Source organism: Quercus robur, chromosome 5 (genome assembly GCF_932294415.1).
Source record: "Quercus robur chromosome 5, dhQueRobu3.1, whole genome shotgun sequence".
NCBI classification, from domain to species: Eukaryota; Viridiplantae; Streptophyta; class Magnoliopsida; order Fagales; family Fagaceae; genus Quercus; species Quercus robur.
The window spans coordinates 45,827,348-45,899,436 of record NC_065538.1 but is presented as its reverse complement, the minus strand read 5'-3'; the positions used below and the strand labels follow the sequence as shown (position 1 = coordinate 45,899,436).

The following is a 72,089-nucleotide window of genomic DNA, read 5'->3' as shown; positions in this document are numbered from 1 at the left end:
TCGGTTTCCTCTTCGATAACACATCGCGTGTTGTCTTTGTGTTTGCATCTTCCTTCCTCTCTATCTTTGCCTTTTATTATCTGCTGTGGATTGTGTTTTGTTTTGGCTTAGATAGTTTTTAACCAATTCCATATTATAGCTTATGTTAAGTTTCCGCACACTTGTTGTTTGACATATTGCTTGTATTGGTTAAGTTGTAATTTGGGGGTCTAAACGTTCAAAGGTGTTTATACACGTTTTTGAACTTTCAATATATACTATATATTTTTAGTTCTTTATCAGGGTCTAATAATTTTTTTTATTCCTTTATCAAGGCTTATCGGAACTTAAACCGTGGAGAAAAACACTATCTTAGGTTCAGAATTTATCCTTCTCTAAGAATAAAAAAAGGATTAGGCCAGGGTTTATCCTCAATTTATATTAAACATAAAACATGATATATTATAGTTCAAAAATAATTAAAAAAAAAAAAAAACACAAGATTGGATGACTTTTATCTAATCCAACTCCAGTTTAGTTAATCCAACGAATTCAATCCTACATTAATGAACAATCTGTTATATGAATGTTTTATCAAAAAAAAATGTTTTATATGAATGTTATACTAAAGAAGCAAAGAATCGTAACCTTGGCCTAGGTTAATTACGTAAGGAACTCTTGCTTTTAACAAGGTTTTACACCCTCCATTTCTAAGATTTTGAAGTTTTATACTTTTATAATTATATCTATCTAAACGTTAAAAAAATCTTAAGAATATATATAGTTTTTTTAATTGAAAGAAAGATATTGTAGAGTTATAGAATAAGAAAGAAAAATATATTATTAGTTATGTAAGTTTAGATGAAAAGCAATAAATGATGACATAACCGAGGTTGTTTTTTCAACCTTAAATTTTAAAGAGATTAATAGTCCAAAAAATGTATTTCTTGTAAAGTTACACAATTTTACACCTGATATAACTCTAAACAATATTATATTATTTAATAACTTGTAATTGAATTCATATTTTGAAAATCTTGCCGTTGGATTAAATGTTCTATATATTTTCAATATGCATGCCAATTTTTATGTCAATGCATTATTTTAAACTATAAAAACCTGAATTTAAGCAGTTAATTGACATAGTTATTGATCTTTAATGACCTTAAAATTTTTTAAACATGGAGAATATATGAAGTTAATATAATTTAACAGTGAATTTGTCAAAATTTGTATACAAACATAAAAAAATTAGTCATGTAACATTATGTAAAGTTACATCAGGTGTAACTTGAACCCAATACTATATATATATATATATATATATAACAATTATTGCATTTACCCTATAATAAATACTAATATTTAATTACATAGCACAGATTAGGTAAACTGTAATTTATATATCATTAAAAGGATATAGGAAATATAATTATTTAAGAATAATATAATTACATATTTGAAAGTTCAAAAACGTGTACAAACACCTTTGAACGTTTAGACCCCCAAATAACAACTTAACCAATTTAAGCAATATGTCAAACAACTAGTATGCGGAAACTTAACATATGCTATAATATGAAATTGGTTAAAAACTATCTAAGCTAAAACAAAATAAAATCCACTGCAGATAATAAAAAGGCAAAGATAGAGAGGAAGGAAGATGCAAACACAAAGACAACACGCGATGTGTTATCGAAGAGGAAACCGAAGCCCTCGGCGTAAAACCTCTCCGCCGCCCTCCAAGCGGTAAACAATCCACTAGAAAATACAGTTGGGATATATGGACAGCAATAGACCCTCCAAGCCTAATCTACCCAGTGCACCTAAGCCCTCCAAGCTTCTTGCTCCAACGAGGTTGCGCCGAACCTTTTTCTTTTCTAGCTTCCCGGATTCCGCTACTAGACCGTAGCATCAACCAATGAATATTGGTTCCTTCCTAACTGCTTCCCAGAAATCCAAACAGCTGTCTCACAGTGATGATGATGGTGAGAACCAGGTTTGGTATAATGCCTCTCAAGGATTTGACAATGGAGAGGAAGAGAGTTGAGGAATTTGAAGAGACTCTAATGTATAGATTGTGGGTGAATCAATCTGGTTTTTCTTTAGGGTTTCTCTCTCAAAATTCTCTCTGGAAGCTCTCTCACAATCGTGGGTAAAAGGGGTATTTATACTGGAGTGGGAGAGGAATGTGAAACGTCAGGTTTAACAAAACAGGGGTGGCTCGCGGCTTGACCTCGCGGCTTGACTAAGTCGCGAGATCCAGTCGCGAGATAACCGTATGGCCAGTTGTCCTGTTTTGTCCTGTAGTGCTCTAGCTTGCATGACTGTTCACCTTTCAGCATGCTTGGCACGTGTGCTGCGTCTGGCGGCTTGCAGCCGCGAGTCACCCGCGAGTCCCAGCCGCGAGTCTCTGTTTTCTTGCACACTCTTGAGCAATCTTCACTCTATCTCACTCACTACCTTTACATCAAACCCACCTAAATACAGGGTTACTAAATGCTGAATTACAAGCAAATTTGGCACGGAATAAAGCCAATTAGATGGTTGAATAAATTCAACCTTACAATCTCCCCCTTTGGCTATTCCGTGACAAAACCCTAAAACAGACTCTAGACTTAACATGTGAGTTGGGAACAGTTGAACAAAACTCACTCACACCTAACTCTAGAAGCTGTGAAGCACTTGAATCATATGAACATAATACTCCTGAAACACAACAATACACCATGATCATTGTAAAGCAGAAAATCGTAAAATGCATATGAAACAGGCAATATGTGATCAAGTAAAGATGGAGTTAAGAAACAAACCATGGCTTGATCAACCAAGTGAACACCACAAGGTAGTGATCACAGTGCTCATTCACACTTGGAATGAACACAAGGACATACAAGTTAACAAGCACAAGGCAAGACACTTGTATGTTCAACACTCAACCAATGCATAGTACACAAGGTATATGCATCTAGGAACAATCCTACAAGGGCACAAGAGTGACAGTACATAAACCAAAATGCAAGACATTTAGATTAAAGTACTGATTTCAACATAGCATAAAGGCTGCAATAAGTAAGGTACAAACCATAAAGCCTACAAACTATGCATAAAACATTAACCCTAAAAGCTTACAAAAGCACATGGGTACAAATCACAAAAACATCCTGAATAACATCATCAAAATATATTAAAGTTTAAACCAAGAGTATATGATAAGAGTTAGAAACAACTATACACCAAAAACACAATGTATCAACCCCATAAAAACATTAAATAGTCCAACAAACATAAACCTAAAACTATAAGTTTAGAGGATAAGACTAAAAACAAAAGTATGACAAAAGTATGTGTGTACTCCCCCTATCACTATGCACACTTCCCTTTGAAACTTTCTCCCCCTTACTGAATGCTCTCCCCCTTTTTGTCACGAATAGCTAAAGGCTCTCGTCCAACTTTCGTTGAATATCATCTAGCTGATTCTCCATAGTCTCGAGATGCATTTGGACATGGTTGTTTGTGGAGTAGAGAAGTGCCACAATCTCATCAATGCATTTCTGAATATGCTCAAGTACACTCCCGACCCTATCAGTATGAGGAGCAGTCTGTGCTTGCGGAATACTAGCCGGTGAAGCTTCAGGAACAACACGCGAAGTAGATGTAGTGTGTGCAGGTGTCTCTGATTCAGGAACAGATGGAGTAACCGGATAGATGTGAACACTCCTTGGTGATTTAGAGGAGTGACTTCTGCTAGCTTGAAGAGTGAACATGGAAATGGGACGCTGACGGGTCAACATTTTTCCATCTGCAGGAGGAATAATGCCTTCACGAAGAATGAGCTTCATGATGAGACTGCAAAATGGAATAACTCCTCGAGCTGCAGTTCAACACACGGTCTTCCTTAAGGTGTAGTAGATGTGAGCACATATATCAATGGGGGCTCCTGTAATAAGGTCACAAAGGAATAGAGCTTTCCCAAGATTGATGAAAGTAGTGTTGGACAGTGGGTAGAGATTGGTGAACATGATCAACTTCAGTGTGGTCAGCTCTGGTGCAAACTTTGCGGTGCTGATGGATGTTCCTGCACTGGATACTTCATGATCGGATCCTAGGATTTGTAGAATTTCTCCAACTTCTGGAGTTCGTTCATCGTAAGGAGTTAGATTCACATTCTGAGGTCTGGTGATGCCGAGAAGATCTGCGATGGAGTCTGGGGAAACGCTAAACTCTGTTCCTCTGACCCAGAAAATGAGTTGAACTCCAAGATCAGTTGCATTGGAGAAGCATTCTTTGACCAGCTCATCCATTGGATCATCAAAGTTCCCGAACAAGTTTGCCCAATCTCGTTTCTCAAAGATTCGAGGGATAAAAGTGGTCCCTAAGGTGTTAAACTCTACCACCCGTTCCACTATAGTAGTTGACTTGTCAACAACGTTTGAGTAGGCGTGTCAGTTAAGCGGAAGTCTGAACCTATCCTCATTGGGGTCTTGAGATGCCTGAGATGATAGTCGAGTCCTTTTAGCAACTGGTGTTGTTGGTTCGTCAGCAACAATGTCTTTACCCCTGGAAGATCGACGAGACATCTACAAGAGAACAGGCCCACAGCAAAGAACCAAACAACAGTACCACACAAGATAAATGTCAACAAGATTCAGTGAAAAAAAATTTCAATATATAAATACAAACTGAAGATAGTGCAGACCCAACCAAACTTCCAACAATACAAAGGAACACAAAATGACAGGTGCAGCAAAATGGTGATAGTGCACAAAGACATAGATAGACAAAACAACTAACAAAACTGTCAATGAGACAGGTTATCATGACCATGATATGCAAACAAATACAGCATTCGAACATTTAGAGCAGATAACATGAAACACTCCACAAGAAATATGAACATGGGAAAATATTTCAAAATGAAGTAACAAATCATCCACACTAGAGCACATGGTTGAGAGACACACATTATGTTATCATAAAAACTCAGTAACCAATACCGAAATCCAACATCAATACTCAAGCAAGTGAAATGAGCAAGTCAAATAAACACCAAACCCATTTAAGAAAAGATTTTCAGACTCAACAACAGGCAAATATCAAAACAATGAAAAACACATTGTGACCGCTCAACATGAAAACAGATGAGAACAATAGCAAACAAAACACGCCATACCCATTACACAAAGAGAGAAGTATTTCAAACACAATATCAATCCAAACGGTAACAAAAATATCCAGGAAAAAGGGAAAATGAGATTGAGAAAGCAAAACCCATACCTTTTCTTGATGATTTGGATAAGAAATGAAGCACCAATGAGGTTTGAAAATGGATTCACGGAGTGTTTGGAAAGGAGATAGTTTAGAGAGAAGATGAACAGTCACAAATGTTCGAGGGAAAACTGAAAAAGATTTAAAAACTGCTCCTATTTCTGCCAAACACGCGTTTTTCGCAACTTGATTAAGTCGCCACACAGTCGCCAGTTCAAGCCGCCAAAACACTCAAGGACAAAAATTTTAAAAATTTTTCTAAGTGTTTTTCGCGACTGGAATGTCTACCCGCGAGTGAGTCGCGAGCTGAGCCGCGAAAATCTCTGAGTAACCCTCGCGACTGGACCTTCCACTCGCGAACAAGTCGCCAAAAATGACCCGCGAGGACGCGACTGAGGCTCGGGACTTGACATACCCGCGACTGAGCCGCCAAAACAGGGCAAAACTGGATTTTTGAAATTTTCAGATTTTTCAAACAAAATACTTTCCAAAAACACCTAAAACACTCAAAAATCTTTTTGTGCTTGATTTAACAAAGATTGAGCATGTGAAAACACATTTCATCAAGTACAATCACACAAATGAATATGACATTTATTGAACATAAACTTGTGTGTTGTGTGTGGATATCAACAATGAGATAATCCTTAGTCTAATGTGAAGTTTCAATGATCAATTCAACCAAGACATACACAATTAGCACTAGATCATGTGACCCATCTCAATTATAGAAATATGTATATATGAACTCCCATAAAACTTGATAACATAACTTGGAGCTTTACATTTGACTCCACTTTTAATCATAACATTTGATCTTTTTGATCTTTTAAGGCAATCACCTCTCATTGTGAGAGTGATATTTGACATTTCACTTTAATGAACAAGCCTTTGGCTTTTTGAATAAACATTTTCTTTAATATAAAGTCGCTTACCCTTTTTCCTAGTCGAATACTAGAATGTGCGACAGGCTTTTGCAGCTCAATATCTCTTTTCATTTGGAGATTTACATTTGGTGAGCTCTTTTTAGCAAAACAAAAAATAAAGAGTAGGAAGATATATAGACACAAGTCTATGCATGTCTCAAGATCAACATAACCATTCACTAATCATTCATGACAAGTTTGAAGATCTATTTACAACAATCACATAAATTTCAAGATTTTTCCCACAGTGATATGAGTGCATGAAAACAAGCAATGCTCGAAAATGCACAAAGCCATTAGCACAAAGGTACAAGGCAAAACAAGTTTTGAGACAAAAACTCAACAAAGTCAATCAAGCTTTTTGATTTTCTAATTTTTTATGTGATTTTTGGATTTTTGACACCAAAAGCAAAAAGATTGATAAAACAAAATTAAAAATATGCACAAGAAGACAAGCAAACAACCAACAGCAAGCAAAACAAACAAACATTGTCACAAAGCATAGGAAGTATTAATGCATGGACATGTTGTAATGCTTATGCATGAGTACCCTTTTTCACCCACACGTCACTTGTGTTTGGGGTGATTTCCTTATAGGATTGGGTACGGGAGTTAGGGCTTTCAAACCTTCGTGAGAAGCTTTCCAAGCAGTTGGTGAATGCACCAATCATCTTCATCACGTTCATCATTCCGGGATCACCATTCTGATCTCTAGACTGATCACCTGCCCAAATTCTTCTATCATTTCTAGGTCCTCCTGACCTTTGAGGAGTTGCACTATTCTTTGCTCTCAGCTTTTGGCAATTTGGTCGAGTATGCCCTTGAAGTCCGCAATAATGACACACATAAGTTGCTCTAGGACCTCTTTGTGGTCGTGGGCGTGACTTGGCACGAGATTCAGACCTGCCCACAGACTGATTACGGGGATTTAACATCCGTTGGTTCACCACATTCTTCTTCTCCTCCACCTTAAGCTTCTCATCAGTAAGGTCATCTACAACTGGATCTTTGGCCTTTACAAACTTCACTTCTTTAGTGACATTTCCAGATGAACTACTTCCTCCGGTATATCCCAATCCAGATTTGTCTGAAAAGCTCTTTTGAGATGAGATAATATCATCTAGCTTCTTGGTGGTGACCCTCTCTATTTTAGCATTTGCTTGCACAACCTCATTCTTAAGAAATCTCACTTTTGTGTAAGCTTCGGACAGCTCACCATTCAATGTTTCTATCTCACATTTGGCCTCCCTATATCGGATTAGGAGACTTTTGTAGTCCTCCTCTGCCTTCTTCATTTTTCTCACAGCAGCCTTGGCCACCCTTGTGTACTCACCCGACTTCTCCAAGAGTGAGTTATAATTCTCTTGAAGATTTGCTGTGCTTTCATCCTCTTCAGCATCTGATTCTTCAACAATTCCTAGTGATTCATCATCACTATGTTCTCCAAGGTCTCGTACAAGCAGATTCAACTCATCTGAAGACTCAATATGAGCAATAGTCATAAAAGCCGAATAGTTCCCCTCTCCATCACAGCTTTCTTCTGATTCTAAGTCAGATGAATCCAAGTCACTCAATGTCGTGGCATACACTTTGCCTTTCGATTTCAAATAATTCGGACATTCCTTTTTAAAGTGTCCATACTCGTTACATTCGAAGCAAGTTACACCTTGTGTAGGTTGGGATTCTTTTCCATCTTTCTTTTTGAATTCCCTTTTCTCCCTTCCAGAACTTTGGAATTTTCTTTTATCATCAAATTTGCCATTATTTTTGAATTTCAAGAACTTTCTGAAATTTTTGACAAGGTATGCAACATCTTTGTCAACTACATCTTCTCCCGATGAGTCTTGATCTTCCACCTTCTCATTAATGGTCTTAAGAGCAAGAGATTTACTCTTCCGTTGATTGGGCAGCGACATCTCATAGGTCTGCAGAGAACCAACCAGCTCCTGTACTTTGATGTCATCAAGGTCCTTGCTCTCTTCAATCGCTGTCACTTTAGCACGAAAACTTTCCGGCAATGATCGAAGGATCTTCCTTACAATTTTTGAATCCTCCGTTTTCTCCCCCAAGTTGAACTTACTGACAACCACCTCATTTAGCTTCCCATAGAAAGAGTCAAAAGACTTATCCTCACTCATTTTGAGCTCCTCAAACCGAGTGGTTAGCATTTGCAACTTGGTGTCTTTCACCTTCTTCATGCCTTCATAGGTGGTTTCCAAAATCTCCCATGCTTCTTTGGCAACGGTAATGTGAGAAATCCTATGAAATTCATCTGGAGACACACCACAGAAAATAGCATTGAGTGCTTTACTGTTAGCATTAGATGCAGCAAGTGCTGCCTTATCCCAAGTGGATTTAGCTGCCTCAGGTCTGGTCCAACCAATCTCAACAGCATCCCAAACAGATTCATCAATAGAACACAGAAAAGCTCTCATGCGAACCTTCCAAAAAGCATAATTACTACCATCAAAATATGGAGGTGCATTTAGGGATTGAAACCTATCCATCTTAAAAGGGAGTCAAGGATCACACAATGGTAATGAAACCAATTAACAGTGTACCTGCTCTGATACCAAATGAAAGTTCAAAAACGTGTACAAACACCTTTGAACGTTTAGACCCCCAAATAACAATTTAACCAATTTAAGCAATATGTCAAACAACTAGTGTGCGGAAACTTAACATATGCTATAATATGAAATTGGTTAAAAACTATCTAAGCCAAAACAAAATAAAATCCATAGCAGATAATAAAAAGGCAAAGATAGAGAGGAAGGAAGATGCAAACACAAAGACAACACGCGATGTGTTATCGAAGAGGAAACCGAAGCCCTCGGCATAAAACCTCTCCGCCGCCCTCCAAGCGGTAAACAATCCACTAGAAAATACAGTTGGGATACATGAACAGCAATAGACCCTCCAAGCCTAATCTACCCAGTGCACCTAAGCCCTCCAAGCTTCTTGCTCCAACGAGGTTGCGCCGAACCTTTTTCTTTTCTAGCTTCCCGGATTCCACTACTAGACCGTAGCATCAACCAATGAATATTGGTTCATTCCTAACTGCTTCCCAGAAATCCAAACAGCTGTCTCATAGTGATGATGATGGTGAGAACCAGGTTTGGTATAATGCCTCTCAAGGATTTGACAATGGAGAGGAAGAGAGTTGAGGAATTTGAAGAGACTCTAATGTATAGATTGTGGGTGAATCAATCTGGTTTTTCTTTAGGGTTTCTCTCTCAAAATTCTCTCTGGAAGCTCTCTCACAATCGTGGGTAAAAGGGGTATTTATACTGAGTGGGAGAGGAATGTGAAACGTCAGGTTTAACAAAACAGGGGTGGCTCGCGGCTTGACCTCGCGGCTTGACTAAGTCGCGAGATCCAGTCACGAGATAACCGTATGGCCAGTTGTCCTGTTTTGTCCTGTAGTGCTCCAGCTTGCATGACTGTTCACCTTCCAGCATGCTTGGCACGTGTGCTGCGTCTGGCGGCTTGCAGCCGCGAGTCTCTGTTTTCTTGCACACTCTTGAGCAATCTTCACTCTATCTCACTCACTACCCTTACATCAAACCCACCTAAATACAAGGTTACTAAATGCTGAATTACAAGCAAATTTGGCACGGAATAACGCCAATTAGATGGTTGAATAAATTCAACCTTACAATATTTGAATATATTATTTTATTGAATTTTCAAATATTTAATTATTTAAATTAATTTAATTTTATATTTATTTATTGTAAGTGTTTTAAATTTTCTTTTTCTATTTAATGATTTCTTTCTTAATTGTTGCAACAATAGCTAACGCCACAGCTTTAAAAGTTCACCCATTAGACTCTCAAGAACTTTATATATGCAAATGTGTCAATTAAACTATAAGACTCTTGACAATCATAAGTTAACTTCTCCAAAAGATAAATTATCAATTTGAAAATGAACCAGCTTTTTACAACTTAGGTTTAATGAGATGGTTAGCGAGTATAATTACTAGTATCATGTGGGATATGATGAACCATGTTTAAATTCTTGGATTAAAACATATGGAATAAAATTATTAGTTGAAATATGCGAATAACATATTAGAAAACAAGGATTCACTTCCAACCAAACATAAAATCAAAAATACCAACAACATGTTTGGCTAAAATGTGACCTAGTTTATTACCTTGTCTACTCACATGAGAGAACATTAATGAATTTTTAGTCTTCGGTCTTCCTATCCAAAAAATAATATACGCTAGTTGACTTTTATTTTGTAAAATTTATCAATCAATACGTACGTTAGTTTACATGCTATACGGTTTCTTAAAAAATGCTATATATATTCTACCATTTTTATAAAAGTTTAAATGCTATAGAAATAAAATAATTTATTGTTGTATCAATTAAATAATAAAAATTAAATATATAATTTCGTTAAAACCTTTAATTAAGTGAAGAAAAGTTTTATATCCACAATATTTTCATAACAAATCTTAGTTGGCAGATTATTACAAGTTTTTAATTTGAATCTACTACTGAAGTTACTTTTTTGTCCACCAGTAACACCAAGTAACAATCTGCCACATAAAATTTGTTATGAAAGTATTATGGAAATACTATGAACATAGCATTTCTCTTAAGTAAAAGGTTAAATGAATTAGTATTTATGTTCCTTTCAAAGAAGAATGTCACATGACACTAATTGAAAGATGAATATTGATTAAATATTTCATTAAAACCATTATTTAGTTGAAAAATTAAATGAAATCAATTCATTAAAACCTTTGCTTAGGTGGAAGGTTAAACGTATAGATACTTATTTTCCTTTCAAAGAAGAATGACAACTAACAGTCTAACACTAACTAAAAAATGAGCAATAATTTTCTCAAAAAAGAGCATTAATTAAAAGATGAGGTGGAATGCTTACTGAAAGATTAGGTGAAAGGCTAAGAGCATGTTTGATAGTTTAGATATTCATTAGTTTTGTTATGTTTTTATTATAGAGAATAGTCATTCCTTATGAATAACTATTTTTTAAAATGAGGAATAATTATTCATTTCTAAAAGGGTTGTAATCATTGTTATGGATTCCATTCCATTCTGGTCGGAAAATTTCATACCGGTCACTTGACCGGTACGAATCACCCTTGTGTTCTACCTCGGCCTAAAGTCCACTTCATTTCGGTCCATTCCGGTCATTCCGGCCTGTTTCGATGAATTTTGGCCGGAACATTAATTTCGGCTGGTACTCATATAACATAATGTTTACCTTACTTTCGGTCCTTTAAAAGTTGAATGGCTCACGTACTCATCCAGTCATCCCTTTACAACAAGTTTCCACCACGTCGACGGTTGCCAGAATGAACCCAAACCATGGCAAAGGCAACTGCTACTGCTGTTGCTTCTTCTTCTTCCTTTTCGTCCGCTGGTTCTTCTTCAATTCTATTTTTAATTTTCATTGTCTTGTTTTGTGAACCTAACATGTGACTAGGTGTGTTGGAAATGACAAAGAGACTTGACAAAAAGTTTTGGACATTATTTATGTGGGTCCACACATAATAATAAATAATAAAACTATTTTAATATTTAACTTGAGCTTTTATATTTTGGTTTTTTAAAAGTAATTCTTTTTAGAATATTTTAATAGTAAAATTGTTTTTTTAGTATTATTATAATTATTAGGTGGATTTTTAGACTTGAAATTGATATATTAGCTAAAATATGTACTTATAATTTTTAGACTCAATAAATTATATGGATTTTGACCAATAATATATAAGGAAATGTAAGTATATAAAATTATAAATTTTAAAAAAAGTATAAAAAAGGTAACTCCGAAACAATATGCCGAAATAACCTGGTACCAATCCGGTACCGAAATATTCCATTCCAATAAACAAACCGATATGAGCACCAAAACGGTATTCATAACAATGGTTGTAATAGTTATTTCTTAGTAGGTGTAATAATTTCTAATATTGAAATATTTCCAAAATAAACAAACTTTTCATACCCACGTAACAATTATGAAAATAATAAAACTCATTTGTCTCTCAAATTTAAAATATAGTATTTTCTAGTAAATATAATTGTATGAGTAAAATAGTTCCTAAAATAGATCTTAAGTTTTATTCTAATATTACAAATCACAACAAGCTAGAGTGAAATTTCTATTTTGTATAAAAAAAAAATTAATAAATAATAAAAAAAACAAATCACAACCAAACTTATGAATTGATTTAGTTGTTTCATTACAATACATTTTATTTCAAGTAATAAAGATTATCAATCTTGTTGTGATCCAAATTCATTGTACTAAATGTGCCATAAATAAAAGAATTCTCAAATATTGTGACACATACCAAAACCTCATACTCTTCCACACAAATCTGGATCGTCTCCATTTTAAGGGAAGTAGAAAATGTCCATCTAATGGTCATGATTCAAAATGGAAGAGATTTAGATCTAGATTTTGCCAACTTATTAATTTAAATTGTAAGGTTGAATTTAATCAACCATTTTATTGGCTTTATTCCGTACCAAATTTGCTTGTATTTCAGCATTTAGTAACCCTGTATTTAGGTGGGTTTGTTGTAAGGGTAGTGAGTGAGATAGAGTGTTGATTGCTCAAGAGTGTGCAAGAAAACAGAGACTCGCGGCTTGTTCTCGCGGGTAGCTCGTGGCTTCAAGCCGCCAAACGCAGCACACGTGCCAAGCGTGCTAGAAGGTGAATAGTCATACTAGCTGGAGCACTACAGGACAACTGGGCATACGGTTATCTCGCGACTGGATCTCGCGACTCAGTCAAGTCGCGAGGCCAAGCCGCGAGCCACTCCTGTTTTGTAAAACCTGACGTTTCACATTCCTCTCTCACTCCAGTATAAATACCCCTTATACTCACAAATGTATGAGAGCTTCCAGAGAGAATTTTGAGAGAGAAACCCTAAAGAAAAACAAGATTGATTCACCAACAATCTATACATTAGAGTCTCTTCAAATTCCTCAACTCTCTTCCTCTCCATTGTCAAATCCTTAAGAGGCATTTTACCAAAACCTTGTTCTCACCATATTCATCACTGTGAAAGGGCTGTTTGGTTTGCTGGGAAGCAGTTAGGAAGGAACCAATCTACATTGGTTGATGCTATGGTCTAGTAGCGGAATCCGGGAAGCTAGAAAAGAAAAAGGTTCGGCGCAACCTCGTTGGAGTAAGAAGTTTGGAGGGCTTAGGTGCACTGGGTAGATTAGGCTTAGAGGGTCTATTGTTGTCCATGTATCCCAACTACATTTTCTAGGGGATTGTTTATCGCTTGGAGGGCGGCGGAGAGGTTTTATGCCGAGGGCTTCGGTTTCCTCTTCGATAACACATCGCGTGTTGTCTTTGTGTTTGCATCTACCTTCCCTTCTATCTTTGCCTTTTATTATCTGCTGTGGGTTGTGATTTTAATTTGGCTTAGATAGTTATCCAATTCTATATTATAGCTTATGTTCATTTTCCGCACACTAGTTGTTTGATATAAAGCTTGAATTGGTTAATTTGTAAATTGGGGGTCTAAATGTTCAAGGGTGTTTATACACAAATTTGAACTTTCAATTGGTATCAGAGCGGGTACACCTCTAGTGGTTTCATTACCATTGTGTGATCCTTGACTCCCTTTTGAGATGGATCGGTCTCAATCCCTAAATGCACCTCCATATTTTGATGGTAGTAATTATGCTTTTTGGAAGGTTCGCATGAGAGCTTTTCTGTGTTCTATTGATGAATCTGTTTGGGATGCTGTTGAGATAGGTTGGACCAGGCCTGAGGAAGCCAAATCCACATGGGATAAGGCAGCACTTGCTGCATCTAATGCTAATAGTAAAGCATTCAATGCTATTTTTTGTGGTGTGTTTCCAGATGAATTTCACAGGATCTTTCACATTACCGTTGCTAAAGAAGCATGAGAGATATTGGAGACCACGTACGAAGGCACGAAGAAGGTAAAAGACACCAAGCTGCAGATGCTAACCACTCGGTTTGAGGAGTTAAAAATGAGCGAGGATGAGTCCTTTGACTCTTTCTATAGCAAGCTGAATGAAGTAATTGTCAGCAAGTTCAATTTGGGAGAGAAAACAGAGGACTCTAAAATTCTAAAGAAGATCCTTCGATCATTGCTGGAAAGTTTTCGTGCTAAAGTGACAGCGATTGAAGAGAGCAAGGACCTTGATGACATCAAAGTCCAGGAGCTGGTTGATTCTCTTCAGACCTATGAGATGTCGCTGCCCAATCAACGGAAGAGTAAATCTCTTGCTCTTAAGACCATTGTGAGAAGGTAGAGGATCATGACTCATCGGGAGAAGATGTGGTTGACAAAGATGTTGCTTATCTTGTAAAAAATTTCAGAAAATTCTTGAAATTCAAAAATAATGGCAAATTTGGTGATAAAGGAAAATTCCAAAGTTCAGGAAGGGAGAAAAGGGAATTCAAAAAGAAAGATGAAAAAGAATCCCAACCTACACAAGGTGTCACTTGTTTCGAATGTAACGGGCATGGACACTTTAAGAAAGAATGTCCGAATTATTTGAAATCGAAAGGCAAAGTGTATGCCACGACATTGAGTGACTCGGATTCATCCGACTCAGAATCTGAAGAAAGCTGTGATGGAGAGGGGAACTACTCAGCTTTTATGACTATTGCTCATATTGAGTCTTCAGACGAGTTGAATCTGCTTGTACTAGACCTTGGAGAACATAGTGATGAAGAATCAATGGGAATTGTTGAAGAATCAGAAGCTGAAGAAGATGAAAGCACAGCCAACCTTCAAGAGAATTATAACTCACTCCTGGAGAAGTCGGGTGAGTACACAAGGGTGGCCAAGGCAGCTGTGAGAAAAATGAAGAAGGCAGAGGAGGATTATAAAAGTCTCCGAATCCGATATAGGGAGGCCAAATGTGAGATAGAAACACTGAATGGTGAGCTATCAGAAGCTTACACAAAAGTGAGATTTCTTGAGCAAGAGGTTGTGCAAGCAAATGCCAAAATTGAGAGGGTCATCACCAAGAAACTAGATGATGTTATTTCATCGCAAAAGTGCTTTTCAGACAAATCCGGGTTGGGATATACCGAAGGAAGTAGCTCATCTGGAAATGTCACTAAAGAAGTGAAGTTTATAAAGGCCAAAGAATCAGCTAATGTTGGTCCTATTACTGAGAAGCCCAAGATAGAAGAGAAGAGAAATGTGGGGAACGAACGATTGTTGAATTCCCATAATCAATCTGTGGGCAGGTCTGAATCTCGAGCCAAGTCTCGTCCACAACCACAAAGGGGTCCTAGATCAACTTGTGTGTGTCATCATTGCGGACTTCAAGGGCATACTCGACCAAATTGCCAAAAGCTGAGAGCAAAGAATAGTGCAACTCCTCAAAGGTCACGAGGACTTAGAAATGATAGAAGAAATTGGGCAGGTGAATAATCGAGAGATTAAAATGGTGATCTTGGAATGATGAACGTGATGAAGATGATTGGTGCATTCACCAACTGCTTGGAAAGCTTCTCACGAAGGTTTGAAAGCCCTAACTCCCGTACCCAATCCTATAAGGAAATCACCCCAAACGCAAGTAACGTGTGGGTGAAAAAGGGTACTCATGCATAAACATTACAACATGTCCATGCATTAATACTTCCTATGCTTTGTGACGATGTTTGATTGATTGCTTGTTATTTATGTTGATGGTTGGTTGTTTGTTTATTTGTGCATATTTTTGGTTTTTATTTTTGTTTTTGATCAATCCTTTTCTTCTTGTGTCAAAAATCCAAAAATTACATAAAAATCAGAAAATCAAAAAGTTTGATAACATTGTTGAGTTTTTGTCTAAAAACTTGTTTTGCCTTGTACCTTTGTGCTAATGGCTTTGTGCATTTTCGAGCATAGCTTGTTTCTTTGCACTCATATCACTGTGGGAGAAATCTTGAAATCTATGTGATTGTTGTAAATAGATCTTCAAACTTGTCATGAATGATTAGTGAATGGTTATGATGATCTTGAGACATGCATAGACTTGTGTCTATATATCTTCCCACTCTTTATTTTTGTTTTTGCTAAAAAAAGCTCACCAAATGTAAATCTCTAAATGAAAAGAGATATTGAGCTGCAAAAGCCTGTCGCACATTCTAGTATTCGATTAGGAAAAAGGGTAAGCGACCTAAATTTAAAGTGAATGTTTTTTTTCAAAAAGCCAAAGGCTAGTTCATTAAAGTGAAATATCAAATATCACTCTCACAATGAGAGGTGATTGTATCATAAAGGATCTAAAAGAGCAAATGTTATGATTGAAAGTGGAGTCAAATGTAAAGCTCCAAAATATGTTATCAAGTTTTGTGAGAGGTCATATATACATATTTCTATAATTGAGATAGATCACATGATCTAGTGCTAATTGTGTATGCCTTGGTTGAATTGATCATTGAAGCTTCACATTAGACTAAGGACTATCTCATTGTTGATATCCACACACAACACACAAGTTTATGTTCAATAAATGCCATAATCATTTGTGTGATTGTACTTGATGAAATGTGTTTTTCACATGCTCAATTTTTGTTCATTCAAGAACAAAAAGATTTTTGAGTGTTTTAGGTGTTTTTGGAAAGTATTTTGTTCTCAAAATTTCAAAATTTTCAAAAATTCAGTTTTGCCCTGTTTTGGCGACTCAGTCGCGGGTTAGTCAAGTCGCGAGCCTCAGTTGCGTGCTCGCGGGTCATTTTTGGCGACTTGTTCGCGAGTGGAAGGTCCAGTAGCGAGGGTTACTCAGAGATTTTCGCGGCTCAGCTCGCGACTCTCTCGCGGGTAGACCTTCCAGTCGCGAAAAACATTTAGAAAATTTTTTCAAATTTTTGTCTTTGAGTGTTTTGGCGGCTTGAACTGGCGACTTGGTGGCGACTCACTTCAGTCGTGAAAAACGAGTGTTTGGCAAAAATAGGGGCAGTTTTTAAATCTTTTTCAGTTTTCCCTCGAACTTTTGTGACTGTTCATCTTCTTTCTCAACTATCTCCTTACCAAACACTCCGTGCACCCATTTTTCAAACTCCATTGTTGCTTCTTTCCAGCTCAAAATCTTCAAGTAATAGGTATGGGTTTTCTGTCTTAAACTCTATTTTACTTGTTTTTGTGTTTTTCCCTCTTGATTATTCGCATTTGTTTATGATTTTGAGATGGGTTTTTGTTTCGTCAGTTACTCTTTGTCCATGCTTAGCCTGTGAAAACTATTGATTTAGTTTGAGCTTAATTTAGTTGTTGGTTTTGTTCTTCATCATGTGCTTAACTAGGGTTTGTTTATTGGTTACTCATCTTGTCTGATCTTATTGAAAGTTCAAATATGTGTAAAAACACCCTTGAACGTTTAGACCCCCAAATACAGAATAACCAATTCAAGCTTTATGACAAACAACAAGTGTGCGGAAAATAAACATAAGCTATAAACAGAATTGGAAATCAATCTAAACCAATTATAAATCACATCCACAGCAGAAAATAAAAGGCAAAGATAAAGGGAAGAGAGATGCAAACACAAGGACAACACACGATGTGTTATCGAAGAGAAAACCGAAGCCCTCGGCGTAAAACCTCTCCGTCGCCTTCCAAGCGGTCAATAATCCACTAGAAAATGTAGTTGGGATACATGAACAGCAATAGACCCTCCAAGCCTAATCTACCCGATGTATCTAAGCCCTCCAAGCTTCTTGCTCCAATGAGGTTGCGCCGAACCTTTTTCTTTTCTAGCTTACCGGATTCCGCTATAATCCATAGCATCCGCCATCCTTGGCATCTTCCAATACTTCCCAAAACTCCAAAAACACTCAACACTCTAAATGGGTGTGGGTAGTGTTTGGATAGAAATCTCCTCTCAATAGGTATGACAATGAGAGAGGGAATGAGAAGAGACTACAAAGGTTTCTCTCTAAGAATGAGTAGCTCTCTCTAATTGGGTGGGTGTTTTTAAGAAACCTCTCTTAGGGTTTTTCTTTCTGAATGGCCACACATATTTTGTGGGAATGAGGGGTATTTATACTGGTGTGAGAATGGAATGCAAAGAGTCAATTTTTCCAAAACAGGGCTGGCTGGCGACTTGACCTCGCGACTTGACTGAGTCGTGAGTTCAAGCCGCGAGCTAACTGAGTGGCCAGTCTGGATTTTTGTCTTGTAGTGCTCCAGCTAGCATGACTGTTCAGCTCCCCTGCATGCTCTGCACGTGTGCAACTTTTGGCGGCTTGCAAGCCGTGAGCCTCTCGCAAGATCCAGCCGCGAGTCCTTGCTTCACTGCACAGTTTTGAGCATTTCTTCACACTCTCTCACACACTACCCTTACATGATTCCCACCTAAATACAGGGTTTCTAAGTGCTGTATTACAAGCAAATTTGTCACGGAATAAAGCCAACACATGGTTGATTAAATTCAACCTTACAATCTCCCCCTTTGGCTATTCCGTGACGAAACACCTGAAAACAGACTCTAGACTTAAACGTGAGTTTGAAAACAATAGCAAAACTCACTCACACCTAAATCTAGAAGCTGTGAAACTCTTGAATCATATGACCATAAATCTCCTGAAACACAACAATACACCATGATCATTGTATGCAGAAAAGCATGAAATGCATATGAAACAGGCAATATGTGATCAAGCAAAGATGGAGTTAAGAAACAAACCATGGCTAGATCAACAAAGCAATCACTACAAGGTAGTGACCACAATGCTCATTCACACTTGGAATGAACACTTGAACAAACAAGTAAACAAGTTCAATGCAAGTCACTTGCATGTTCTACCCTCAACCAATGCACAATGCACTAAGTGTATGCATCTAGGAACAATCCTATAAGGGCACAAGAGTGACAGTACTTAACAAGAAAATGCATGACATTTAGTTAAAAGTACTGATTTAACAAAGTATAAAAAGGCTGCATACAAGCATGGTACAGACCATAAAACCTACAGATATAAACCCTAAAAGCTTACAAAAGCAACATGGGTACAAAGCACAGAATACTGAATATAAACTTAAACAATATAAACTAAAAGTGCTTAAAGTTTCTCCCCTTCAAAGTGATGAGAAGCTGTGATGCACTTGGAACATATATACTTGTAACCTGAAACACTTGCACAAAACAATTAGACCCTCAAGGTAAAGCAAGTAATAAAAAGACAAATATAATGTGACAAGTAAATTACGATCAAGTAAACATGATGTGAAACATGTGAGCAACTTGATCAAACACCAAAACAGTCATATAGAAATGACTACAATGATCACATAGCAAAGCAAATGAACATCCGAACATGCATTCAATGGAACAGAATAGCATAGGGATATATGCATGTCCAAAACAAAAACATGATGCGATGAGGACCACAAAGCATAACTCAAAGCACCATAAAGCCAACAAGAAAACAAACAGAACAAAATTTTCTTATTATCTTAATGTCTTCTCCCCCTTGGTATATGCATCTCTCCTATGGAATATCTCTCCCCCTACAAATGTGCATGAGAAGTAGAATTTCTCCCCCTAAGGATGTGCACAAGAGTCATATAGAAATGACAAAACACTCCGGTATACTCTCTAGAGTATACTCTCCCCCTTTTTGTCAGGAATAGACAAAGGATCAAGGAGAAAAGAGGGCAAAAGATGAAGGTACGAACAATGCTAATGATGCATGAGGGGTGCAAGATGAATGAGAAAATGAAGCTCAAACCCATGACAAAGTAAAATGCTACAAAGCATAAGACAGACATGACATGCTAGGATGAAGAAGCAAGGTATAGACCAATGCATGACAAGGGTAGCAAAGGTGTGTGCAAGAGGTGGCTAAGTGCAATGCATGACCAATGCATGAAAAATGCACATGTGGAGAAAAGTGTGCAAAATACACAACCAACGAACCAAACATGTTCCTAATGAGGAAACATGAGAAACCCCAAAGTTTGATACTCATCGGAGTCCAAACAAGCGAGAAAATGTCTAAGAGGCATTTTATCAAACACCTAGCATGCACACTATGAACAATAATGTGAAACAATGCATGAACATCATGAAATCCACCCTTAATACATGTTCTATCTGCCATAAGGGGCCAACATCCAATGCAAATTAGCAAAAGAAACCAAACCCATGAAGAAATTTGACAAAAATTAAGTTTTCCCAGCCCCTATGATAAAAATCCCAACCAAGAGCACAAAACTCTCCAAAACATAATCTAAGGATCAAAATTAATGAAAAGAGTTTATAAATACCTTAGAAATGTTAATGGAATGAAAAATCATTCAAATTGGTTGAGTTTTGATGTAAAAATATTGAAAGAGGGGTTTTAGAGAGGATGGGAGATGTTTAAAACAAGTTTCCCACAAAAAAGCCCTTTAAAAAGCTATTTCTGGGCGTTTCGAGATTGGGCGAGTCGCGAGGTTCAATCGCGAAAATTTTCGCGAGTCGCGAGTGAGTCGCAAGCAAGCCGCGAGTCGCGAGTTTCAGTCGCTAAAATTTTCGTGAGTCGCCAAAAGCTTCTGGATGAACTCGTGACTGGGGTTTCGTGACTGGCGAGTCGCCAGCTGAGCCGCAAAAAACTCTGACACCTGTTTTTCAATACAGAACATGGTTAAACAATGAAAAACAAAGTAAACACTAAACATGAACACAAAGAGTGATAAAAATCACTTCCAAAAACATATAAAATGATCAAAAATCTTTTTGGATTGAACCATATATGATTGAGCACACACACATCACATTTAGACAAGTACAATCTAACAAATGAATAAGACATTCATTGAGCATTAGGCATGTGTGTTGTGTGTGTGTATCAAATGTGGAATAGTCCTTAGTCTAGAGTGAAGCTTCAATGATCAATTCAATCAAGTCATACACAACTAGTGCTAAGTCAAGTGGTCTATCTCAATTATAGAAATGAATATATATGACCTCCCACAAGAAAATGATTACATATGATGAAGCTTTTCATTTGGCTTCTTTACAATTCATAACATTTGATCATTTTGAGATCGATGCTTGAAATTTGTGATATTTCAATTTGATGAACAAGCCTTTGGCTTTTTGGGCATCATACAATTTCATTTAAGTCGCTTTCCCTTTTTCCTAGTCGAATACTAGTATGTGCGACGGCTTTTGCAGCTCATTATCTCTTTTCATTTTGAGATTTACATTTATTGAGCTCTTTAAGCAATAAAAATAAAAGAGTGGGAAGAGATATAAGCACAAGTCTACGTATGTATCAAAACCAACATGACTATTGACTAATAATTCATGACAAGCTTGAAGATCGATTTACAACAATCACACAAAGATGTCAAGATTTTTCCCACAAAGATATAAGTGAAAAAATAACAAGCTAAGCTCGTAAATGCACAAAGCCATTTGTACAAAGGTACAAGGCCAAACTCACATGAGATATGTGCTCAAACATATACGATCAAACTTTTTGAATTTTTCACTTTTTATGTGGTTTTGGATTTTTTACTCACACAAAGTAGAAACATAAAAGTAAGATCAAGAACAAATCAATGCATACAAATAAATGCAAGATGCACAAAATGCATGATGATATGAAATTTAATGCATGAAGGGTCCTACAAAGATTGAAAGAATTAGATCAAGGACCAAAAAGAGCACAAGCTCAACCATAGGAACCCTTCCTCATCCAAACGGAATGATTGTTTGGAATGAGTGTCTCATGGGAAGTGAGACGAGGGTTGGAAGAATGAAAACCGGAGATGCACATAGACAAGGAGGTAAGAGCATTAACCACTTTCTTCAACAACTTACCATTTTCCATCCAATCCGGTTTAGCTTTCAAAGCACAACTTCCAAAAAGCTCAAGTTTCTCTTTTCTTTTGATTCTCTTAAAAGCTTGAAACTTAGAGCAATGAGGTCTTAGATGACCAAAGGCACCACAATGGTGACAAACAATGTATTTAGGTCCATTAGGCCTTTTGGGAAGGGATCTAACAACAAAGGTTTGTTCTCTTTTTAACTTGGGGCATTGGGGTCTTATGTGACCGATCACACCGCAATGGTGGCAAGTAGGAACAAACTTAGATCCACTCAAATCCCTAGATTGGGACCTAAACAGAGGCTTAGGCTTAAGAGCTTTTCTCTCCACTTTTTGATTTCTTTTGTGTGGAGGAATGTACACCGATTTGTCCTTTGAGGGAGAACACACAATAGGCACAAAATCGGGTACCACAACATGATTGCAACATATATTTTCTTCCATTTTAGCAACAGGTTTAGCAATCAAACACTTGGCATGCATCTTAAGAGATTCATTTTCAGATTTAAGATCATCAACAAGTTTGTTAGACAAAACAAGTTTAGCATCCAAGTCCTTATTTAAACATTCAAACTCTTTCAGCTTTTCAAGAGAAATTTCACCAAGATTCTTATATTTCTCAACCAATTTGTTGGATTCATTGAGTTTAGCAATCAAATCATCCTTTTCACAAATTAACTTGCTCAAATTCTTTTGAAACTTCTTAGCTCCTTTCTTCAAGAGTTTGTCAACAACACCCATAGATTCAAGTAACATGTAATCACAATTATGAGGATTAACACTCATAGAGGCATTTTCACAAACACATGGCATGTTACAATCAACAATATCCATAGAAGCATACAAAGAATTATCCATGGCAAAACACACAAGGGGTCAAGGATCACACTTAGGTAATAAAACCAAAACAAGTGTACCTGCTCTGATACCAATTGAAAGTTCAAATATGTGTAAAAACACCCTTGAACGTTTAGACCCCCAAATACAGAATAACCAATTCAAGCTTTATGACAAACAACAAGTGTGCGAAAAATGAACATAAGTTATAAACAGAATTGGAAATCAATCTAAGCCAATTATAAATCACATCTACAGCAGAAAATAAAAGGCAAAGATAAAGGGAAGAGAGATGCAAACACAAGGACAACACACGATGTGTTATCGAAGAGGAAACCGAAGCCCTCGGCGTAAAACCTCTCCGCCGCCCTCCAAGCGGTCAATAATCCACTAGAAAATGTAGTTGGGATACATGAACAGCAATAGACCCTCCAAGCCTAATCTACCCAATGTACCTAAGCCCTCCAAACTTTTTGCTCCAACGAGGTTGCGCCGAACCTTTTTCTTTTCTAACTTACCGGATTCCGCTATAATCCATAGCATCCGCCATCCTTGGCATCTTCCAATACTTCCCAAAGCTCCAAAAACACTCAACACTCTAAATGGGTGTGGGTAGTGTTTGGATAGAAATCTCCTCTCAATAGGTATGACAATGAGAGAAGGAATGAGAAGAGACTACAGAGGTTTCTCTCTAAGAATGAGTAGCTCTCTCTAATTGGGTGGGTGTTTTTAAGAAACCTCTCTTAGGGTTTTTCTTTCTGAATGGCCACACATATTTTGTGGGAATGAAGGGTATTTATACTGGTGTGAGAATGGAATACAAAGAGTCAATTTTTCCAAAACAGGGCTGGCTGGCGACTTGACCTCGCGACTTGACTGAGTCGCGAGTTCAAGCCGCGAGCTAACTGAGTGGCCAGTCTGGATTTTTGTCCTGTAGTGCTCTAGCTAGCATGACTGTTCAGCTCCTCTGCATGCTCTGCACGTGTGCAACTTTTGGTGGCTTGTAAGCCGCGAGCCTCCCGCGAGATCCAGCCGCGAGCCTCCCGCGAGATCCAGCCGCGAGTCCCTACTTCACTGCACAGTTTTGAGCATTTCTTCACACTCTCTCACACACTACCCTTACATGATTCTCACCTAAATACAGGGTTTCTAAGTGCTGTATTACAAGCAAATTTGTCACGGAATAAAGCCAACACATGGTTAATTAAATTCAACCTTACACTTATGTTGTTATGTTGTTTCATAATGTTCCTATTTTGAATGTGTGGTTTACTGTGCTGAATGTGCCTATTCCTCTATTGTGTGAATTTGTCTTTTGTTCTCTAAGTCATGTCATTCTCATCATAATGTATGTCTCATTGACATATATCTGTCTTTAGGATGTTTTCTATCTCTGCTGCTTTAATGCTACCCTGCATTTTAACTATTGATCTTATGTATCCTCTTTTAGGCTTGTTCATCCGTGTGGTTGATTTATGTAGCATAATGTTTAAGTGTTTAAGTTCATCTGTGTGGCTGCAATTTCTTTGTTAATTACATGGTACTGATTAGTTCTACACATGTATTGTTCTATGTTGTTGTGTCTTTTTCTGATTGCTCACAGATGGCACCTTCATCCCCAAAGAAGAAAACACCTGCAAAGAAGGCAGATAAGAGAATGAAAATGGACCCTAATTTGTTCAGGTTTGTTTCTCACTTTGAGAGATACAAGGACTTCTTATTGAAAGTAGGAATTATTCAAGAAAGATTTGTAGATTTGGAGGATTTAAGTAACACCTTTATCCCCAACTGTTTTGAAGGGAGAGGATGGGAAAAGCTTCTGAGTGATCTCCCTGTAGTGTGTGAACCCCTGATTAGGGAGTTTTATTCAAATGCTGTGATAAGGGAGGATGATCTAAGCTGCTGGGTTAGAGGTAAAGAGTTCACTCTAGATGCACATGACATTGATGATGTGCTAGGTCTTGAAGGATTAGAAGATCAGGATTTTGTCAATTACAAAGATAGGATTGTGTCTATTGAAACTTTTCAACAGAGGATAGGTGGACAGAGAGAAGGGAAATGTCTGAATACCACAGCTTTTCCAATGGACATGAGGTGTCTAACTATAATCATGATGTTTAACCTATATCCCATAAGGAAGTTGACTACAATCAACTGTGCTAGGGCAATTTTTCTGATGGATCTCAAAGAAAAGACATTCATTGACATCAGTTCCCACATATATGACACTATTGTCGATGAGACTAGAACCACTTCTAGGCCAAAACTGATCTTTCCTAGTTTGCTGATGAGGATCTTTAGAAAGAAGGGTGTTCCAATCCCTCGAGACATCAATCCCATGCCCACACCCTCTGCAATTAACAAGCTAACCTTCAAAAGGATAAGTGTTCGGCTTCTAGGTGAAGAAGATGAAGGTGATAATGGAGAGGGTATCCCAATGGAGACTGAGGCAAAGGCAGCAGGGCATGCATCAACCTCAACACCCAGGAGGAGTGGCAAAAGAACTAGAGCATCAACTCCTTCAGATTCACCTCCAGATGCTTTTCAAGTCATTCTGGAACGACTTGATGGAATCAGAGGGGTCCAGACCGGCACTCTGAGAGGATGAGAGCCATGCAGGACCAGATTGATATTTTGTCTGTAAAACTTGACAGCTTCACCACCCAGCATGGACAGTGACCCTTTGGCCATTCCGGTCAAAAAGGGGGAGATATTATGTTTGTTGATGAGAAGCAGAAAAGCAACTCTTAAGGGGGAGTAATGTGTTGACGGGGAGATGTCATAATCAGACATTGTTTATATGTGTTTATGTTATGTTTTGGGTATTTAGTGTTTTTATGGGCTTGAGATACATACACTGTGGTTTTTGGTGTATTCTTGAGGTATTTGTTTGTTAAGCAACATGACTCTTGCCATCTCCTGAATCACACGATTTTTTCTCTCTACCACTCCATTTTGTTGTGGGGTTTTGGGGGCTGAAAATTCTCTTTTGATTCCATTCTTCTCACAGAAGGACTCGAATCTTGCATTCTCAAATTCCCTCCCATGATCACTTCTGATTTTGGCAATAGGGACTCCTTTTTCGTTTTGTAGTTTCTTGCACAGAATCTCCAACCTCTCACATGCTTCTGATTTTTCTCTAAGGAATTCAACCCAAGTGTATCTTGAGTAGTCATCCACAATGACCATAATGTATCTCTTCCCTCATAGGCTTTCAGTTCTGGTAGGCCCCATTAGATCAACATGAAGTAACTCCAAACACCGAGAAGTGGCAATCACATTCACCTTGTGATGACTTGCCTTAGTTTGCTTCCCCATTTGACATGCACCACAAACGGTCTTCTTCACCTTTCCAAACTTAGGAAGTCCCTCAACTGCTTCAAGTTTGGACACTTTTGCTACTTGTTTGAAGTTGGCATGCCCAAATCTGTGATACCACAGCTCCAACATATCCACACGAGCACTTCTACACGATATGGGTGCCGTGGGAACTATTCCATAACAGTTATCTGTAGTTCGATTTCCCTCCAAAACCTGAATCCCCTCTTCATTGATGATCAAGCATCCCTTCTTAGAGAATTGTACCAGGAAATCATCATCAAAAATTTGAGTGATGCTCAGCATATTTGCCTTTAGCCCTTTTATGTACAGCACATCTTTCAACAGCGGTAAACCAGGTATCTCAATGGTTCCTTTGCCTAGGACTTGAGCATGACTTCCATCACCAAAGGTCACATAGTCACCAACCTTTTCTTTGAGTGTCTTAAACAGTGACTTATCCCCTGTCATATGGCGAGAACACCCACTGTTAAGATACCACAAACATGCATTAAACACCTTCAATGAGGTATGCACAAATAGGTTCACATGTGACAAACATTCTTGACCTTCAAACACAAACTCATCATCAGTTTTCATGCTTCTTTCAGATTGACTTTTCATTTTCAGACTCTCAATCATCTCACACAACATTCTATTCTTTCTTTTATATTTCTTAATCAATGATTTAGATTCAGATATGCTACTGTGTAAGACATGATTCTGATTTTCGAGATATTCCAGCATGTGAACAAATACTCTAGCATGTTTCTTAGTTTTTAACAACTCTACGAGATCATTAGTAAAACACCCTTCAGACATATGCATAGAGTCATTTTCACAAATACTTAAGCTACAATTCAGCATGGTATTTTCCATAACAACTACCACAACACAGGGGTCTAGGATCACACTTAGGTAATAAAACCACAACAAGTGTACCCGCTCTGATACCAATTGAAAGTTCAAAAACGTGTATAAACACCTTTGAACGTTTAGACCCCCAAATTACAACTTAACCAATTCAAGCATTATGTCAAACAACAAGTGTGCGGAAACTTAACATAAGCTATAATATGAAATTGGTAAAAATTATCTAAGCCAAATTAAAACACAATCCACAGCAGATAATAAATAGGCAAAGATAGAGAGAAAGGAAGATGCAAACACAAAGACAACACGCGATGTGTTATCGAAGAGGAAACCGAAGCCCTCGGCGTAAAACCTCTCCGCCGCCCTCTAAGCGGTAAACAATCCACTAGAAAATATAGTTGGGATACATGGACAGCAATAGACCCTCCAAGCCTAATCTACCCAGTGCACCTAAGCCCTCCAAGCTTCTTGCTCCAACGAGGTTGCGCCGAACCTTTTTCTTTTCTAGCTTCCCGGATTCCGCTACTAGACCGTAGCATCAACCAATAAAGATTGGTTCCTTCCTAACTACTTCCCAGAAATCCAAACAGCTGTCTCATAGTGATGATGATGGTGAGAACCAGGTTTGGTATAATGCCTCTCAAGGATTTGACAATGGAGAGGAAGAGAGTTGAGGAATTTGAAGAGACTCTAATGTATAGATTGTGGGTGAATCAATCTTGTTTTTCTTTAGGGTTTCTCTCTCAAAATTCTCTCTGGAAACTCTCTTACAATCGTGGGTAAAAGGGGTATTTATACTGGAGTGGTAGAGGAATGTGAAACGTCAGGTTTTACAAAACAGGGGTGGCTCGCGGCTTGACCTCGCGGCTTTACTAAGTCGTGAGATAATCGTATGGCCAGTTGTCATATTTTGTCCTGTAATGCTCCAGCTTGCATGACTGTTCACCTTCCAGCATGCTTGGCACGTGTGCTGCGTCTGGCAGCTTGCAGCCGCGAGTCACCCGTGAGGCCAAGCCGCGAGTCTCTGTTTTCTTGCACACTGTTGAGCAATCTTCACTCTAACTCACTCACTACCCTTACATCAAACCCACCTAAATACAGGGTTACTAATTGCTGAATTACAAGAAAATTTGGCATGGAATAAAGCCAATTAGATGGTTGAATAAATTCAACCTTACAGGAATGAACCAATCTACATTGGTTGATGCTATGGTCTAGTAGCGGAATCCGGGAAGTTAGAAAAGAAAAAGGTTCGGCGCAACCTCGTTGGAGCAAGAAGCTTGGAGGGCTTAGATGCACTGGGTAGATTAGGCTTGGAGGGTCTATTGCTGTCCATGTATCCCAACTACATTTTCTAGTGGATTGTTTACCGCTTGGAGGGCGGCGGAGAGGTTTTACGCCGAGGGCTTCGGTTTCCTCTTCGATAACACATCACGTGTTGTCTTTGTGTTTGCATCTTCCTTCCCTTTTATCTTTGCCTTTTATTATCTGTTGTGGGTTGTGATTTTAATTTGGCTTAGATAGTTTATCTAATTCTATATTATAGCTTATGTTCATTTTCCGCACACTAGTTGTTTGACATAATGCTTGAATTGGTTAATTTATAAATTGAGGGTCTAAACGTTCAAGGGTGTTTATACACATATTTGAACTTTCATAAATCTCAAATAAATTTAAATGAGTTGGAAAAATCTGAATCACTTATTTATTTCACTATTAATCATAACTATTAAATAGACACTTGGAAATGGAGAGGATCGAAATCCAATCCCTCAAATCTCTCGCACAAGAAGTTCCTATATATATATATATATATATATAGCCCTTAGTTTCTTCCAAGCAACCAACAAACAATTTGGCACATAACAAAAAGCCATTGCGGAAGACCTTTCTTTGGTATGTAAAAAAACATGGCTTTACCACTTGGAAAAAAACTTATCACTGTCATGTTGTTGGTTTTAGGGACTTGGATTTCTCAATCCTTATCTCGCACATTACTTGAAGATTCCATTGTTGAGAGCATGGTTTTAAAAACCGAACCGGTCAAAGAACCGTTTTTTTTTTAAATTCCGGTTCAACCCCGGTTTTTGACCGGTTTTTGGCCGGTTTTCCGGTTATTGACCGGTTTTTGACCTTTTAACCGGACCGGATTGGCCTCCGGTTCCCGGTTGAACCGGTCGGACCGGCCGGTCCGGTCCGGTTTTTAAAACAGTGGTTGAGAGACATGAACAATGGATGGCTCAACATGGACGTAGACGATGTTGATAAGAAAATGCGTTTCAAGATATTCAAGGACAATGTAGAATATATGGACAAAGTCAATAACCAAGGGAATCGCACTTACAAGTTAAGTGTCAATGAATTTGCAGACTTAACAAATGAAGAATTTGTTGCCACTCATACTGGATACAAGTTTTCAACCCTGCCAAGTTCTTCTAAAAGAAATTTCAGATATTGAAACCTAACAGAAATTCCTATGACTACAGATTGGAGAGAGAAAGGAGTTGTTACCCCTGTTAAGACCCAAGGCCCAAACTGTGCTAAGAGAATATCATTGTCCAAAACTCAAACAACTTTTGCATAATTTGCTACATTAATTTTTTTTTCTTAACAATATTTTTGTTGATAGGCCACAAACTGAATGACCCTTTGTGATAGAAATTAATTAATTAATTAGCCAAGTTATTAATTAATCAATTTATCATGCAAACGTGTGGTAGCACAAACAAATCACCAATAAACTAATAACGCAGGGGAAAATAAATAACACAGTGATTTGTTTACGAATGGGGAAAACCTAACGGCAAAAACCCCACCGGGTGATTTTCAGGTCACCATTCCCGAAACTCCACTATTATTACAACAAGCGGTTACAAGTAAAGGAATCCTAAATACCTTACCAACCTACAGTTGAACCCTTACCCCAATACCCAATTGGACTTGTTCTGTAGTGACAGTTCCCCTTTCAGATGCACGACTCCCAAGTATGTGACTAACCAATTGCGCGAATCCCAGTACGCGACTTCAATCACCAACTAAGAAGGTTGTTGGTTGCAAAGTTCTTCAGTTCATCCATACGATGAAGATCAAGAAGATGCTTGGTTACAAAACCCTATGGTGCACATACACAGCAACTTCTTCAAGAGAAAGAGATGAACTAGGGCAAGAACTTCATCTCCGGTCACAATTTGCTTGAACAGAGTTTGCTCAAAATTTGTGCAACTTGTGAACTATTTAACGGCCCTTAAAACAATCCTTTTATATGTCTAAGGTTAGGAAAAAAGAAGGCCCAAATACATATTCACGGATCCCAAAAAAGTCAGATTTGAATTATGAAAATCTTAAACCTCGATAGATAGGAGGTGTCGAGCAGCTGTTGAGCAGCTATCGAGCACACCAAACGTTGAACAACTTTCTTAAGCTCGATAGATACAGCTGTCGAGCTTTAATGAATTTGCACTATCAACTTGTTTTCTTGGACGAACTTGAAGGTTTCAACACTTGATCTTGAAACATAGTTTCTTGAAGTATTTAAACACATCCTAAATCTACCCAAATACAAGTAAAGTGCGTTTTGTCAAAGGATAAGTCAATTACAAAAAGTCATGACATATGTTCTTAACATGTGAAACACATATGTCCTAACATCTGTTATGGTTGATTCCTATTCAGGATGTTGTTGGGCCTTTTCAGCAGTGGCAGCAGTTGAGGCAATCTACCAAATCAAAACTAGTGGACTGTGCCGTGGAAGGAAATAGAGGCTGCAATGGTGGTGCTGTGGATTATGCCTTTTCATATATAATACAGAACCAAGGACTAGCCAGTGAAGAAAGTTACCCATATGAGGCTATGGATGGAACTTGTGACCAAGCAAAGATATCTATTAATGCAGCTTCGGTAAGTGCATTTGAAGACTTACCTTCCAATGATGAGTTGGCATTACTTCAAGCAGTGGCCAGCCAACCAGTTTCTATTTCCCTCAACACTTGTTATGACTTTCAGTTCTATTCCAGCGGAGTTTTCACAGGACAACGTGGGACCGATTTAAATCATGGTGTTCTCGTAATTGGGTATGGAACGAGTAAGTATGGTACCAAGTACTGGTTAATTAAGAATTCATGGGGCACCAATTGGGGTGAGAATGGCTATATGAGGATTCAGAGAGATAGTGGAGCTCCAGAAGGTCTTTGTGGCCTTGCCATGCAAGCTTCCTATCTAGTTGCTTAGGTACTCCAAAGGTGATAGATCAAGTCACCTATGAGTATCGCTTTCTCTTTTCAATATATGTATGTTAAAATTTGTTGTGGTTGTGAAAATGCTGGTACTGTATTGCTAACTGTGAAGTTAAAATCTGAACATGGTAGTAATAAATAAGACGTACCTTCCAATACATAGTATGAAGCAAACGTAAGGAATATACGCTGATAAAATCTTCAAAATTTGGCACATTAAATTAAAGTAGTTGTGACTCATGAGCCTAAGCTCTGTCTAAATTATAGACATGAGACTCAGTTTGAAATGAGAATGATACCAGTGAGGTTTAAAACAAACTATATGAACAAAAAACATTAACGGCATTAGTACCATCTTTATTTTTTTCTTCCTTATCAAATGGTGCAGCTACTAACGACTTTTCCAGACTAATCATAAACCTAGTATAATTAGATTGTATGAAAGAATTGCATATGCTTCATCCAGAATCTACACAAAAGTGCAAAGAAGACCCAATACATTTTCTAAGAAAACGACTTGAAGTTCACAGTGGAGCATGCATGTGAATCATGATAATTCTTTGGAAGCTCCTATGAAATGATAAGTGTTTGTTAATTAACTTTAAGGAAAAATTAATTCTAATTAATTTTCCTGGCATGGAATTTATGTATTTGATTTAAATGAAGATTTAAACTAAAGAGCTATATATATATCTAGCTTACTACTTATCACTTTTCCACATATGTATATATATTAAATGTCTGTATGTATGTGAATGTAAATGCATATAGACAAATTGCAAAATAAGGAATATTACCTAATGCTACTGAAGATCATGATCCCCTAGTGGCGGGTCAAGCAGATATTCTGCACACCAAGTGAAGATCATGATCTTCTCTATTAAATAATAAAATAGTTTTCTTGATGGGAAGGAAAAAAAACATTTTCCCTTTCCATTTTGATGTCGCAGAAGCTTGAAGAGAAGCACACACGATGCTCTTTTGATGGAACAAAAACTAAACTATTAGTTTCTGGTAGTAAACCTTGAATCCATAAGGGGTTTCCCTAAATCCACAAGGAAAATAAAACTGGAATCCACCAAAAGAAAATTTGACAAAATGTCTGTGTTTATTGATAATAGTCTGATTTGTCTCTGACGGCTACAAAACATATAAATACTAAGAAAAACGTCTAAAACCCTAATTCGCACTAATTACGCGATTAGGTGAGAAAAATACCGAATTTTACCAAAAATGGCAAAATTGAGTTAAATGCAGAATCATAAACTACTGACCTTAAGGGTCGTCCCAAAACAAATAGAACCTTGTTCTGATTTTTAAACTAAAGGTTATTAAGGAAAAACAAATATTACTATAAATGGTAAAAGCACTGTTTTCGGGGCCTTAATGAATGAATTCACCTAAATTTTGGCGACATTCATGGCAGTTGTCATGAATCTGGATCAAAACACAGTTTCCCTTCAACCTGCCAAATTTCATGCAATTCTAACATTGTCACCCTGATGGCTTCTACTAGCACCCCTCTTTGATCTTGTGTTGTGACTTCCTATGCCCCTGCTATTGCAAGAAGGCATGTACTGTCTGTTCTAAATCAGTCTCCCCCATTTGAAATGAACTCAACCTCGAGTTCCCACTAACTGGTTCATCAGGAGGATGATAATCATATAAGTCAGCAACATTAAAGGCAGAAGAAATGCTTATGTCTAGAGGAAGAGCAACCACATAAGCATTGTTGCTGATCTTCTAAGTAATCTGAAATAGACCATACTTCTTGTTCTTCAATTTGTTGTAGGTACTAACAGGAAATCTCTCCTTTCTAAGATAGACCAGCACTAAATCCCCAACATTGAAGATCTTCTCACGCCTCTTCTTATCAGCAGCTTCCTTGTACTTGGCATTTGTAGCTTCAAGTTTCTGCCTCACCTCCTCTTGCATGCCTGAATATGGTCAACCATATTCTCTGCTGCTTGACTCACTCCTGGAAGCTTAGGTAAAGGTACCAAGTCCAAAGTGTGTTTTGGGGGCACACAGTAGACGACGGCAAATGGAGACTTACCAATGCCTCTGCTAACTGAGCTGTTGTAAGCAAACTTTGCCTAGGACAATGTAAGATCCCACTACTCAGGCTTCTCGCCTGAGATACACTAATCAGATTCCCCAGAATGTGATTAACCACTTCTGTCTGGCCATCAGTCTGAGGATGACTGATGCTACTGTAATTCAATAAAATGTCAAGACGCTTCCACAAAGTCCGCCAGAAGTGACTAATGAACTTGCTCTCTCAATCAGAGGTGATGGACTTTGGCACTCCATGCAAATGCACAACTTCTTTAAAGAACAAATTGGCTAGTTAAGTAATATCTGAAGTCTTCTTATATGCTATGAAATGAGACATTTTTTGGTACCTGTCAACCACAACAAAAACAGAATTCATACCTCACTGGATTCGAGGAAGACCTAGTATAAAGTCCATAGACTCCCATGGTGCTTGTGGAACTAGCAAAGGCATGTATAAACTAGTATTCTGAGATTGACCCTTAGCAGTTTGGTAGATTGGACACTTCCTCACATGATTGCCAACATCCTTCTTGAGTTGTGGCCAATAATACCTCTCCTCCATCAATGCTATAGTCTTATCTCTGCCCATATGTCCACCAAAACCTCCATCATGCCACTCCCTAATGATCTGCTCTCTCAATGAACTTTTAGGGATGCATAATTGATTACCCTGAAAAAGGAAACCATTCTGAATGTACATACTATTGACAGCAATATGAGTTTGTTAACACTTACCCCAAATATCACCAAAATCCTCATCATTTTTGTACAGCTCCTTGAGGCAATCAAACCCTACAACTTCAATATGTAGGGTGGTCAACAAAGATGCTCGCCTACTGAGCATATCAGCCACCTTATTAGTGACACTAGGCTTGTGCTTCAATGTGAAATGGAAGCGCTGTATATAAGCTACCCACCGAGCATGTATACTGTTAATGCTAACCTGACTGTTGATATGCTTCAATGCCTGATGATCTGTATATAATACAAACTCCCTCTGAATTAGGTAGTGCTCCCAATGCTCAAGAGTTCGTACTACAACAAAGAACACCAGCTCATAGGTTGACCATTTACTTTGAGCTTCACAAACTTTCTCACTGAAGAATGCTACTGGTTTGTTGTCTTGTGAAAGAACAACGCCTACACCGACCACAGATGCATCACACTCCACCTGAAATACCTTATCAAAGTTAGGTAATGCTAAAACCGAGGTTGTGCTCAACTTCTCCTTGATCAAGGCAAAACTCTGTTCTGCCTCCTTTCCCCATAAGAACCTCCCCTTCTTTAGACACTCAGTAATAGGGGCTACTATGCTACTAAAATCTTAAACAAACCTCCGATAGAAGGTTGCTAGCCCATGGAAGCTTTGCACATCACTCACTGTTTTTAGGGTTGACCATTCTTTGACTGCACAGACCTTGTCCTCAACAATATGAATCCTATTCACACTAACCACATCTCCTAAGAATAGTAACTTATCAATTAAAAAGTTGCATTTCTTCAAGTTGATATACAACTCATTGTAAATCAAGATATCGTTAAAATAAACTACCACAAACTTTCCAATAAATGGTTTCAATACTTGATTCATAAGCCTCATGAAAGTGTTGGGAGCATTGGACAATCCAAAAGGCATCACCATCCACTCATACAACCCCTCCTGAGCTATCTCCCACTCATCTCCAGGTCAGATACGAATCTAGTGATATCCACTCTTCAGATCCAACTTGGTGTAACAGTTGGACCCACTCAGCATATCAAACATGTCATCTAGTCATGGAATAGGAAATCGATACCTGACTGTGATCCTGTTGATGGCTCGACTATCCACACACATACACCAACTCCCATCCTTCTTCAATGTTAACAATGCTGGTACTGTACATGGACTCATACTCTCCCTAATCTTCCCCTTGCTTAAAAGCTCATCCACCTGCCCCTATAAAATCTAACCCTCTTGAGGATTCATTTTGTAATGTGGTAGATTTGGTAGACTAGCCCTAGTAGCTAAATCAATGCAATGCTGGATGTTGTACATTGGTGGTAAACTCGTAGGCAGCTCTTCTGGAAAAAACTTTTCAAACTCCTTGATCAATGGTTGAATTGCCTCAGGTATCTCAGTAACCTTCTTTGGCTTGCCATCTATCACCACTACAGCATATACCTATTTCAACTCCTTACACTCCCTGTCAAACTAATCCTCATTGGTTACTATGAGAAGTGATGGCTTCCCCTCTACTTTAGAAGCTTTGGGTACACTGCCTTTTTTAATAGGACCAAGGACAATTTTTCTGCCATTCTTAAAAAACACATACACATTATCCTTACACCTATGAGTAGCATCTACATTATATTGCCAAGGTCTAAATGACATACATCCATTTCAACAACATCACAAACTACTTCATCTACATAACATTTACCCATAGAAAAAGTAACATGACATTGTTGAGTAACAAGAGTTTCCGTACCTTTCTTGATCCAACCTATCTTGTACAAAAAGGGATGCTTTTCTATTTTCAATCCCAGCTTGATAACCAAACTTTTTGACGCAATGTTCTCTACACTGCTACTATCAATGATCAAATCACAGACCTTCTTACTGATGGTGCATCATGCTCGGCAGATCTCATTCTGCTAATCACTGTATTCCACCCTCGGTGTTAGCACAACCTCTGAATCACCAAAGACCTCCCTAATGGCATGCCTTCCTCGTCCTCTTGGACCTCATTGGGATCATAGGCATATGGATCAGCATCATTATACATCTCTTCATCCTCCTGTTCACCTTCTGCCTCACCCTCTTCTGCCACTACCAGATTCACTGTAGCTTGCTTAGGGCAAGTACTAAATCAATGTCTTGGTTCTCCGTACCTGTAGCGCTTATTCCCAATTGGCCTAGCATAAGGGTTGGCATTCGCTATCGACTGGGCTGCGAAACTTGCTATTACCACTGTGGATTTGTTGACACCACCATTCTCCCTAACCATGGGTTGTGATCGTGGCATAAACATGGGTTGTTTACTTTTGTTGACAATGGAACTGGAGGACTCCAAACTACAGTTGGAAAACTTCTAACCTGCCTTGAGATGTTGATATTCTATTTTCTTGGATAGGGTTACAGCCTCATTTAAAGTATATAGGGTTTGTAAGGATGCCTAACCTCGAATGGAAACTCGCAACCCATGTACAAATCTGGATATCCATTGATCTTCAATTTCCTCCAAATCATTGCAATTCGCTAGCCTGTCAAACTCCTCCATGTACTTGTTAACTGTCTGAGTACCCTGCCTACAATCCTAGTACTATCTAAACAACTCTTGCTGGTAATCTGGTGGTAAGAACCGATCGGCCATTAATCTTTTCATTCTCCTCCATGATCGTATTTTAAGCTTTCGTTCACGGGTACGGTTTAATTGAACACAATCCCACCAGGAAGATGCTCCTCCCTTCAATTTGTAGGTCACCAAACACACCTGTTTGTCATCTGCAATACCCATATAATAGAAAACCTTTTCCACCTCACTGACCCAATCCAGATACTCTTCAATGGAGGCATTACCATTAAAGGATGGTAACTCTACTTTCATCCGAGTGTCCCTCTGCTCTTGATAATCTTGACCATTATCCCTCGCAGGACCACGCTAATTCCCAAAGACTCTCTCTGCATACTCCTCGTCCTCACTATTCTCTTCGTTGTAGTCTTGCTGCCTATTTCGATTTGGACCATGATAGGGAAGGCCACGTACTCAGTTATCACATCGTTCTTCATCATCACGATAATGGTTTCAGTTAAGCAAGGTGGCAAGCTCTTCTTGAATCTAGTCCAGAATCTGTTGGGTTGAATCATGAAACTGTTGATTTTCATCACAAAAATCAAGGAACTCAACCCTAGTGAGGATTGGGTCATTGACGCCGTCATCACCATCATTGTTGTGGCGGTCACTATCTCGCCGGTTAGCCATCAGACCAGGGTAAGTCAAGCCTCTGATACCAACTAATGTCACGGAAGCTTGAAGAGAAGCACACACGATGCTCTCTTGATGGAATAGAAACTAAATTGTTAGTTTCTAGTAGAAAACCTCGAATCCACGAGGGGTTTCCCTGAATCCACAAGGAGAATATAATTGGAATCTACCATAAGAAAATTTGACAAAACGTCTGTGTTTATTGATAATAGTCTAATTTGCCTTTGATGGCTACAAAACATATAAATATTGAGAAAAACATCTAAAACCCTAATTCGCACTAATTACACGATTAGGTAACAAAAATACTGAATTTTACCAAAAATGGCAAAATTGAGTTAAATGCAGAATCATAAACTACTAACATTAAGGGTCATCCCAAAATAGACGGGACCTTATTCTGACTTTTAAACTAAAAGTTATTAAGGAAAAACAAATATTACTATAAATAGTAAAAACACTGTTTTCGGGCCTTAATGAAGGAATCCGTCTAAATTTTGGCGACAATCATGGTAACGTGAATTTGGTTCAGAACACCTTTTCCCTTTAACCTGCCAAAGTTTATGCAATTCTGACATTGTCACCCCGATGGTTTCTACTAGCACCTCCCTTTGTTCTTGTGTTGTGACTTCCTACGCCTCTGCTACTCCAGGAAGGCATGTGCTGTCTGTTCTGCATCACATTCCCACCAAACTCCAGTTATGAAAGATGTCCAATCCTTCTTAATCATCTCTTTGTTATTGGATTGCAAAGACAGGCTTCATAGAATCTCTATGAGATGTTGCATACATTATAATGTTGTCTGCAGTACCACTAAAGCCTCACAAATCTTAGATTTCCCAATGCCTTCCCAACTCAAAACTTTTGGTTGCTCTTTCTGGTCTAATATTTATTCTTCCCAATATTGTCTCCTGTGGAGCTGAAGCTAACAACAACAATGTTACATGTGTAGGTTTAATCGTTGATGTTTATACTCGTATTGGAAAAGAAGAGATCATAGCAATGGTAATTTTAGTTGAAAACTGCAACTCCAATTCAAAGACTCACAAACTGTCTCTCTATATATCACGGACTCCTTCATTTTTTATTGAAAACATTTTAACTCTCCCCCATATAGTCAATGAAAAAAGTATCTTATATGTACCCTTTAAATGTTAAAATTATAAAATGGTATGCTATTGCAATATCCCGTCACTAATATGCAGAATTTTGTTCTCAAAAAAAAAATTAGTAAACTTTTCCTTAACCACCAAGACAGTGATAGAATTGCAGGAAATTCTACATTTTTCATTCCCCATTCCCCATTCCCACTGATTATTGACTTTCAAAGATGTCTCTCTCAAAGTCCCCAGAAGAATCAGAGCATGTCCTTTGAAATTTTAATTCTGAAAATGTCATCCTTTTTATTCATCTGTCTAGACCTGAAAAAATTGGGTGAAAATTTGTCCGAACTTGAAAGGAAAATGCAGGCATAGGCAAAGATTTTTGGACCCATTAAAAAAATAATAATACAAACTTAACCCTCTAAATTGACAGGTCAGGTTGGGTTGGCCTTTTTTCCTGAAGGTTTTTTTTCCTCTAAATTCCTTTGCTTCTTCTCACAGCCACACATCTTTCTTCACGTGGTCGAAACTTGAAGACTCCAATTTAGTGGACCTTGGACTACATAAACTTTAAATTTTATGTATTTATTAACTTTTATTTTTAAGTATTTTTCTTTCTTTGCTCTTTCACAGTATTACCAACTTCCATTTCTATTTTTTTTTTTTTTTTTTTTCACTGTTGCCATGAGAAAAACAGATGTTAGTCAAATGACTCATATCATAAGTTTTATAACCGGTTTAGGAAAACTCATTTCTAACCCAAACTCCACGAAATCAAACCCATACCCGATTTCCTTGACCAGTTTTCGAGGTCTACATCTCCCTGTAAGGTTGCTAAAATAAACTTTATAGAAAGCAAAATCAGAGAAGCAAGATTCCACACCGAGACATCTAGAAATAAAGCGTTTTAATGGTCTATATATTAAAATCTTCCGATCCAAGCTCCTTTTGACTTTTTGTAATGCTTTTCCACCATATATTATATATCGTCCCAATATATTCCAATTTCCGATACAATTGCCAAATGCTGCTCCGAGTCATGACAGTTAGCGCGGTTCCAAGATCTTGGTTTCTGTTTCCTGTACTAATCTTTTTTCTTCTCATTGTCTACCATGGAGCTGAAGCCAACAACATTAATGTTACACGAGTAGGTTTAATCATTGATGCTGATACTCGTATTGGAAAAGAAGAGAGAATCGCAATGGAAATTGCAGCTCAAAACTACAACACCAGTTCAAAGACTCAAAAAATCTCTCTCTATATCCAGGACTCCCTCAGAGTCATTTCTGCTGGTAAGTTGTCTCTATCACTTATTCATTTTGTTAACATAAGAATATCAGTAACATCTATGTTGATTGAATTTATATATTTTGGTTGTAGCTGAAGAGATGATTATAGAGAAAAAGGTTAAAGTGATTATTGGCACACACACGTGGCAAGAAGCAGCTCTAGTAGCTGATATTGGAAGTCAAGCTCTTGTACCAGTTATTTCGTTTGCGGCACCAGCCATCAATCCACCTCTAATGCAACTTCGCTGGCCGTTCTTGATACAAATGGCTAAAAATGGTTCCGAACAAACAAAATGCATTGCAAATATTGTTCATGCATACAATTGGAAAAGGGTTGTAGTGATTTATGAAGATGAAGCATTTGGTGGTGATTCCGGAAAGTTGGCACTTTTAACTGAGGCTCTCCAACATGTGGGTGTGGAGATTGAGTACCGTTTGGTCCTTCCACCATTTTCTTCTATGTCTGATCCAGGATGGGTTGTTCATGAAGAGCTTGTTAAGTTAATGAAAACACAATTAAGAAATTTTATTGTTCTTGAGTCATCATTAGAAATGGCGATTCATTTGTTCAGGGAAGCTAAGGATATGGGGCTTGTAAGGAGTGATTCAACTTGGATAATTCCAAATAGTATTACAAGTTTGTTGGACTCTGTAAACAACTCGGTTATTTCCTCTATGGAAGGCGCAATTGGAATTAAAACCCATTATTCTGAAGTTACCTCAGAGTACCATGATTTTCATGCTCAGTTTCGGAAAATTTTCAGAACTGAATATCCAGAGGAAGACAACTCTGACCCCGGTTTTTATGCTCTGCGAGCATATGATAGTATTAGAATTGTTATACAAGCGATCGAAAGAATGACAAGTAACAGAAGTAGTCCAAAGATGTTGTTAGATAGTATGTTATTAAGCAATTTCACTGGTTTAAGTGGCAAAATACATTTTAAAGCAGGCCAGCTCTCAGACACTTCAATTTTGAGCATTGTACACGTTCTTGGAAAGAGATACAAAGAAATAGAGTTCTGGACACCAGACTTAGGGTTCTCCATGATCCCTTCTATAGGAAAACCAAATACTTTGGTTGCTCCCGTAATTTTGCAGAGGAACTTACAAGAAAGTCCGAAAGGTTGGGAAATGCCTACTGATGCAAAGCCATTGAAAATTGGTGTTCTAGGTAGTTCAACATTTGGGGATTTTGTGAAGGTTGATTACGGGGCGAAACTGAATGAGAACAATTATTCTGGTTTCTGCATTCAAATTTTCCTTAAGGCACGAGATTTTTTGGGATATCCTTTGCCTTATAAATTGGAGGCCTGTAATTGCACCTACAATGATCTGGTTCACTTTGTCCACAATAAGGTAACAACTTCTCTGCCTTTTATTCCTTGAGAAACGCTTGATAAAAAGCTTCTGCATACACTACAAACACCTAAAATTATCCTGCTGAATTTTATATTTGCACGTTTTATCTACAGAATTTTACCATATTCTGGGGAAAAAAAAAATACCATTACTTAAAAACTGCATTCCCCATGTGCTTTTTCGTTTAATATTCTTCTATGTAACAAAATATTTTAAAAATTGATCGAAAATTTACTTCAACCTTTGAATTGCCCATTTTTGTTAATCTTACATAGAAGATGGACAATATATCAATTTGGCCTCCAAAACTGTAACAAGTAAAGCATTAGTTGGACTAAGTTGGTTTGTACAAATCCTGAAACTACTAAATGTTACTCACATGTAATTCAAAAATATATCATTTTTAACTTGTAATTTGAGGGAAAGGCTTTTTTGAGAGCTTATTTGAAATTAGCTAGGTCCTTATCTCTGAGAGACAGAGAGAGGCCTCTTGCAAGAGCAGGGAATGCATGACTAGAAACTGGGCTGAAAGGCCGTGAATATTTGACTTGAACTGTCCTTTTTTTTTCTTCTTCTTCTTACACCTCTTTTATTTTGTTACATTAATTTATTTCTGATTAAGATCTTATGCTTGTCCTGTCCAAATGAATACAACAAAAGACTTATGATGCTGCCATTGGTGACTTTACTATAACAGCCAAACGGCTGCAATACGTCGATTTCACTGCTCCATTCATCGAGTCAGGTGTGGTAATGATAGCTCCGGTTAAACCTGTAGGGTCAGCATTTATGTTTACAAAGCCTTTCACCTGGGACATGTGGTTGGTGACTAGTGCCATTTTAATATACACAGTGCTCATAGTTTGGCTGTTGGAGCACCAATCCAATCCAGAATTCAGTGGCCCATGGAGGAATCAGATTAGCACTGCACTCTGGTTCACATTCTCCACTCTGTTTTTTTCACATAGTAAGTATCAATCTTAAGAATAGAGCTCATGAAATGCTATTATAACCTAGCTATCTGCAGCAGTCAATCAACCATTGGAAACATATTTTCCATTCCATCTAGAAGCTAAGATAATCCGAGTGCTACTCAATGTTTCCAATGTTTTGAAGGGAAAACATTACTTTACCTGAGTTTTTTTTTTTTTTTTTTTTTAGAGAAACGCGTAGTATTGAATCAGAACTCTTATCTACATCCCTACAGTAACAAGATAAAGACTGCAAGTGATAATGCTATGTTGAAGAAGTTTTTATGTATTTTGAAATTCTGTTAGGATATGTTCTGTTATTTGATGACTTAAATAAATTTAGATAGAAGCAAATTGGATAGACACATGTAATCTGCACTTATAAATACAATACAATGAAAGGAGCCAAGCACGGCATTCATTCATTCAATACCGTTGCCAAGTTCTTATAGAAAGTACTCATAGCTAGCACATGGTTTCATGTTGCAGGGGAGAATATCCATAACAACTTGACACGTTTGGTGATGGGAGTGTGGCTTTTTGTCGTATTGATCCTAACCTCGAGCTATACCGCTAGTCTATCTTCAATGCTCACTGTGCAAAAGCTGGAACCAAATTATATGGAGTTGTTAAAGAAGAACAACTTACCAGTTGGCTGTACCAATTTGTCAGTAAGGAAATACCTGGTGAACGCGTTTGAGTTCAAGGAACAGAATATCAAGATCGTAAAGAACACCATGCTTTTCGAACAAGAGAATATATTTGCTGTCTTTCTTGAATCCCCATATGAGGAAATTTTCTTTAAGAAGAATTGCAAGGATTACACTAGAACCAGACTACTTACTCACGGATTTGGAGGATTGGGCTTTGTGAGTATTAACTGATTTAATCCTTGGTTTAGTTTTTATGATTTCTGTTCAAGTTAATTCTTATGCTTAGAATGATGCAAGAGAGATACATAATTGGACGCACAAATATACGTCTCATGTCTGATACTGATTAAACGAATCTACCAATACAAACACGAGTTCATGTGCGCATGCACCCCCTTTCCTTTTCTACACATGTATATATTGTTGTTTAGATTCTAAAGAAGGAATGTTAGAGCACTTATTTCACAAATCTTTATCTTTCTTCCCACCCAGGTCTTCCAGAGAGGCTTGCCAATTACAAGGGATTTTTCTGAAGCAATTCTTAAGTTGTCGGAGGCTGGAACTATCTTGTCACTAAAGAAAAAATGGTTTACTCCCCAAAATGAGTGCTCAGCCAACATAACTTCCAGCGAACCTGAAAGCTTGAGCCTCCAAAGCTTTGGGGTTCTCTATCTAATATCTTTTGTCACTTCTACCATTTGTCTATTATTATTCCTAGTTCGCTTATTTATAAGTCGTCAGCTACATCACAATGCTTTCGAAGGAAACATAACTCCAGGTGAAGAGAGTACTTGGAAGAAGGCAGTTAGACTTGTAAGATACCTCTGTATCAAAAATCCAAGAAGAGCTCCAACTCTGGCAGACACATCAGGTGCAAATGAATACTCTTTCAGGCGGTTATTAAGTACAACTTTTGACACTCCAGAGTTCAGAGCATCATTAGTCCCAGTAGAAGTTGAAATGCCACAAACAAAAGATGCATAGTACAGATATGGGTATGGATATGACATGGATACGGATATACTTAGAAGTATCCAGTATATACTAGTACGGTATGTATTAGATACAAGTATGCATGTGAGCAAAAACAGTACGTGTGCAAAAATGGAATATCCATGCATTCTATCAACAAACTCTTGATTGCTAAAAAGAAGCAAAAATATTTGAATGCAGTCTTAGATATTAAGATTTCCTATGCATAATTGTCTTACATATTCCTTCACCAGTATAGTACTAATTCCATGCTCATGTACGTATCATAGTAATTATTAAGGGTATGCTTGGTATGATGTAATAGCTTCTGTAATAAAATAGTTATTCATGTGTAATAGCAATTCTGTCATTTAGTTATATCTTTAAATGGATGTAATAGTTATTCCTTAGTGCATATAATAGGTTTCTGAATTAATATATTTTCAAAAATATAAATTTTCATTATACATCATCTTTTACAAGCTTTCCATATGTAATTACCAAACTTATGGATAGTAATAGTTATTCCATTACAATGTCTTCTATTCCTAGTAATAAAGATTACTATTTCTAATGTAATCTATATTCAATATACCAAATGTGCCCTAAGATTAAAGCTAGGTTGGATTTCCCTATCACAGTTAATCAAAACTCATCAACATATCATCTCAAGTTCTCATTCAACCAAATATAAATTATATTCTACAGATTGTCAAAATTATAAAATTGTTAAGTTGTGATTTTCCATGTGGTTTTGTTAGCTTTATATTGGTGTCAATTTGCTTTGTAATTCTTTCATCTATTTCATTTTATTTTTGTGGGATTTATGTGCATGAGTTTAGTCTAAAGTTGGTGAAGTTTTGCTCAAATCTTTGAATTTTAGGATTGCCTTGTGAGTAACTCTGGATTGCAGCACCCATGAGCGATCATGTGAAGGGCACATACTGAAGATTCAAAAGTTGGTTACATCTAGCTTTCTCATGGGTAGGCCAACCAGCGAGTGAGTTGCGAGACAATCTGTCATGCCCCAAACCCCAAAGGGTCCAAAGCATGAGAAAGACGTCTCAAAGTACCTGTAGATTTTTCCTTTTTGACAATTCAATCCACAAAAATCATATCAAGTACCAATATCAAGAATTATCATAATAATTCCATTGAATATACTCTCAAAGTAAGTCAGAGCTCTAAGTAATAATTACAAGGACCATTGGCCACAAGAGAATAGAGGTCTGAATAAATAATTACATATCATCAGCTTATCCCATCAGTGGGAATAACGTCACAACCACTATAATATACAAAAGAATGAGTCAAGCCTATTCTAAGATGTACATCATCTAATATCTCAATTACAAAAGTTCAGCCTCCATCAGTAGTTAGTCTAACTACTGTTAGCCACCAAAAATGAGTCAAGCCTAAAAATGCAAGTTTCATCTTCAATAATAATAATATGACAAGAATGATTTAATAATGAAACACAAAGTTTCTCAAAGTAAATACCTTGAAACTATATACTATAATCTGTGAGCACCAACAATATAATTTCCAAAGTAATATCTAACATAAGTAAATTATCACAAATATACCACACTACCACATAGACAGGTTAGGGAATCCACCCATTCACAACTGGCATGATATTGTCCTCTCTGGTATGCAGACTCTTGGCCCCATGGATAGCAGCCTCACCCATACCCTTAAGGTTTTTCTCTCCCCCCATGGGCAACAGAGAGAGTGCGTCAAATAGGACCTCTCTTGCATATGGTCTCTTGCCCCCATCGACAGCAGCCTCACCCACACATAATTAAGAAACCTTTTCCCCCCATGGGCAGTAGGGAAGAACGCATCATCCAAAGTGAAAGGGCACTGACCTAGATTTGATTCCGTTGTCACAAAGACTACTAAAACTAAATCGGGTGATCACTAGGAAATCACACATAGCATGGTGTTAAAACCACATAAAACTCACAGGTTAAATGTACTTTGAAACACATAGTCCATATCTAGGTAGTTTCCAAAAGCGTGTCTAACCCAAAAACAACATTTATGCAACATGGTTATTTTTCAAAAATCTCATTAAAAAGCTACTTACCTCGCAACCGCAAAAGCCTAATTCTCCAAGCTCCAAGGCAATTAGCTAGAACCTAAACAATATCAAGTAAACCTATCACAATAAGCATAGAGCTTGAAATTGTATCTAGCTAAAATTTAGGAATTGCCAAATGAGCACTTAATTAGGCAAGCCTAGTATTTAACCTCATCAATAATAATATATCCCACTTCCAAAGTTTCTCAATAATTAATTCACAAGGCATAAACTCCAATTTATAAAGTTAACCCATTTAATATCATCTCCAACATTATGACTAGCTTTCATAAAATTTACACTACATCATTAAGAGACCTATGAAAGCTAAAATCAAAATATCCTCCAAGACAAGAAATTTAGAACTTCAACTAACTCCAAATAAACCCAATGGCAATGAAAAATTAGATTTACCAACCATCACATGTTATAACTCAAAACCCCTAAATTTTCCATCATAAATAAACCTTAGGTAGTCATCATTAGCACAAACCATATACCCACTCATCAAATAATTCCACCATTACAAAACCCATACATACAAACACATAAATATCACTTCCAATGCTCATAAATCACATGGGTATCATTATTAAAGCTTACATAAAAATAACCTCAAGCAAAAGTGTAAAATCCACCAAAAAGATTAGAAATTTTTACCTCAAAAAAAGGATGTGAAAGTGCTTATGGGTTCTCAAGAATTTTCCGGTGATCATGCCGGAAAATGACGGTGAGATGGTGGTTTGGAGTGGAGTCCAGTGGGTGAGTGTGGAAGTACCGGTGAGAGGGGATATAAGAGTAGAGAGGAGTGTATGATAGAAAATGAAAAAAAGAAAAGAAGGGAAGTGAGTGAGCCGGCCAAAGAGGGGAGAATGAAATGTGTGGTGGGAATGGGTGGGGTAGTTGGGAGGCACGCGTGTCTCAAAAAAATTTTGACCTTACACTTTTCCCTTTTTTTTTTTTTTTTTTTTAACTGATTAGGGCGTTACACACTCCGTTGGTTATTTTTTTGAGTGCACACTTTCTCCCATTCACCACAGTATATATACCCACAAAATTATAAGTAGAGTTTTTGAGAGAAAACCCTAGAAACACCATTGGAGAGCTGGTGATTGTGAGCCCACAATCTACTACACAAATCTCTTAGATTTTCTATTCTCTGTTCCCTCTCTAATTTCCATACCATGAGAAGAGCTAAACCAACACATCCCACACAATAAATGAGTGTTGAGTGTGTTTTAGAGCATTGAGAGAAGCATTGGGTCTTTGTCAAATCTTGATGGTGCAACTGATTGTTGTCGCAGGATCCAAAAATCTTGAGAAGAAACAACTTGGTGTAGTCTATTGGTAGCAAAAGCTTAGAGAGCTTGAGTACAGTGGGTAGATTAAGTTTGGAGGGTCATCCTTGTACTCCAACTTATTCACATAACGGATCGATTTGACTTCTCAGGCTGCATAGAGGTTTTTTATTAGGTTCTCAAGTATTCCACTTCGTTAACACATCCGGTGTTATCTTTGGTTCGCAACCCTTTATTTATTACCCTTAGCTTAATTGCTTTGTTCAAATATGATTATCCATGTTTTGGCATATAGATTCAGTTGATTAATTGGTTAATTACGTTCATTCCGCACTAATTGTGTTTAACTTAAAATTAATCAAGTCGTAATTAAAATTTGTGGTTCTTAATTAGCACCTAGTAACTAGGCTAGTGCACTTTCAATAAAATCATTCCTTTGATTGAAAGTTAATTGTCATTATAGTTTTTTAATTGATTGACAAGTTTTGATTAGGCGAACTAAGTCTAGTTGCAAGAACTGTGTCTCACCATCACACACTATTTTTATTATACCAGCCATTTAAAAATTCTATTTTAATCCAAGTGACAAAACCTATCACCAATAAGTTTCCCATCATTTATGAAAGCTTTGTTATGGCGAATATTGAGTTTGTTGGGTGAATTCAGTGGTTTAAAATAGCATTTTTTAAGTGGTTGGGTAGAATAAAAATAGTATATTGAACTGGAAATAAGGCCACTTGCATTGTAGTTTAACAACAAATTTTTTTTTTTTTTTTTGAGATGTTCACGATTCAAATCTTTCCTCCACAACTATTAAATAATAATAATAATAATAATAATAATAATAATAATAAGGGAATGATATAGAGGCAGGTGGAGACCCACCTAAAAAATAGATAGGCTAAAATACAAAAAGTAAAATTTTAACCCTAATTTAGCTAAACATGTGATTGCGCTAATATAAATGCTCTTAGCCTATAAACCAACAACCTAGTCCTTATGATTGTGCACAGGTTAGATTGGATGGATTGAGGGAATTTAAAAAAAAAAATAAAAAAATAAATAATCAAATCGCCATTGATGGGCTGAAAAAATTCCAAACCATTACCAACCTACCAACCTCTACCATTGGTAGGTTGGTTGAAAATTTGGTAGTTTTAACTCAGTAGATTATATAAGTTTGCCTTATTGATGTAATGTGTACTAAATTTTAAAAATTATTTTACCATAAAAAGATAAATTTTAGATGTTGTATTCCTCTATATCATATAAACCATTGAATGAAAAAATAGTAAGTGAACCCCTTTTCTATAGATAAAAAAAATAGCCCTAATACCCCTCTCAACTTTAGAGTAGTAGCCGCGCGTCATACCCCCTAGACTTTTATTTTAGCCAATTTGCTCCTTGAAGTTCACACATCCGCCAAATCAGTATTTCTACTACTCTACCATTAAAAAACTAACGCTCCTCACATTTAAAACAAAATTTCAAAAATTATCAAAATTCCTTGCATGAAATTTCTATGCTTTCACTGCTATCAAGGCATACAGCTAATAGAAATTGTATCTGGCCTATCTAACTAACAGAGTTTTGATCTTTTCTTTTAAAATTGCCCTAATGTTCACAAGTTAGAGGTTGTGCATGCACTACTACTACTATCGTCATGGTACTTGTCTATTTCCCTATCATCCCTATCACTAGATGAAAAAACTAAAATCTCAAGCATTTATAAGAAAGCTCTAAAGAAGAAAACTTCAGACGAGAAAGGAGATAATACCTGATGCTAGATGAAGAAGACTAAGGACGGAAGAGGACTTCTAGACGAGGCGTGAAGGACGAATCGAGATAAGAATGTCAGAAGAGAAAATTTGAGAAAGTGAGAGGGTAAGAGAGGTCTTGAGCTATTTATAGGCGACCAGCAGGGTCGCTAAAGTGATGCAGACCAACCAGAAGGCACCATGTGGCCACTTTCCCCAAGAACGAAGCGATGCGACCTCCTGGCCACTCAAATCAAGCCACACAGCAACATCTACGCTGATTGATTTCATCAAATCTTTGGATGCCACATGTTTGACCCATCAATGAATCAGAAAGTGCCACGTGTAATAAAAATTTAGAAAAATCCAGAAAAAGCAACACAAGGCAAGTACGACGAGAGCACGGACGACCTATGAACAAGGGGGCAACTAATGGCGATCAACAACTATTAGTCTTCATTCATAAGGTCGTCTAAGACTAGTAACATCCAAAACAACCTTCAGAAAGGAGAAAGGAGAAATATGCACCACATACATAAAATATAGACATCCAAGCATATCACCAGTCATCCAAAGAGAAACTTGTCGTCTAAGGAGAACCAGGTCATCCATACCATGAGAAGGTATGGAAGACCAATAAACACTTAGTAAATTTCTAAGTGTTTTCTACAGTCTCAAATGGTTAGACCACTAGCCCTCATCTCGAAACGTGGGGTGAATTCCCCGAAATTTGCTCCACTCTCCCCACTAAGTCCACACATCTCCCACGATATTAATGGCACCCAACAAGTAGACCCACTTCAAACTTTCTAGAAAAGGGACCAAGCCTCATCCAACCAAGGTACGTATTACTATTCATCCACTCACTACACTAGTGTTCTAGAGAAAAAACCGACTTAACCATCAAAGGGTTCTTGACTGGTTCACCCCGGTCACCTTCAATAGCGTCTTTCTTCCTCTTTAGGTCGTCTGACCGTCGTTGAAGCCCAGAGCATTCAACCTACTAATTTTCGTACATCATCATGAACTATATGAAAGTTGTTATTAAAAATTTAGTTATGAATGGAAAATAATGACAAAAAATCCAAAAAAAAAAAAAAAAAAGAGCCTCGTCATAAGTGCGAAACATATGTGATGAGGCTAGTATTAATAAAAGCAAAAACACCATTTTGGTCCTTACGTTTTGAGGTTATGGTCAATGTGGTCCATATATTTTCTTAGTAGTCAATTAGGTCTTGAGATCTAAAAGAAGGAGGGTGAATTGGGTTTTTGATATCTAAAAGCTTTCAACTTGGCACTTCTCGCCAAGCAAGGCTGGAGACTACAAACTAATACGAACTCTCTAGCATACTGTGTCCTCAAAGCTCGCTACTTTCCACACTATGATTTTCTACATGCGGAGTACGTTGGGCTCAAAACCTTCCTTTGCATGGTGAAGCATCATGGCTACCCAAGATGTAGTTAAGGCCGATAACAAATGGCAAGTAGGTGATGGCTCTTCTATTCAGATTTGGCTTGATAAGTGGCTCCCGAAACAAACCACCTTTTGAGTCATCTCTCCACCAAGTACAATACCCGCTGATTCACGGGTTTGCACCCTCCTAAATGAAGAAACTGGCGAGTGGAAAGAAGACATGATATGGCAAATCTTTCTAACAGATGATGCCGATGCCATTCTAGGCATTCCAAGAAGTTGAACTCGAGCCAAAGATCATCTAATCTAGGCCTACACTCCAAGTGGTTTGTTCACAGTCAACAGTGCGTACAAAGTGGCCTTATCCCTATCTCCCCATGCAAACTCATGTATGGCATCAAATGAGCCTGACCACGCTCACTTCTGGAGCACTATCTGGGGTCTTAGCATTCCAAACAAAATAAAAACATTTACCTGGAGAGCTAGCCGCAACATATTACCCACTAAAACAAACCTCTGCCATCGTGGGGTCCTGGATGAAGCCTCATGTGAAGCCTGCGGCTCGAGTGAAGAGACCAGTGGACACCTCTTCTGGGACTGCATAGCAGCTCGCGAGATTTGGGAAGCATCTGGACTACCACTAGATATTAGAGGCATACGCTACAAGGAGTTTGTAGACCTTATCTGGCACCTCATTTTTATACAGCACATGGGGAAAGAACTGCTTGAGCTCATTGCCACAATTGCTTGGTGCATGTGGTACAATAGAAATAAAACAAGGCATGGAGCCCCATGCCAATCCAGCAGAGAGATAATCCATTAGGCCTAAGTCATACTTGAGGACTACTAGCTTGTCCACCTCCAAAAGCCTCATCATAAGGAACATGCAGACAAATGGTGGACCCCGCCAGATTACCCATGGTATAAAATCAACGTGGATGTGGTTGTCTTTTCAAACACCAAGGCCGTGGGAATTGGTGTCGTGGTGCGTGACCATGAAGGTTCGATGATGGCAACTTTGAGCAAGCGCATACCACTACCACTGGGACCACTTGAAGCTAAAGCCAAAGCCATGGAAGAAGCAGTTTACTTTGCCAGAGATATTGGACTACAAGATGTTATTTTCGAGACCGATTCATCAACTATCTCAGGTGCTCTCACTGATACATCCACAGCACTAGCTACTGTTGAGGACATCATTATTGCATGTTAGGTGACATGGAAACATAACAGCACACACTTTGGGACATCACGCCAAAGGGATTGATACTTTTGTTACTTGGTTAGAGGAAACCCCATTGTGTATTGAATACTTTGTGTTTCAACATGCTTTGTATCTTTCCTCTTCTTAATAAAATTTCCTTATTTCTTATAAAAAAAAATTTGGTTTTTATTATTTTCAACTTATACTTAATTTGGTCCTTACGATTAACTCAGTAACGAAAAAATGTCTATATGACAAATATTGTGCACAATTGTCACACGTGGTATTGGCAGCTTCGGTGTTCTTTTCCCTCTTGGTATGTATGATTTTATTTTGCTTAAAATTAACATGTTCTTTTCTTTTTTTTTTTTATTATTTTTTTTTTTGTAAAATACTCTATTTAGTAAAGTTTTTTTTTTTTTTGGGGGGGGGGGGGGGGGGTTGAATCTGGGGTTAACTTGAATTGAATGTATGTGTTACAATGAGGTTATTTGTATTGTGAATAGGTTGTTGGAAAGAGGAGGTTTGTGTTAGCAATAATAACTGCAATCCAAAATAACAATCACACACAAGAACACAAATATTTACGTGGAAAACCCTTTTTTCTTGAAGGGAAAAATTACGGGACAAATTTCGAATAATTTCACTATTATCAAATCAATCACAATAATTTTTGTGTATGTCTCACGGCTATAGAAAAAATCTCTCTTGTTTTCTTTGCTCTCACACATACTAATTATCTTTCTCAAAGGTGGTGAAAGTTCGAATATGTGTGAATACACAAGAGCTTGTTTAGACCCCCAATTAAAAGTTACGGCTCGATTACTTTTACTCTAGCTTAAACTAAGTGCAAAATTATAGTAAATGCAAGCGAACAAATGATAAAACTACTCTAAGCCATATTCATCAAATATCAATAATAAAATGAAAACACAAGAGTAAGGGAAGAGAGATGCAACCACAAGATAACACCGAGACGTGTTATCAAAGAGGAAACCAAAGAACTCGGTGAAAAACCTCTTCACCGCCCTCCAAGCGGTAATCGATCCACTAGAAAATAAAGTTGGAGTACATGAATAACGAAAGATCGTCTAAGCCTAGTCTACCCAATGTACTTGAGCCCTCCAAGCTCCTACTACCAACAAACTTCTCGGAGTCATGTCTTCTCTAGCTTTTCGGATCCCACAATACGCCCAATTACATCCGCCAAGCCTCACCGGCTTCTTTTGGCAAATCCCCAAAGCTTCCTAAGGTCCAAAACATTCTCTACACTTCAAAAAGGTGTGGGTTGTGTTTGGGTACTAATCTCCTCTTAAGGTATGAAAATGGGAGAGGGAACGAGAAGAGACTACAATGATTTCTCACTAAGGATGAGTAACTCTCTCTCTAAAAGATGGGTGTGTTGTGTTGTAGAAAACCTATTAAGGGCTTTTCTCTCTGAATGGTCTCTCTTACATTTGTAGGTAATGAGAATATATATAGTATGGGTTAAGGGTACGAAAGTCACACTTAAAAGTTCTCCAGGCATAAAGTTTTGCGAGTATCTCGCGGGTTAGCTTTTCTTGAGAGACACTCGCGAAACTAACAACTTGGCACGACTCTTCAGCTTCCAGCATGTGCTTCTCACGTGGCTTTTTCACGGGTTAGCTTCTAGTGAGACACTCGTGAAATCCACTTGTTTATCCAATACATGCTCGATTCTTCACCAACTTAATACTAAACCCAATAAAATAAAATCCCACAAAATACAAGGAACAAAATAATGCAAATACAACACTTTTTGTCGTTGAATAAATCCAACATAAAACATAGTTGTAAATTACAATTTTACAGGTGGCAACACTTTGCTCTCTCTTTTTTTTTTCCCATGCAGCAATCCTTGTTGCTACTTTCACCTTTGCTCTTTGTGCGGCAATCATTTTTCTCTATTCTTCAATATGCAGCACCCTAAAAAACTTAATATATATTATCTTTATATATTACCTAACCGACTTACACTCCTAGTAGCACACAAATTCTAATTCACTTGAATTTGGAGTCTATAATACGGGTCATTCTACGGTACCCCCTATTTGTTTTAGGAGTTACGGTACCCTCCCTAATCCTAACCATTAATTTATTATTGTTTCAATCCTGACTATTCATTTAATTTTAATGGAAACCGGTTACTGGTAAACTAGGTCAATCTATATAAACCAAAAAAATTTCAAATGGTTCCTATCTCAACTTTTCTTTTGCGTTCTCTTCTTCTTCCTCTGGTTCACTGATTCTTTCTTCTTCCTTTCTCAGACTTTGCTCTTGTGTTCACTCCATCTCCTTATATTCATGGTCACATTATATTCCTATTTTTCTATCATTCTAGGTATGGTAGAAAAAACTACAAAATTTTACGAAGTTTTCCGATCTGCAAAGTAGAAGTAGCTTGAAGATAGAGATAGGTTATTGCAAGTAATTTGTCTCTACAATACGATCCTATCGTTTCTTACCCTGTTGAGTGGGAGAAATCATAGGACTTGAGATCAAGCAGTGATTTTCATGGCAAAAAAATCTTTCTTCAAGAAAACAAATCCATATCCAGCAGATGAAATTTCCAACTCTAACCATCCTCAGGAATCCCTACCTCTAGATTTGCAAAATATGGGTTCTTTAATTCTTTGTAGGTCATGTATCTATTTGGGAAAAAAAATTCTTTGGTTTTTTCAATTCAATTAGTAATAGAAATTTATGCCATATAATTGATATTTGACATGTACATGCCACAAGGTTCTTTTCCTCTCTTTCTTCTTTTGATTTTCTTGGATTTTATGATATAAGAAGATAATGTTGAATTGTGATTGAGTTAGTAAATAGGATTCAAGATGGAGGAATTTTTTGCATTTAAAGTTTGGGTTTTTATTTATTTATTTATTTTTATAAGAGTGCTTATGCATATACATGTTTGTAAAAATGCCAAAAAGGGCTTTTGTTTATTTATTTTATATTTTTTTTTTCCTCTGGGCATAATGTTGCCCTTCCTTAGTTATTTAATAGGCCATTGTAATGTTTTTGATGTGTTTGGATTCGGTTAGCTTCTTGTCATGGCAATAGCTATGCTTTGCCATGCTTGGCCAAGCTTTGCATTTGAGCCAGAGGATAATGTCTTAATTCTTCCAGAAAAGAAAGAAAACCATGTCTAGTATTCTACGTAAATGATTTGCTCGTGTTCTTAGTGTTTTTTAGAGAAATAGCCTTGATTGGTCCAAAGGTCTACATGTGGAAACTATTATGATGAATATCATCATCATCATCATCATCATCATAGTTTCCATATGTAAATCTTCGAAAATGATAATAAACAGTCAAAATAAGAACTTATGGAACCTTGGTATGAAAGTAGTAATAATTCTAGAGACTTACAACATCTTTCTTCCATAAAAAAAAAATAGAAACAGGCTGTCCTAACAGGCATAGTAATTCAGAAAAAAAATAAAATTTGATGTAGTAATTCATAAAAGCAGAGAGCTTAAATAGTTTTCATTTTTGCAATAAATATGATATTGATGGGTACAACAATGTTTGCACTGTAATTTTCATCTAGGACTTCAGAATATGAGGACAGTTATGCAAAATGCAAAAGAACTCTTGAGGTATATGTCCATGAGATTTACCTCTCATTAAATGGCAATAATAGTTGCTCTGTTTGCCAATACAGTCAGGTGACTTCTACACTAAATTGGTATCATGAATTCTGTTGATATCAAAGACAAAAGTTCAAGTTATATAAAATACAATTCTTCAATTGGCTCAAGAAGTTTGTTGGTTTTAGAAGGGTACACTAGTTGGTTCACACAAGGGGAGTTGCCGTTTATACAATACATCTGGTACTAGTTTAGAAAGCTCTCTCTGCGTGCATGATTGGTTTAGTCAAGTTTTTTATGCACTAACTATTAATAACTTTTTTATTTGTTCATACTTTCAGAGAATAAGTTGCAACAAAAAAGCCAAATCAAACTATAGAACAAGAAGAAGAAATCTCATCACAAGAAAATCTCTGGTTTCCAGGTAATTTGGTGGCTCTACCATCTTGTACTTTTTATGAGATTATTATAAATTCAACTACAATTACCCTGCCGATTTCTTTCTATTTTATACTCTCCTTGTTTAGCTAATTTTCACTAGTAAAGATGGGTTGTATGCTTACTTTGAGAGACAAGTTTGATTGATACTTTTCAGTTGCTGATCAATTTATCTAAACAATTTGCACTAGGTAGTTCATCAGAAGTTCTCATCACATCTGCAGATTCACGAATTTGGGTTGTTGACGGTATTGATCTGGTTCACAAGTTTAAAGGTATAAATAAGATACATCAAATTGTGTCTTCATTTGTTTTTGTTACTTTCCTTTTTTTATTATTTATTAACATGAAAATGCTTGATACATGAAAATTTTGTCTTAAACCTGATTGACTTGATTAATATGATTGTATATCCAAAATTTGATGCCTTTCTTCATTTCCTGAAGTTCTCAATGGTACTTTCATTATGCAAAGTATTAAAAATTGCTTTGAACTTAATGGCCCTGGTACTCTATGGCTAACTCTTAGATTTAGGCTGTTATAGTTCTGACTAACAACTATTAAAATATTGTAAATATTTGATCTTTAGGAAGGACAATGGTTAAGCACAAATTTGGAGAGCAAAAGCTTATTGTTAACTTTTCTGGCGAAACGCCACTGTGGATCACAAATTTTTTTTATAAACCATTATAGTAGCCTTTTAGTTACAATATGCTAAACCTTTGACCTTTGGAAATATGGTGTAGCACGGATGTGCTTGACTTGGTGCTCTTTAGAGGCGTGTGTAGAACTTACCTATAAAAGAAACTACATAATAAATTAGATGAACTTTTAAATAAAATTACTTATCAAAAAAATAAATTAACAAATTAGTTGGAAAAAAACTTGCTGTCAAAAGGCGTGAATCTTTGAGTTGGACCTGTATGTGGTACTTCTTATGTTTAATGTCAATTTAAACATGAGATCAATCTTTCATTTATTGAGTTATTGAGTTATTCGGAGAAAGGCAACTATACTGATGGTATTAACAAATTTCCATTGAAATCACCCACCTCAAATCCTATACAAAATAATGTGTACGTACTAAATTAGTATTTGCACGTATGGATAACTATTGTGTGAATCTTTAAATTTTTTAAGTTTTAACTGTTTTCATATTTCAAGAATATATTTATTGGAAGTAAATTTTACAATTTACACATAATATGCTTAAATTGCTTCTTTATCAATAGTGTTTACTTTTTGTAGAAGAATTGGTCGGAATGTTTGCGATACAAGTTGGCATCAAATCTAGCGCTTTCAAAAGAAAATGAACAATGTTCCAAAATTATAGAAAATGCTAGAAAAATTCTAGTACATGATTATTTTCGGTCACTTAAATGATAGTCATTTGTATAAATTGATGACTGAATTTTCTGGAAAATGCTGCAATTTAGTGAATTTTCTTTTTTGCAAAAGGGAGATTGAATTTTTATCATTCATGATCGCAAACGTATGTGTTGTGTGCATACATGCAATGTAGTTGACAGTTACATTTGTGAAGAATTGGAAAATTAAATTTGTTGTGGTGCTTTATGTGACACTATTCAGAGCAGTGGCATTTCAACCTTGCTATCTCTTGTGACCCCAGGGGCTAAAACTTATCATCATTGCGAAATGATAAATTATGAAGGACAATTATTTTGATAAATTTTTTAAAAATAATCAAAGTTTGACCAAGGCCACCATTTCTCAAGGCTATCACAGTTTCATATATAAGAGCTACAAAATTTTAAAAAAAAATTGCTATTGGGATAAGCGTTAATTAGTAAGTAAAAAAGTGACTTTAGTAGTGGACCCAAATGTAAAAGTATGGTCAGATGTGATATTGGTATTGCCCATGTGACAATGGAACCGTCAAATGTAAAATATAAAAAAAAAATAAAAAAAATAAGGTACTACCGAATGTGATAAAAGTACTGTCAGAAGTGATGTTGGTGCTATCCAATGTAATAATGGAACTGTCAAATGTGAGAAAAAAAAATAGAGTACCACTAAATGTGACAAAAGGACAATCAGATGCGATGTTGGTATTGCCTAATGTGACAATGGAATCATTAAATGTGAGAAAAAATAAAGGAACCACTAAATGTGACAAAAGTATTGTCAAATGTGATGTTGGTATTGCCAAATGTGACAATGGAACCGTCAAATGTGAGGAAAAAAAAAAAAAAAACCACCAAATGTGACAAAAGTATTGTCAACTATGATGTTGGAATTGTACAATATAAGGATGAAACCGTCAAATATGAGAAAAGGATAAGGGAACCACAAAATGTGACAAAAGAACTGTCACATGCGATGTTGGAACTGCACGATGTGAGGATGGAACTGTCAAATGTGATAAAAAAAATAAGGGTACCACCGAATGTGTCAAAAGAACTGTCACATGTGATGTTGGAATTGCATAATGCGAGGATGAAATCGTCAAATGTGAGAAAAAAATAAAGAACCATCGAATGTGGCAAAAGAACGGTAACATGTAATGTTGGAATTACGCAATGTGAGAATGGAATCGTCAAATGTGAGAAAAATAAAGAACCACTGAATGTAGCAAAAGAACTATAACATGTGATATTGGAACTGCACAATATGAAGATGTAATTGTTAAATATGAGAAAAAAGTAAAGGAACCATTGAATGTGATAAAAGAACTGTCACATGTGATGTTGGAACTGCACAATGTGAGGATAGAACTATCAAATGTGAGAAAAAAGTAAGGGAACCATCGAATGTGACAAAAGAATTGTCACATGTGATGTTGGAACTGCCCAATATAAGGATATAACCGTCAAATGTGAGAAAAAGGTAACCTGATATAGTAAGTTACCTACTAGTGGATACCATACCCCTTTTTTTGAGGGAGGTACGGTAGAATTACCACTATAATACTACATGCTAGCCACGGAATAATAATACAAGCCCATATGTGGGCTTTCAATTTGTGAGCTAAACCACGTGCTTTATGCACCCAATAGTTTGTTTTGTATTATGAACCGACTTCTGGTACGCTAGTTGCCAATAAGGATAGAAACATAGGCTTATGATTTTTTATTTTTTATTTTTTTATTTTTTTTTAATTTTTTTGTAAATAATACGCTTAATCTTCAATTTTTCTTAATTTTTATGTGTTTATATTAGATTATAGGTGAGAGTGGTACGGTAATTTTACTTTTGTTTTTTTGGCCAAAATCCAGATTACAACAACCCATTAAATATTGAGTGAATTGTCAATGTCGTTTCTAAATTATATTTTTAGTCATAAGTTGGTCCTTCTGTCCACCGCAGACTGTAAAATAGACATCAAGTCCAGTAAAACAGTGTCATATCGCGGCGAGTTAAGTAAATTGACAGGAATGTTAAAGTTCAAGGACTTATATTTCACCTAAACACATAATGTATTTGAAGAGTGGCAGTTTCATAGATGTTAATGGATGGGCGAACTAAGTTTACAGGAATGCGAAAGTTTCAAGATTAAAATGTGAAAAAAATAAACTTAAGGGAAGAAATTGATTCACCCAAACTTGAAGTATGTAATTTGGATTAAAGCTATTTTGCGTGTTTGTGTATGTGAATGAATTATGGTGTAATTGACAGCTCAATTTTATGACTTGTGTTTGGTTTCTTAAGTTAATTATTGAGTACTGATGTTTACCGGTGGGCAGTCTTGTTTTGACCCCAGGTCCTTCGTAGTCTCAAGCAGCATGGCTAGGATTCCTAATATTCATCCTCTTTCTATCTCGTAATTTTATCCGCTTGCATTTGTGTTTTTTAGTTTTTGGGTTTAATAAATTATCAAATGAACGTATTTTTTTTTGTGTCTTTTAGATAGATAACTTACAAGTCAAATAGGTAATTCATTTGGCAATTTTAGCCAAATAAACTCTCATTCTTGTTCCTGCTAGATCCAAGCCAAGAAAACTTGAGGATAGTTGCTGATTTTTGTCTTCATTTGGTGTTCTTTTATAAGAAAATCTTGTTGTTCCATGTTGGGACTGGTTGTTTTGAGTTTTTAAAGTTTGCTAATCTTGTGTCCATGGACAAGCGCGATTCATACCTTGTTGCTAGTACAGATGGTGTGGGAACTAAACTTAAACTTGCATTTGAATCTGGAATTCATGAAACCATTAGGAATGATCTGGTAATATTTGATATCAAATTCTGTTAAATTATTTTGTTAGTATTTTTCTAGTGCACTTTTTCTTGCTTCAGGTTTGTTGGGTTAAAATGAATTGATCCCTTGCAATTAATTAATTAATTACCCAAGTTAATTAATTAAGTTCAATTACATGCAATAGTGTGGTAGAACAAACAAATCACCAATTATATTAAATGCAGCAGAAAATGAATTTGACACAGGTGATTTGTTTACGAATGGGGAAAACCAATGAGGCAAAACCCTACCGGGTGATTTTAAGGTCACCACTCCCAAGAATCCACTATTATCAATTACAAACAGTTACAAGTATAAAAAATCTTACCAAACCCTTTGGCCTATTCCGAAATACCAACTTACAGTTGAACCCTTACCCCAATACCTAATTGGACTTGTATTGTAGCGGTAATCTTTTCATTCAATGCACAAATCCCAGTACGTGACTAACCAATGATGCACAATCCCAATATGTGACTAACTCCAGCAACTTGAAGTGGTTGTTGGCTATAAAGTTTTTCAGTTCATCAACAATGAAGATCAGGAAACTCCTTGGTCACAAAACCCTTGGCGTAAAGACGCAGTAGCTTCTTCAGAGAGAATAATGAACTAGGGCACTTTCTACGTGCACTACGACCTTTAAAATAATCCTTATATATGTCTAGGGTTGTGAGAAAAGAAACCCTATACAAATATTTCAGCATAGGCCTAAAATCAGATCTGGAAGTTCTGATTTCGTAAGTCTCGACAGAAACAGCTTATGTCGAGCTTCAACATTAAATCTCGATAGAAGTCTTTCTGTCGAGATTGCTGTCGAGATTTAATGAACATCTTTTTTTCACTTTTTTCTTAGTCCAATCTTCATGGTTTTAACACTTAACTTGAACAACATGTTTCTTGAAGTCCTAAACCCACCCTAGACCTACCAAATTACAAGTAAAGTGCATTTTGTCAAAGGTGTTGGGAAATTTAGACCCCGGTTGATAGAATTAACAAGTTTTAAACCCAAGTTGTTAATTAGATTTATTATGAATAAACCTTGTTAAAACAAACTAACATCAATATATGTCACAAATAAATGCAGCAGAAAAATAAATAAAACAAAATATGATGACCTAGGAAAACCAATGAAACAAACTAGTTTTGCAGTAAAAAACCTGGGAAGAAACCTTCCCGAAAAGCAATTCACTATAGTAAAGAGAAGTTTCAAATCTAGTACAAAACCTTTGTCCCTAGAGTCCTAGACTCTACAATCCCTGTAGATGAACTTATAGCAGAAACCTTCTACTGCTTCAGAACCTCTGAACTCTTCAATATATAAACGCCACCCTTTTGCACGGATCCCAATACGTGACTAACCAATGATACGCGGCTCCCAGTACGTGACGAACTCACCAACTTGAAGAAAATGTTGGTTGCAAAGTTTTTCACTTCATCAACAATGAAGATCAAGAAGCACTTGGTCACTTTTTGCATGTGTTCTCCTTGTATTCTCTTATGTGACGGCCTTTAAAATAAGTCTTATATATGTCTAGGGTTGTGAGAAAAGAAACCCTACACATATATGTTAGCATGGGCCGAAGATCAAATCTGGAAATCTGAATTTCGTAATTCTCGATAGATACATCTGTCAAGCAGTTGTCGAGACCTCGATAGATAGTATCTGTCGAGAGCTGTTGAGACTCATTAAACCTCAATAGATATTATCTGTCGAGAGCTGTTGAGAATCTGTCCAGTTTTAATGAACAACCCTTCTTCACTTGTTTCTTGGTCCAATCTTCATGGCTTTAATACTTGACTTGAACAACATGTTTCTTGAAGTATTAAACACATCCTAGATCTACCCAATTACAAGTAAAGTGCGTTTTGTCAAAGGATTAGCCAATTACATAAAATATGTCCTTAATAAAAAGATTAGCTAGTCACATAAAATATGTCTCTAAGAAGGTTGCAATGAGTGTCAATGACATTATTACTTCTGGAGCAAGACCACTTTTTTTTCTTGATTACTTTTCTACTAGCCACCTAGATGTTGACCTTGCTGAAAAGGTACAAACAAATGTGCACAATTGGACTATGTTACATAAGTCACAAAAATTGTAAATGTACAAAAGCTCAAGCTGATTTGATCTTTCTGTTTTCTAATCTAGGTTATAAAAGGCATTATAGATGGTTGCTAACAATCTGATTGTGCTCTTTTAGGAGGAGAGGTACGTGACTTATTTTATTTTTATTACCTTTTTAGTATCTTGAAATTTTGCTTGTGTCAATGAGTGCTTTCCATTTAATATATCATGTGGTTTACTCCCCAGGGGTAAGTCCAAACAAATGTGCATAATTGGACTAGGTTGCATGGGTCACAAAAATTGTAAATGTACAAAAGCTTAAGCTGATTTGATCTTTCTGTTTTCTAATCTAGGTTATAAAAGCATTGTAGATGGTTGCCAACAATCTGATTGTGCTCTTTTAGGAGGAGAGGTACGTGACTTATTTTATTTTTATTACCTTTTTAGTATCTTGAAATTTTGCTTGTGTCAATGAGTGCTCTCCATTTAATATATCATGTGGTTTACTCTCCAAGGGTAGGTCCAAAGGACCCTGCGTTGGCAATAGGTCTAAGGATAAGGCAGTCTTAAGTATTTTTTGTTTTGACTGTGACAAATTTCTACAAGCTATGAATTATAATGGGAGGGCAAATCGTGCATCTAACTGCTCTCATAATTAGTATATTAATCTAACATCCTGTTTGTCTCCTTTTCACATTAATGGGTCTCAAATGAGATAGTACTTGGAAGTAATCAATTCAAATATTGCAAGTATCTAATGTTGTCAGATTGTACTGTATGTGAAAGAGCTAATAGAATTTTATTCGGCTTTGTGGGTTACTTCATGATTGTAGTACAAGAGGTATAGGGCTGAAGTACTTCGTTATGGAGAGAAAAGAAGGGGGGGGGGGGGGGGAGGGGGAGGGGGAGGGGGAATGAGAGGTATTTTTCTTAATAAGACAACAAATTTGAGTGTACTCATCTTGTTATACCATCCCTCTTAGAATATGATGATGTGGCCTTGGCACACTTATACAGTTAGTTGATTATGAAAATCATGTGTTTCAACATTTATGCTGCTTGTTCAATTTGACTGGAATGTGTCCTGACTGGAGAGAATTAGCTTCTTACATGGTTTTAGTGAATTTCAATTACATTTAAAACTATAGTGGTCTTTTTCCCCCTTTTTTCTCCATCCCCCCTCCTATTTGAATTAAAATTAGAACGATTATGCATATTCTTTTAACTCTAATGTGCATTTCATGGGTTTTTAATACCTTTCAAACTACAGAGATGCCAGATTTTTATGCAGATAATATGATCTCAGTGGTTTTGCTATTGGCATTTTAAAAAAAGATTTAGTTATTGATGCGAGAGACATTGCAACTAGAGATGTCCTTATTGGCCTAACATCCAGCGGTGTTCATTCAAATGGTTTCTCTCTAGTAACACAATTAGTGATGTTTTCTAAAAGTCTTTACTATGTCATTATTATGATATGAATGTTCAAATAGTGTGTAAAACACCTATAAACGTTTAGACCCCCAATTCACAAATTACCAATACAAGCTTATAATCAAACAATGTATGTGCAGAATATGAAAATAAGCTAAAACAGAATTGGTAAAACAATCTAAACCTAAATTAATCATAACCACAGTAGTAATTAAAAGGCAAAGATTAAGGGAAGAGCGATGCAAATACAAAGACAACACAGCGATGTGTTATCGAAGAGGAAACCGAAGTCCTTGACGAAAAACCTCTCTGCCACCCTCCAAGCGGTCAATAATCCACTAGAGAATAAAGTTGGGATACATGAATAGCAGAAAACCTTCCAAGCCTAATCTATCTAGTGCACCTAAGCCCTCCAAGCTTCTTGCTCCAACAGGGTTACGCTGAACCTTGTCTTCTCTAGCTTACCAGATCTCGTAATTGCCCATTGCATCAACCAAAATGAATTGGTCCCTTTTGAACTGCTTCTCAAGCACCAAAAAGCCTTCTCACAGATATGGGTAAGGTGAGATAAGGATTTAGCTAATGTGCCTCTCAAGGATATATCAATGGAGAGGGTGAAAGTAGAGGAATTTGGAGAATTAAAGGATAAAGATTGTGGATGAGTCAATCTTGTTTTTCTCTAGGGTTTCTCTCTCAAAATTATCTCTAGAAGCTCTCTACATTTCGTGGGTATAAGGGTATTTATAGTAGGGTGTATGAGGAATACGAAGAGTCAGTTATAACCAAACAGGGCATTCTAGAGACTCGAGCTCGCGACTAGAACAAGTCGCAAGCTAACGGCCTGGCTAGATTGGAAGTTTTGTCCTATAGTGCAACAGCTGGCGTGACTCTTCAGCTCCCCCTACATGCTTCACACGTGTGCCATTCTGGCGACTCGCCAGTCATGAGCCAGTCACGAGATCTAGTTGCGAGGCTCTTCTTGAGTGCACACTCTTGAGTTTTTCTTCACACTCTCTCACACAATACCCTTACATGATCCCCACCTAAATACAGGGTTTCTAAATGTTGAATTACAAGTAAATTTGGCACAGAATAAAGCCAACAAAATGATTGAATAAATTCAACCTTACATGATAACATCTATTGAAAAGACTTTGTTAAATATTTGAAATAGTATTTGCTAAGGTATTTCAATGTATGATGCTTTAGTCTGCCAAATTCCTTGCTGATATGTACTGCTATATTTTCACTGGGTTCTAACTCGAAGTGGCCTTTCTCTGGAGCACAAACTTCCTGGTGAAGATATTATAGGAGAATCTGGCATTTTACCCCTTTTTTTAAAAAAAAAAACTAGCAATATGCCCCTGCTTCCAAACTATATAAGGGCGTGCCCCTATTTCGATACTCAATTACCTTAAAATCGAGTTTCAATTAAATACTCGATTTGTAGAAAATCAAGTTATGCCCGACCAAACTTTAAAAAAAAATATATATATATATATATATATATATGCATGGAACTCGAGTTCCTAGAAATCGAGTTCCGTGCAAAATTTTTTTTAGTGTAATAGCCCCATACAAGGTTCAAGGAGTCCTATAGTGGCGTTTTAAAGTCCTATAGTGCATTTTTAAGCCCTATAGCGGCATTTTTCTGCAATTTTTTTTTCTAAGTGTGATTGTCCCATGGCAGGTTGAGGGAGCCCTATAGTGACCTTTTTTTTAGCCCTATAGTGACGTTTTAAAGCCCTATAGCGGCGTTTTCCTGCAAATTTTTTTTCTAAGTGTTATTGTCCCATGGCAGGTTGAGAGAGCCCCATAGTGGCCTTTTTTTAGCCTTATAGTGGCGTTTTAAAGCCTTATAGTGGCGTTTTGGAACTCGATCTCCATCAAATCGAGTTCTATGCATTTTTTTTTTTTTTTTATATTTTAATTTTTAAGTTTGTTCGGGCATAACTCGATTTTAAGGTAATCGAGTTCCGAAACAGGGGCATGCACCTATATAGTTTACAAACAGGGGCATATTACCAAATTTTTTGCCAAATAGGGGGCAAAAGGCTAGATTCTCCAGATGTTACATTAGGCGAAGCTTTGATGGCCCCAACTGTTATCTATGTTAAGTAGTTTACTTATTGCCCTCTATTTTACATTATACAGTTCAATATTGTCTTGTTGCTTAGTTTGACCAATGTGGTTTCCCCTTTCCTTCAAAATTAGGTACTTGACTTAATAAGCAAGGGTGGGATAAAGGGGATTGCCCACATCACAGGTGGTGTTTTCACAGACAATATACCTCGAATGTTTCCAAAAGGGCTTGGTGCTGTCATCCATAATACCAAGTGTGTTTAAGTGGATTCAAGAGGTAAAATGTATTCTGTGTTGGAAATATTGAGAAAAGATGAAGTGATTGTTGGCAGAGTACTTCTGTCTTCCATATAGTTTTTTTTTTTTCTTTGTCTGGTTTTCTTCAACCACCTATATATTTTTCTTGAAAAAATAAATAATATTTTTTTTCTTACTTTTTAATTAGGCGGGAAAAATCGAGGATGTTGAGATGAGGCGGACTTTTAACATGGGCATTGGGATGGTTCTAGTTGTGAGCAAGGAAGCATCTTATAGAATACTTGAGAGTGGAAATGGAGCTTATAAAGCATACCGGATTGGTGAGGTTGTAAGTGGTGAAGGAGTGAGCTACCAAATTGTCGTATCATTAGTGTTCTATGCTGGGTTTTTTTTTTGTTTTTTTTTGGTGAAAGGTACACTGGTTTTTCGTTTGCATTAGATGATAAATTATATTGTGAGTTGCAGCATAAATTTCTGTTGTAATTCATGGATGAAGAAATTAGTCATATCAAAGCTGTTTTGTAGGACTTCATGAATCATGACTATTAATTACCAACAATTAGAGGTTTTGGTTGATGGCTGTGAGATTAATTATATAGTGAGTCGCAGCATAAATTTCTGTTGTAATTAATGGATGAAGGAATTGTTCACATCTAAGCTGTTTTGTAGGACTTCATGGCTTTTAGTTACCAACAATTGGTGGTTTTGGTTGATGGCTGTTAAAGGTCAGTTTCTCAATAGGACATTGTACATCAGGGATATGAAGAGATTAGGGGCTATTTGATTTTTATGTTTCCATCACCCATAACTCGAAAATGGTGGGACCCACGGAGAGAAAGATTGTTTGGCTATGTTTCCAGTTTTTGTTTCCATCCCCCATAACTCAAAAATGGTGGGACCCATGGAGAGAGAGCTTGTTTGGCTATGTTTCCAGTTTTTGTTTCCATCACTTAATTATCTGATTTTTGAGTGATGAGTTATGGAAACTGAAAACATATTTAGGTATTTTCAAGTTATGGAAACAGAGTTACGATGCATTTTTATAAATACACACAAAGCCACAACCGCAACTTTTGACTTTTAAGGTTTTTTTTTTTTTTTTTTTTTTTTTTTTTTTTTTTTTGTGAAATAGAACTGAGTTATGTGCCAAACGGGTGGGGTTTGGGAAATTGGGGTATTTTAAGTAATGAGTGACGAAAATTAAGTGAGGAGTGAGGAGTGATAGTTTCCAAAAAACCAAACAGCCCCTTATTATCACATACAGCAACAAGATGTATGTGATAACCTCAAAATTAAAACATTCTGTGATCATGGATAAAAGCTTAATGGTTGTTAATAGTAGATTGGTATCTTCCAAGTTCTCGTACGTTTTGGTCTTGCTTTAAAACATCAAGGGGTAAATCATTAAAGCACCTTCAATTTAAGTTTCTATAAGATATTTAAGAGTTGGCAATGCTACGTCATCAATATTGGCTTCTAAAAGAATTTTGGCATTTTATCTTTTGAAAAAAAATATAAATATTGTAATTCACTTTCCCATAGTTTATAAATCAATTAAAAAAGTCATATAAAATGTTGTAACCCCTATAAGGAAATTTTTTTTTCTATGAGATTTTTTTGGTTATGAATTATTGAATTATGATATTAGTGAATTGGGGATTTTTTTTGTTCATCCTATATACTATTTAAATTTTTCAAAAACATTTGGGGGGGGGGGGGGGGGACATGGCCCCCCTCAGCCCCTTAGAATGAGATGCTACAAAATAGCATTTATAGCATATACATTGTTTGATGAGAATGCTCTTAAATGGAGTAATTCTTTCCCTGAAAATAGAGTCCCATGTTCAAAACGCCAGCATAAATGCTTCCTAATCTTCATCACCATTTAAAAATGAAATGGAATGAGTAAATTATAAAGAAGTTGAAAGTAATGGAATAAAATGAAATGAAATAATTTTGTTTGGATATTTTAAAATAAAGGAATTGAAGGTAAGTGACATTTTTGTTTTTGGAGTAACATAGAGGGAAATTAATGAAATCATTTTATGATAATATTATTATTAAACTCATTTTTTTAAAGACTAAATATATAGGGGTATATTGAGAGTTTTAGTGAAAATTTTATTAAACTTAATTCATTTCATTCCAATTCCTCTCAATTTTGGAGAAAATGAAAATTTGAGATTTGGACGAAATAGAGAGGAATGAATGTTTTCTCTTACCCATTCCATTTTCTCTTACTTATTAAGCTTTCAAACAAGAGAATAACATTTTCATTCCCTTCATTAAAACTCTTAAATAAGGGAATGAAAAAATATTACAAAATAGTTCATTTTATTCTATTCCATTCCATTTTGGATCTAGTATCTTCAGTCTTCACCTATAGAGGCACATAAAAACTATGTTATTTCTTTTCTTTCTATTGTACAACAGAAACTTGCGTTCGGTGATTTAGTTGACAATAGCCATCTTTAGCAAAGTCTTTCTTTAATTGACAAAAAGGTGAAAGTTAAGACAAAATATAACATTGAATTCTTTGTCCAACATTTATCATTCCAATAAGTATTAGACAAAGAATGGGAAGTTGTTGATACCATAGGATCCTTACTACAGACAATCTTCAAAAGAGACCAATTATATGTGCAAAAGGTGTGGTCAATGGTTTTTGGTTTGTTTGGTATTCATTGGGTTTTGCCGGCGATGAAGACAGAGGAGGATTTGAGATGGTAGGATGGCGGTGGAGAGATTACAGGATTTAAGGTTTGCCGCCGGTGGAGATAGAGGGTTTGGGTTGGCTGGCCAACGGTGGAGACAGGAGAATTTGAGACTGGTAGGAGCTAGGTTTCTTTGATGAAAGAGAAAGAGAGAGAGATTATACGCTTTGTTAGTTTAGGTTTTTAGTTTTTATTTTTATTTTTTTTAATAGGTGGTGTAGTTAACTAGGGTTAGTTGGGTTTGGTTTACTTAAGTAATCATGTGCAACGCACATGCCATTTTTTACACTTGTCAATTTATTAGAGCAATTTGTAGATTTAGGCTATAATTGGTTTTATAGCTAAACTTTGTCCTAGGAATACCGCCCATTGTGGTTTTTGTTCAATTGTAAATATTTTCCTTTGCAGAGATTCGCATAATACTAGTATTAAATTGTTCATATCATGATTTTCTAAGTAGCTCTTGGATTTTTTAGGTAAGATGAGCAGTTACTAGTTTTAGAAACTTTTATGGAAAAAAAAAAATAACTTTTTTGGTAGATTTTTATATTTCTTAAAAAAATTGTATTAAAAATAATAAATACCCTAAGGGTACCTATTTACAAGACCCTCTATAAATTTATGTTGAAAATGATTTTATTTTTAACATATTTTTAGTAAAATTTTATTAATGTTTACCATTTTAATACCTTCATTTGTATTTTATTAATATTAAATTAATTTTGACGTCATCACGGTTCGACCTTAATTAAACCTTGGTCCAACCTTAAAAATTTTTAACCTCTCCCTTTTGGGAGAATAATAAAAATGTGAGATTTTAAGGGGAAAAAAAATACGTTTTTTCTCTTACCAGTTTCATTTCCTCTCACTTATTAAATTTTCAAATAAAAGAATGATCTTACCATTCATTTCATTAAAACTCTTAAACAAGAGAGTGAATGAAATATTTTAAAATAATTCCTTAAACAAGTGTATAAAATTCGTTTCACCTTCAAAACTGTGTTATTCCTTTTCTTTCTATTGTACAATAGAAACTCGGGCTTGGGGATTTTAATTGACAAAATTCATCTTTAGTAAAGTCTTTCTTTCCTCCTCCTTCTTTTTTATTTTTATTCTAGAGAAAGGTAAATTAGCCAAGTCATTTTCAAGTTGGAACTAAGTTATCTGAGATTGCTATAGGTCATTTTCAAGTTGGAACAAGTCATCTGAAACTTACTACTCTTTATTTTCAGTTGATGTGAAGCTTAAGAAAGCCCAACATCTTACGCACCACATGTCAAGAAGTCTAGTCATATGCTAAGAAATTTGTTGTTGACTTGAGTAGTCTTGTCTCTAATAAATTTAGTTTTATGAACCACATGTCAATAAGCCTAGTGTTGGAACATTTTAATATTAATTAATTAAAATTGATTTATATTACAACATAAATGTAAAAATATGGGAGTTAATATGGAAGATGAAGAGTTAGTGAAAATATTTAATCCCACATTGAAAATGAGAGAGACTATTTTATTCTTTTTAATTGTGGTGATTAATGGGCTGATATAAATTGACTCAAATATTGGGCTAGATACATGCGCAAGGGAAAGGTGAAGGGAGGAGGTCTAACCCATCAAATTAATATCCAGCAATTGAACTTGTAACATTCGTTCTTTCTGGTGGAGTTTTGGGTTTGAACACTTTGTGCAAAGGTTTTCTAGCTATACGACATTTGTTGGGCTGTTGTATCATGAGAGAGACAAGCCAGAGAAGGTCTACACCGGTTACAAAGTTTAGCCAACTAAGGGCTTGAATTTCCTTAAAGAGAGTGTGTGCTGCACCTCAGTCCAAATAGTGTTGTATAATTTTTTCTCTTCAAATTAATAAAATTCAAAAGTATTATTCAGTTTCTTTTTGTGTTAAGTCCCCAAATCTAGTATTTGGTGTGTAAATCTTTTTTAAGGGTTAAAATTGGTTCTTAGAGTTAAACTAGGTGGCGAGTCCTAAACCTTCTACCTTTAGTCCATTTGACTATGAATGTAATCTCTTAGGAAAAAAAAAATCTACAATCATGTGTTTAAGGTGAGTCCACATAAGGTTCTTTCGGAACCATAATGATAAAACCCTGTGAGGATTTTCCAACACATAGTAGTCATAGTATAGTTAGTTGAATGCTATAGTACCTCTAGGGTCAATCAAGTTATTCCTGGAATATTCCACAATGAGATTACTAAAATACCCTTGAGCATAAAAATGCAAATGACCCAATAGTTAAAGGGGAAGCAAATGACATAATAATTAAGTGAAGGGGGGGGGGGGGGGTTACAACTAAATGTGTCATATTTTATTAATATTTCAAATTCTAAATTTCACAATTTCAAATTCAAATTTTTTTTATTAAAAATAAATTTTAACTTTCCTAATTTAGTCAAGAAAAAAAATCTTAACTTGATGTATTATAGTAATATCTCCTAATCAATGTGTTGGATTTAATATATTTTTTTTAACCAAAAAAAATATAAAAAAAAAAAAAAATTACAATGCTATATACTTTTTAAGTTCATTTACTATCAACTAATCCTTTGATAGCTAAAAATGAAATCTAAGATGGAAAATACATACATTGATACTTTGAAGTTAATTCAAAATAAAAATGTCATATAACATTTTTTAAAATCAAGGCATACATAAAACATTTTAATCAAATACTTTGTTTAATAAATTAAGTAATTTTTCTTCAATAAATAGACATCTTTTGAATTAATTTTTTCTTCAATATTCGGTTATTTGCACTTTGCCCCTATTAACAATTGAGTCATTTGCACTTCTCGAGGGTATTTTAGTAATTTTGTTGTGTAATATTCCAACAATGTATTTACTCATTCTCAATAGTTATGGGGGGATATTGCTCAATTTTATAGTTTAGGGAGAGAAGGGTTGGGGGGGGGGGGGGGGTGTTTATCCTAAATATAATTTTTCGTTGTTTGGTTGAAAAGAAAACATGAGAGGATGAAAATTGTAATTTGCATGAATTTACTATTATGCCCCTGTTATATAAAAATTAATTTTTAATACTTTTAATAATTATGCCAAAAACAACTAATAATATATATTTTTTAATTATTAAGCTAAAAAAGACTAAAACAACATTTAGGGTATGTTTGACACATTGAATGATAATTGCATTAGGAATGATAATCTTTATCATTGGAAATATATATAAGGTAAAGTAATAGAATAACTATTCCTATTAATAGGTTTGGTTGTGAAATAGAAATAAAACTACAAATCTATTTTTTTTAAAAACATAGTAATTTTCTAATTATTGTGCACAGAGATAAATTATATTTTGAAAATATAATAATTTCAAAATTTATTACATATATTAGAGAATGACTATTATATCCATTATAGGGAGGAATATATATTCCTCAATTTAAGGAATAGCTATTCCTAATGATAACAACTCCATGTAATTAAAATCCAACCAAACGATCAATGACTATTCCTTGTGGATAACCATTCTATCATAGAATCTATTACAGTGTACCAAACATATTTTTAGTTTTTTGTAGGACAAAACAACTATTATACTTTACAACCCTAACATTATTAGTTTATCAATGAATAGGGAGAAAAAACTATACTGTGTTAGTTACATTTTCCATGTTTACTAGGGGAAAAAAAAAGATGTAAAGAAGTAAAACCGTGGAGTGTGGAAACAAGCAGGTTAATCAATAGTATTAGTATATAAAAAAAATGGTCGATGAGTCATCCACCATCCACACCCCTTTTTCTTTCTCATTTTCTCCCAAATTTAGAGAGATTATGCATCTCCAATTTTCTCATCTTTTTTTCACTGTGAACCAAATAGTGAAAAACTCAAATTTTCCATTCCATTTTCCTTCATTTGCTTTCCTTCAATCCACCTTTCAATCCAACTAA

At 36.4% G+C, this 72,089-nt stretch overlaps 1 protein-coding gene and 2 pseudogenes across 1 annotated transcript; all 3 read left to right on the top strand.

The window, feature by feature from the left end:
* Positions 1–24,343: 24,343 nt before the first annotated feature.
* LOC126728250 (senescence-specific cysteine protease SAG39-like) lies at positions 24,344–31,224 on the top strand (annotated as a pseudogene).
* Positions 31,225–39,018: 7,794 nt separating this feature from the next.
* LOC126726098 (glutamate receptor 2.9-like) lies at positions 39,019–43,826 on the top strand. Its single transcript, XM_050431223.1, has 5 exons — positions 39,019–39,650; positions 39,739–41,006; positions 41,670–41,976; positions 42,470–42,849; positions 43,126–43,826. Exons 1-5 carry the CDS (start codon positions 39,320–39,322, stop codon positions 43,615–43,617), a joined length of 2,778 nt encoding a protein of 925 aa, XP_050287180.1. The 5' UTR covers positions 39,019–39,319; the 3' UTR covers positions 43,618–43,826.
* A 7,343-nt stretch (positions 43,827–51,169) lies between these two features.
* On the top strand, positions 51,170–65,934 carry LOC126728249 (phosphoribosylformylglycinamidine cyclo-ligase, chloroplastic-like; annotated as a pseudogene).
* Positions 65,935–72,089: the final 6,155 nt, after the last annotated feature.

What these genes read in the sequence shown, in the direction of transcription:
- LOC126726098 (XM_050431223.1), top strand. Translation starts at nt 39,320, where the DNA reads ATGCTTTTCCACCATATATTATATATCGTCCCAATATATTCCAATTTC. An exon ending in CACTCTGTTTTTTTCACATA is followed by an intron (nt 41,977 to 42,469) that starts GTAAGTATCAAT and finishes TTCATGTTGCAG; the next exon opens with GGGAGAATATCCATAACAAC. An exon ending in GATTTGGAGGATTGGGCTTT is followed by an intron (nt 42,850 to 43,125) that starts GTGAGTATTAAC and finishes CTTCCCACCCAG; the next exon opens with GTCTTCCAGAGAGGCTTGCC.